The sequence below is a fragment of the Mya arenaria genome, chromosome 11 (assembly GCF_026914265.1).
Source record: "Mya arenaria isolate MELC-2E11 chromosome 11, ASM2691426v1".
NCBI lineage: Eukaryota > Metazoa > Mollusca > Bivalvia > Myida > Myidae > Mya > Mya arenaria.
This window is the reverse complement of record NC_069132.1, coordinates 58,862,034-58,934,122: the sequence shown is the minus strand read 5'-3', so window position 1 is coordinate 58,934,122 and position 72,089 is coordinate 58,862,034. Positions and strand designations below refer to the sequence as shown.

Below are 72,089 nucleotides of genomic sequence, written 5' to 3'. Positions count from 1 at the left end.
CAGACGAAAACCAATTGTTTTTCCGACCAATGAAACCGATTATTTCCAGCACGATCTCAGTATCTTGCACCACAAAGCGACGGTGACATTCCATGAGAAATAAGACAGCTAGTGGGTAAATGTTAATATAACAGTTGACTGACACGCGCAATTGTGCTAATGTAGTGTGATTTAGGTATTATACATTACATTGCACAGATCTACGTTTACATGATGAACGTTTAAGTGCTTTACATTGTATTTTCACAAAATAAAAAGCACGTTTAAAAACGCATGTCAAGGGGGATTTCTACAACGTGAAATAATTGAAAGAATTATAATGTAAGTGGCCTTCGTTTATTTAAAATGGCTTCGTATATACAATATATAATTAAATATGACATGAAGAAAGAACAAAACTTAAAGTGTCAATAACTTGCATTTCATTGGCTTGGTTCTTTCTAAGAAATTTTTCAGTATGTAAAAGCATTCATCATTGAACATAAATAAATCAAAATAATGTCAATGTATTTCTATAGAAAATGTTTACAACTGTGCTAAAAGTAAATCATTTACTTTCATAGCCTTTCAGATAATGCTTCCTCAGTCCATGTTTTTTCTTTCTTTTTTAAAAGCTGATTGTAAATCCTAATTAACCTTATAAAATTGTTATAATCATACTTCGATAAGATTTTTTGGTTGATTTTAACACTTAATAATCTTAAGAAGTTAAATAAATTTATCTGGTTGACAGTTAAAGGACATGGCAAGTTGCACCATAACTACAATGTTTGCAAAGGTTAATGATGACAACACACTTACAGTCATTGGCCATACTTAGCTATACCTGGATCTATTCAATCCCACTTTAGTTCACAAAGTAGCTGAAAAAAATTTGTTGTCTTCAAACCCATTATTTGTAATAACTTTATATATTCAAAAACATCTTAGAAGCCGTAAAGTATTGTGTTTTGTTGAGCCAACCTGTTTGTGTCTAATGAGAGCAGTGATAGATAAGTTTTTGGCTTACATCCTTAGGTAGGTCTAAAATATTATCATTCTATTACACTATTGACATCCTATCTGGCTTGATTTTCTTTTGCTCAAAACAACATTTTTGCGTTTATATCACATACAAAAATTTAGTATCCCGCCTCCACAAGTATGAATATTTGAACAATTTAGGCCAAACTGAAACAAGTAATCGTGTTGTTTAGTACTCGAGTGAACATTGTTAACTTGCGCTAATTAACATTAAAAAAAGTCTTAATATTTGGTATTTTTTTAGTTCCGTTTTATGAATGTATGTCAAACGTTTGTTTGATTAAATGGTTCGTAACTACTTGGAACGAAACAGAATGTGGAACTTGGACGTCTCGTACCATGACACATTATTACCCAGAGATATTCAGTACGTTTCGTATCAATCGTACAAGAATACTTTGGACATTTCTTACAACGATCACAGATTATTCATCATATACAATGATGCATTGCATTAGCTCAGAGAAAACGTACCATACCATGGAATTATTTCAATCTGTTTTTACCGACAACATCTTGCCAAAAGTCCCTTGCAGCACTTTGATTAAGTTTGCAATAATTGACGAATGTGAGCTTACAAATTCAAACTCTTTAAAACGTATATTGGTTGACCCTCCTAAGGCGGTGGTCACAACCTTGTATGTTCTGTTTGTCTTGTTTTCTGTGTATATGAGCCGGTCGCTTGCTATTACAAAACATACTTTCTATGGAAACGATTTATTCCACTTCGCGTTAGTAAATATGCATGTGAGTATATACGCACATATTGTAAATAAGAGTTTAAGTTATTCATAAAAAATAAAATTGCCAAAACACGAAAACATTTGACGTTTTAAAACACAAGTGATACAAAATTAAAGTTGAAAGCTTAATTTACACGATAAAAACAAACATTATTAATGATTAATGATAACAAGTAAACAGAGCCTCATAATTATCGTTTTAAAATGATTTTGTTTAATTAATTCGAAATAAACACTCATTTAAAGTCTTCTATATCTGGTGTAAAAAGGTACGTTTGTATTGTTTTGATTGGTCTTTTTAATTTTGCTTTATAGTTGTTGTTGTTTTTTGCTTAATGCTCTGACGTCCAACATTTGCCTCCCTTTGTTTTATCCTCTGTATTTTTACCGTGGTTGCTTGCCTTGATTTGGCACGTGTGATTTAATGCGTCTGACAACCCCGTATGATCTTAAATACAACTTATGGTCTTTATGAGAAATTTTGGTTTAAGTTGGGGGGTGGGGCAATTAATTGACTTGATACTTAACCCAAGGGTTTAGGGCCTGTTAAAAATGAAGTCGTTATGATTTATTAATACAGTTTTGTTAAAGACTTTATCGTATCCGACAAACTGTTTATGCAACGGACATAACACTGCACTCCTGAGAACTCCTACCCTATGAAGTATGTGTGCATTAATAGGGCTTATTATACCACCATGAATTATTGTCCGGTACCATGGTCTGGCGCAGTATAATTTTAAAATTGTAATCCATTTGATCTGGTTTAGGGCATTTAAATACTGTTTAAGATCCAATGAATAGGCTCCACAAAGTTGCATGTCAGGAATAATTCAATTCTGGAATAATCCTGATATCGGGAGTTTGACCTTTTACTTCCAGACATTTGTATGTTTGTGTGTTGCTGATACTACGGGCTTTAGCATCAAAATGAAGCATGTTAATATGGATGAATCTATTTACATGTTCATATGTCAATAAAGGTAAACACATACTAGAATATGCATATATGTCAATAATTGTACACACGTGGAATACAATAATAATATGTAAGTAAAAGTTCACAGCATGGATTACAATGTGCATATGTCAATAAATGTACACAACATGGAGTACAATGTGCAAACTTCAATACATGTACACAATATGGAGTACAATGTACATGTGTTAATACACGAACACGACATGGAGTACAATGTACATATGACAATACGTGTACACAATACGGAGTACAATGTACAAACTTCAATACATGTACACAACATGGAGTACAATGTACAGATGTCAATACATGTACACAACATGAAGTACAATGTGCAAACGTCAATACATGTACACAACATGGAGCACAATGTACAGATGTCAATACATGTATACAATATGGAGTACAATGTACAGATGTCAATACATGTACACAACATGAAGTACAATGTGCAAACGTCAGTACATGTACACAACATGGAGCACAATGTACAGATGTCAATACATGTACACAATATGGAGTACAATGTACAGATGTCAATACATGTACATAACATGGAGCACAATGTACAGATGTCAATACATGTACACAATATGGAGTACAATGTACAGATGTCAATACATGTACACAACATGGAGTACAACGTGCAAACGTCAATACATGTATAAAGCATGGATTACAATGTGCAAACGTCAATACATGTACACAATATGGAGTATAATGTGTATATGACAATAAATGTATCAAGCATAGAGTCGAATGTGCATGTCTCAATAAATGTACACTGCATGGAATACAATGTGCGTATATAAATATATGTGCACACCATGGAATACAATGTACATATGTAGATAAATATACACAACATGAGTAAAATGTATTTATGTAAATAAATATACACAATCTGGACTACAATGTAAGCATGTCAATAAATTTACACGGCATAGAGTACATTGTCCTTATGGCAATACATGTACACAACATGGAGTACAATGTGCAAATGTCAATAAATGTACACAACATGGAGTACAATGTGCAAATGTCAATAAATGTACATTGCAACACTCACTCATTGATTTTTTGGTAGTAATGCCTTTTCTGAAACACCTCAACCCAGCTGAGACAATCATTATTTTCACTAAAACTACTTCATGTAAAGTTCATTTCTCACTTTTCTTAAACAACTAGTATTCATGATTATGTTCTGAGTTTATGGTGAACAAAGATTTTTAAATATTTAAAAACAGTGATTTAAGAGCTAATGTAAGAATAAAATGGTTTGTGAGGAATTCAAATAATATAATTTGTGTTATTTTATGAGTGAATGGTGAAGAACGGTATTTCAATTATGGAATGAATTTTAATTTGATCAAATTTTTCCAAAATATTTTGGACCACCTTTAAAAACATTATACTTGTAATGGAGTATATTTCCCTGCTAGGATCTGACGTTCAAAACACATGAGAAATGCCATTCATTCAACAACACGATGATAAGAGGCCACTTACTTACCTGTTCGTTTAATAAATGCCCGTTGGAGCAGTGTCAACAGCAATATTGATATGCATGTTAATGTTTAATTATCAAGTGTATATCATACCAAAAATGGACGTCAACAGAAAAACAACAACCATAATGTTTCGACTGTGGAGAATAAGAAGGGAGTTAACGACTTCACAAACGATGAATGTAAAGAGAGTTTATCTTAAGACAAAGGCACTAATCTGTCCGAGAGCAAAGAAGAGCAATTGAGAATTTTAAACTGCGAGGGTTGCATTTGTGTACGCATAGAATATAATCCTTCTGAACACTTTTGTCGTAAAAGTACTCATTCCATGTGGTGAAAAATGTCCATATTCTCAACAAAAAAAATCTGAACCTTCAACTTGCTTGATAAATTGAAACTCCGAAATTATACATAATTGGCTAGATATTAAACATCTACTACAGTTTCCACAAGAATCAAGCAATACGTCCAGAAGGAGAGAGAAGTTACACACAATATATTGTAGGGCAATGTTTCTTTGAATGTATGTAGTTTTTTCTATAGTCCGAATTGAGTGATTTTCCTACTATCTAAATAGAAGAAAACTTATACAGAAAGTTATTCACCCTCTGTATTGATCCCTTTGATTGTAAGACAAGCAATGAGACTTGATCAGAACTGTACATTGTTATGCTGTTATGAGTATATTTTAGCCAGAAGTAGCTCTGCTTGGTTGATGGTCCTGGATTTTATTTATATATTAGAATTGCACATCAAATTGTAAAACATATGGTTTTCGATATCTTGTTCTTATTATACATAGTTTCGTTATATTATTGTACATTGATGAAATTGAGATAGCAATTCAATTCAATAGAATTACCAACACGTAGTTAAGTCATGTTTAGGCAGATGAAACACAGCAGGGAATGTTCTATGTTATCTATCAGTTCACTGATTATTCAATGTGTGTTGGCAGTGATTCCTATTTGAACTTGAATAAGCTTTATCTTGCACTTTTTTCTATAAGTATTCAATTGCGAGAGGAATGGTCGTTGCTAAAATGTTCGCGCCTCTACAATATTTCAAAAGTACAACCAAGGAACTGAACAACTTTTCCTTTATAGTTGTTATTACTGTTTTAACACTAATATATCGTTATTATCCTGTTGCCCTACAAGAAGGAAGCTTGTCCTGCTGTCAAAACACACTGAAAGAGGACTGTCCACACCATCCTTCTTGTCAGCTAGTGTGGACAGCTTATGTTTGTCCGACCTGTCCACCTGCAGGATGGTGTGGGACTTCCTACCATACACAGTCATGCGTCCTCTAGGGGACACACACACACTTTTTGGGTATTGCAGGTCTGCATCCTTTCGCTTGGCCAACACTTGGCCCTGTAAGTTAACAATCACTAATTGGTTATTATCAACGTCAGTAACGTAGAGTCTGTCCTCGTCTGGGCTTACTGCAATCCCACTCACATACTCTCCATCCACTGTGTAGACCTGTCTCACCCTCTGCCCAGCCAGTGTGTACTGATATACCGTATCCTTAGATGATACATACAGCTGACCCGCCATGTACGACACATACTTGCACACGTGGTCCATCTGAAATATAACACATGTTCACTTGCACAGAATACTAATACTGAGTTATGCCATTAGCATAACTAATGGTTATTAAAATATATCTTGTATTATTTTTGCAGAATGAAAACACATGGATTGGAAATACAGGACAGGCAGTTGTTCAAAATGAAGGCCAGTCCAAGATATTTTTCTCTACAGATATTTGGGAAAAGTAATGGAGCGAACGAGCGAAACTAAATTACAAATGCATGTGCATGTTTTAAAAGATATAAAGCAGGCAAATAAACCTGTTATAATGTATGTAAAATAAGATTTTTCACCATTTTTTCCGATGAACTTTTTGAATACTTTTTTAGCTTCAGCCCGTTTGATCTAAGGAGACATTTTTGTTAAACTAGTTTCCAGTAACTCAATGGTTTTGAGTATGACAGAGAAGGATAAACCAATTTTCTACAAAGATATAACAGAAGATTTTAATTTATATTACATTATTACCCTTTTCTTTAATTAAGGTTTTTTAACAACATATTTTTTTCCGGACTAAATTAATCATTATATTCAAGCAGTTCACGTTTATTTCAATAAAATGTTTATTTATATCAGATGCCAGCCTAACTAATCAGTGCATGTTTTACTGATAGAATCAAACTTTAAGCAGCTGTTATGCTTTACCTCTTCCTTATCTAATTTTGTTTTTTAGTCTTTATTATCACCGGCCAGGCAGTAGCATGTGTTTACAAAGTTGTTTCAGTTCCACCCAAATAATGTTCCTAAAGAAATCAGATATCAAAGTAGCCCTATCCATCGGTCAGTTAGTGTAACCCTGTCTTACATTCCAAGATGATCGCGATCATAAACCTGTCTGGAATTGTTATTTAGTTATAAAAATGACTTTTAACATAATTTCACTCCCATCAAGGAGTCAAAGTTCAGTTGGGTTAAGGTAATCGTCCATATCGATTAATTCGGGTCAAATTCTAGTCGTTACTTTTATGACTTCAGTCGGATTAATGCCTTTTGAGAAAAAGCTTCTACAGTGCTAAGAAAAGCCAAAAATTGTATTTTTTACAAACATTACACAGTCTACACTAGTAGTAATGTGTAAGAAAATGTTTGTGGAAAAACAACATTTCAGTTTGAAAATAAAAATCACAAGTCATTTCTATTTTTATGTTGGTTAATATTTAATGCATCTGTTACATTCTTCTAAGAAGCATTACTTTAAACTAAAAAGAAGTTACTGCATGGGGACATTCTAATTGATTTGAATAACAGCTTCAAACACAGGGAAATTAACTTAACAAAATTCCTATGCACAGTAAATAGGGTTAGTCGGTTTTCCATCTCAAAAACGGTGCTTTGAATACGTGGAACGCAACATGGATTTAGTGTGGCCGATCCCTAATCAATTATTATTTAAATACATTTGTTTACAGAATCTGACGTTGATACTTCACTGTAATGAAGGAGTATATATATATATATTTCATTATTCAATATAAGAAAAATACTGTTTCTAAATGAATTCAATAAACGATTTTTTTTTCTAAAACCATAAAAAACGTAGAATATTCAAAATCTGTGGAGGTCACTTTCAAAGTATAATATTGTGTAAAGTTAGAAATGACAAGTTTGCCAAGCTATGGTCTGTTTTGTCAAGCATGCTTGCGCTGAGCCTCACATTGTTGTTGCAATGACATGCGTACATTTTTCAATCCGTCCAATATTGTATTTAAAAATAATTGTACAACATGTCACGTGTAAGACCCTTATCAGTAGGTAGACGTCATTGGTCATTGGTCAAACATTCTCGTAGATGGGTTGTCTTGGCTAAAACTTGGATTTTCTAAAATAACTTGCCTAACTTGGCACCAATGTTCACGATGAGAAAACGGCATGTCGTGCGAATCGGTAGGTACGTCCTTCCGCTTTAAGCTTTTAATGTGTTCGGTATGTTAAGTGGAACCTTTTTTGAACTGGGGAATTATATTGAAACTACCCGCCTTGAAATGATCACAAATCACGTATTGTGATTTACATCTTAATATCTGAATCAATAGAAAACATCCTAGGTCAGTGTGGCTTGCTTTAGAAAGTAGTCATCACTTCTGTGGTAATTTTGCTTTACATAACACGTTTCAGGTTCTGGAATATCCGTAATAAGTTGATAAAACATACAAACAATAATAATAATATAACTATAATAAGTGAACTTTATTGAATTGTAAAATGATAAAGAATAACTATTACTTGCAACTTTCTGTCAATCTTGAGTTGACTGTTCATGACTTTGTAGACCTGAACCGCCTTTTTTCCATTGCAGACAGCGACCTGGTTGTCAGCCACAGCACAGATGCCCAACGGCCTCTCGGCAACACTGACATGGTCCACCACAGTGTAGTCAGCTGACAGCAGCTTTACCTTTCTGTTCGAATCGTCGGTTATAATGATCTCACCTCCTGACAGCACTGTTATACCATATATAGAGCAAGAATACTTGTCCGTTTCCAAATTTACATTTCTTTTTATCACTTGGTATGGTCTTTTCGTGTCCTTGTCAATAACCATATGTGTAGTTACAGTTGTCTTTCTACTTTGTTCTAAAACTGATCGAGGTGGAAGTGCAGGTGATGTGTGTTGTAAGAGTAAAGTCTGCTTGCTTGCCTAAAAAAATATTAGACATTTCAGGATTATAAAGACTGTGAGAGTGGTTGAGTATTCACCCCTCATCCAAAAGGTGTTTGGTACCTAACTTGGGTACTTTTTCATGACGTCTCTAAATAAACTTAAGTCCTGGATTAAGATACAGACTTGAAAGTGTTTGTTTTCTTCAGCCGTTTACACAATCCATCAAAAATAAATTAATTTGTTTCATTTTTTCGGTGATTTATTGAATAAAGCGGTTGTTTTTAAACATATAAATTTACGGCTCGAAACGTATCAAAATATAAATTCCCTGTTTCTCGCATGTGGACCCATGTCAGGACAACAACTTGCCGGAAGGAGTACATACATTTTCATTTAAATTAAATAACCATTTTAGCTCGATTTTTTGAAGAATAAGGAGTGTAATACTATTAACCTTAGCTGCGGCATCAGCTTTACGACTTGGTTAAGGTTTGGCATGTAAGCACATTTAAGCCAGTTTGTCTGCAAACATGTAATTTATTGCACTGGAACTTAAAACTAGAGTATCCTACCATCCAACCTATTTAATTAATGAACAGACATACCACTATTTCTAATATAATGCAAAGCATTGCCGTTTTATTATTCAACCTTGAGTTACTGTTAAAGGTTTTTCATGTAAGCACTCATCGTAAATAGTTCAGCTACTATGTTATTTCTTGCATTGAGATCCAACATAACAGTATTTTAACCATCCAACCTACTGAAAGTATCTAGTCATATAACTTTACCTTGCAAATAAGGCATTACTGCCTTCATTATTTGAATTAGTAATTTTGGTTAAGGGTTCGCATATAAGCATATCTAAGTCAAATACTTCATGACTTGCCACGAAAAATTAGGCAGAAAATTTACAAAAATCCAACATAATTAGTTAATCAAGTGCGATCACACTCTTTCATCTAAAATGCAAATTATGGACCTTTATTAGGCGTGCATGAGTTAATATATCATCACTTACTTAGATGGGCCCCAACCACCAGACCTACTTAATAAATTGAGATATATATATATATCTCTATCTTACATGACAGGCAAATTGTGGCCCTTGATTGCTCGGCTTAGTTGCATTTGAATGACATCATCGTACATCTTAAGAGCTAGAACTGTTACTTCGGATTGATTCCTTCGTTTACAGGTGATCGTGGGGTCGGTAAGTACTTAAAATTAATTTATAAGTTGATATTCCTTTGAGTTACTTTTCATTGTTTTGAAGTCAATGCGTGTTCTGGTTAAGAATTAGGGAATTCAAATGTGGGTTTGATAAGTCAATATCTCAGCACCTACCGGATGTATTGCCTTGAAATTTTATACAAGTGCTTCATACCAACTGACCTACTTAAGAATTAAGTAAAGATGACTCACAATTAATGCAAATTATTTTCCTTGATTATTTGACAATAACGACATCATGGAAGGGATTTATCCATGTAATCGTTTTTAATTTATCAAGTAAGAATATTCTGTTTAGCTTTTAATGCAAAGTATATCTCTTTATATTCGACTATTAAACTCAAAATTGTTTTAAGGTTTTGCATGAAAGCGTGCATTAGTCTATATATTAGCTAAATTGTATGTATTGCATTTAGATCTAATATAGAATGTCAAACCACCCAACCCATTTAATTCAAAAAATGAATTTAATATATCTTGCATATAATGCAAATTGTTGGCATTTATCATTGAACATGAAATTCAATATCTTGGCAACAACTTGACAACTCATTTAAAGAATGTCATTCATCCATTCGAAAACTCTATTTTGTGTTTAATGCAAGTAATGGCCCATGATAATTCGACTTATGAATGATGGCCCTTTATTATTCGACTTAAAACTTCTGGTTATCGCACCGAGATAGTTCAGTGCGCTTTATCAGCCATTGTAAAACATGCGCAATAAAATATCACTTTAAAACTATCATTATACTCCAACAAACATTGAAGGGGTATATTGGAGTCTTCCTGTGGTCGGTCGGCCGGTTTGCCGGTCCTTTACAATTTGTTTGTCCGGAGCATAACTTGAAATCGTCTTCATGGGACTTCATTAAAACTCATACACTGGTAAAGCACAATAGTCTAGTCCCTAAGATGAAAAGCACTGAATAAGAACCATAACTCTATTTTAGAAAATGACCCTTTGTTATTTTTTTCTTGTCTAGAGCTTTTCTTGAAAACTACTGGATGGAATTTAATTAAACTGCAATAATGGTAAAGCACAGTGAGAGACGGTACAGAATGCAAGAAACATATTAACATTATTTCAGGCTTTTCAGCATATAACATAGTATTAGTTATTGCAATTTCTTACTTTTTTCCCGTCCGGGGCATAACTTGAAAACTTCTAAATATAATTTATTAAACGTCATTCAATGGTAAAGCAAAGTGAACGGAACTGCAGTGTACACTAACCGCAACTCTCCTTTAGCTTATAATAGAGTTATTGCCCTTTGTTACTTTATCTTGTCCGAAACATAACTTCAAACTACTTGATGAAATTTAATAAACTCCATACATTGGTAAAGCTGAGATGAAAGGCATTGTACAAGAACCATAACTCTATTTCAGTTAATTATAGAGTAATTGCTCTTTGTTACTTTTTCTTGTCCGAACCATAACTTGAAAACAACTACATGTAATTAACTTAAAATGCATACGATGGTTGAGCACAATAAGTGGAAGTTCAGTGTACAAAAACCATAACTCTTTTTGCTTAATTACATAGTGATTTCCCTTTGTTTCTTTTTCTTTTTTCTTTTTCCAAAGCATAATTTGAAATATTATAAATGTTTTTTTTTTTACTTTTACGGTAAAGCGCAATAACAGAAGGCAGTGTACAAAAAAGGACCATGACTCTTTTTCAGTATATGATAGATTTATAGCCCTTTGTTACTTTTTCTTGTCAGCAGCGTATGTTTTTTTATCGTAAGCATAACTTGAAATCTACTAAATGAAATTGAATTAAACTTCAACGATTAACTACAATGAGGGTTGGGAAAGTGTAGTATACAAGAAGAACTATATATTGTCAGCAGCCTTACCTCAAAATTACCAAATGGATTTTAATTTAACAGCAAGCTTCAGATAAGCATGATAAGTTGAAATGTACAAAGATACAATTTGCCATTCCTGTGTCAAGACGGCATTCGGGTTTATTTGTGACTTCTGTGACAGCTCTAGATAATTGTATAAATGTATTGCTCATTTCGAGAACAAAAATGAAAAATTCAGACTTATTTTTAATATATTTCTATTTTTGAGGTTATTTGCGTGAACAAAATGTGCACAGGATAGAAAGCTGACGTGACATCAATACGATAAATTATGAAAACAACAGGATTTGGCAAGTTCATTGCTTAGCTTGATGAACATGTCAATGGCACTCAGCAGACAATGAAAATAGTCATGCAAAGTTTTTACACCAACTATCAAATGACAATGTATGTCCGTGAACAATAGAAATATATAGGGAATTAATTTTACATAAGACATAAAGTTGAGAATATAAAGCCCTCATTAGTTTGTCTTACCTGTTAAACTCCTTCTGACATTTGACACAACCGGGTTGCTCTTGGTCGCTACAAAATACCTTCATTTGCTCACTAGGATGTATTTTGCACGTGCGTTTCACTTCGCCCCACAAATCCTTCTTTTCTGTCTCTAGAATGAGATGATTCAAGTAAAACCTGTCATGTAGTTTCTTACACTGGCCACAGAATTGACGTGTACAGTTCTGACAGAAGTAGATTGGCTCCGAGTTAAGTCCGTGCTCCTGACATTCTGTGCAAGGAAAGTCGTATTCAAAGTCCGCAGCATATAATACTGATGCTCTTTGTTCTGTGGCCATTTTTTGTTTTGCAATTGATATTGTTTTTTAAAGCTTTTGGCTATTACAAAACAGAACATTCAATATAAAACAAAATATCAGCACTTTTGATGACAGATATGTCCTCAAATACCATTCAATAGTCCTTCTTCTTTAAATCTCGATTTTGTTATATAACTGTCTGTACTTTATTTATAGTCAATATCCCTCACGTCAAATCCTTTTTTGTTGAAGGTTTATCTCTATTTTTATTTTTAACTTCGGGCTTTGAAATGTATTTCATTGATTGGGAAGGCAATGTTTAAGATCACGTTAAAACAATGGTTTGGTATATGTCTTTGACAATGGACGGGATTCAATACCCAAACGACGTATTACCATCCCCTTTACAAATAAATATAAAGATAAAAAAAAGCCAATGCCTATATTCACAAACAACTACGTGGATCTGTTCAACAAATAGTTTAAAACATGACGATTACAATTCGAGTTTATTTTATTGAATTGAACAATTAGACGACCTGTATCTGTGGCTCTTGTTGAACTCGAAGGTGCCAAATAGGTATGAGTGTTTCTCGCAAACTTCATCCCCATCTATTCAATGGTTGTGGGTTGACAGGTGATGTTAGATTTATGCCATCAACACTGTTATTTAATTGATGCATGGGGTCTAACAAAAACGACCTGTCAAATGATATATAAACAGTAATTTCTCGTAGTGAATGTTGTTGCAGAGGCATTTTGTAACATGTTTTATTGTAACAGTTTCAAAAGGCTTTATATGTGTGATATAAATGGGTCAAAAGTCATTTGTCAGGGAACGAAACGAAAACGACTTCGACTGCAGTCGGCTTACAGCGCTGTATGAAAGAAGTACCCAATAACATATGAATTTGAATTTCCTATTTATCTATCAAACAAGTTGATACATTTACAAGGTGACAGATTCGTCAACATACTGGCCTGTGACAAAATATTTTTGCACTGAAATGCATTTGCAGGATAGTTCTCCATAATTGGTCTAAAGTTTATACCGAATGGAGTTTACATAAATGATTTCCAGAGTGGAAACTATTAGTCTACCGAATAGCCTGATTTAGCTGGTTTGGCTTATGTATAAGTCATGCCACTTGCAGCGTACATCATGTCTTCGTTCGCACCAACTGTTTGACTTTTAGACGGGGCTATCACCAGATAAGGCAGAGATTGTCGACATCTGATCATTTGCTGAAACACACGCAGGGGCCGCTAGTGTTTGACATAGTGTAAACTGTTATAAACATGGTTGAGGCGCCATAAGGAATGCTATTAGCTGGGACTTTATCTTATGCCTGGTTTCAGTCTCATAATATACAATTTTGCAGGGAGGAGATGAGTGTGGAAGTAATCGTTTCGGGTCATCTTTATTCTTAAAGCGTTTCCTTTTTCTAATCCATTATATTTAAATACAATTCAATGTGAAAACAATTTAGATAAATATTTTCTTATACTTGAAAAGAAAAGAAACAAGCCATTTATATGATCAAAAATTTATACTTTGCGTGTTTAAAATGTGTTGGAATTCTTTACTTTAATGGAAAATGATTGTATGTATATTTTCTATAATGTATTGAGTAAATTTACTGATACATTTTAAATGAGAGGACTTATTTATTAAATTTAACTTAATATAAAATATTGTTCATAACTGTTGCTTAATAGTTTACGAATGACAAATTTAGCTTAAATAGAGCATTGCATAAATTAAATCTTGATTGGTTACTAAATTGTAAAAAAATACTTGAGAATATGGATTTTGTGTATTTTAAAAGAGTTAACCTCCTTGATGTTATACAAGAAACACCCGAATAACTCTGTTTTTGCTTAAGTAAACAGTGTTTAAAGTACATCACTGATAGCGCGGGTAAATATTTTAGCTTGATGAGTCACTGATCAGCTAATATAATGTGTATACATGTACAGCGACTGACAGATAAACAGCGGTTAGGCCACAACAAATTGATCATTTGTTCGTCGGATTTGCCGCACCTAAAAACGAAAAAAAAAATAAAAAAACTTTTTTTTTGCGCCCGCACTTACTTCATTTGGCCGCGCATATTATTTATTTTTTTACTTCTGAATTTCCTCTATTTTCTGAAGTTTTTTTACTATATATTTGAACCTGCAACGTCGACTTCGCCTTTTTTGAAGGTATTTCCATGCTTTACATTCTCCGCGAGCAAACTTTCCTCGTATCAGGACAAAATCAGGTCCGGGTAACCGCAAAACAGCCGATATTTGTTGACAGTCTTTTTTGTCGGGAATATTTTGCAGGACGCACCGTTGTTATCTATTTCCGGTATTAATTTGCAGGATACATACTTTCATTTTTCGTTAAAATACACATTTTTAATTGAAAATCAGTGTCATAGTCAATGGATTATAGTCTTCAGTAAACAACAACAGTTTCACAGCGTCGAAGGCAATAATTATTTTTGTGTGTTTTAAGTAATTCATTGTTTTGTACTCAAAATTTAGTGTTAAATAATAACTAAATCAGATTTTGAGTGCAAAACTTATACTAAAATACACGGACACTCGACTTACAACAAATGAACATGTTTTCGTGAGTTATTTTTTAAATTCTAAAATGCATTTCTCAGTTTTATACTCGTAATTGATAAAAATAAAAGGACTTGTTAATGTTTCAGAAACAGTCTGTATTTATGCACCATTCAATTGAAACCATGCCCCCCCCCCCCAGTACCGGGGTTATACCGGAGTTGGCTGGACCGAAAGTCAAAGTCCCCGCTATTACCCGGACCTTGGGGGTCGTGGTTACAATTGACTAGTGCATTACACATACATGTACAGTATAAAAATAACATCAGTAAAATCAGAAAATAAAACCTTTTATAAGTAAAATGACTGTTTTAATTTTGTCAATTCTTTGTTCTTATCCACTTGTTTTCTTTGATCGATTTGTAGTAAAGTGGCCTGTTATTAAAGTGGCCTGTTTCTTACGGGCATTATAGCTATGGAGGGTGTCATGACCTATAAACCATTGGTTCGTGGTAAAGGCGAGGTCTTGGAAGGGAAACATCTTTATTCCACCACCTGCTCTAATATAATGACCGGTGCCACATTTGCAGATTTGTTTAATACTGCTTCAATTGTGTTGTCCCGCAATTTAATCGGCAGTGTCTTAAGTAATAGTAAAGCACTGGATCTTATTGCCATTTGTTATATATTGAGACAGATTTTCATTTATATTTAAACTAAGAACCTATGTTTGCAATTAAAAAGCATTTCTTGACATATTGCATGATTAATTTAGTAAACTTTTTTATTTTATTTTTCGCCTTGCGCTCGCCTCTGAATTGCCTTAAATTTAAAAAAAAGTTTTTTGTTTTTTTTTCGCTCGCTCGCTCCTACTTTTTTTGGGCAAAATCCGTAGAACAAATGATCAATTTGTTGTGGCCTTATATGGACAGTAATAAACTCACAGGTGTGAAAGAGATTTAAATGCACACCTATAAATAAATTGTCATCAATATAATATTTACAAATTGAAATTTAAGTCTTGCAAAAAACAGGAATTTATGTCAAACTAACACCAAACATGAAAGACATAGAATAATAACTTTAAATTAAATGAAATGATATTCCAAAATTGCTTTACGTCTTTACATAATCTAACTAAATGGGAAGGTAAAAGCTGAAACCTTATCGTCCGAAATGAATAATACATGTAAACTATTAATTAGTCCTCGAGGGAGAAACATGCATGTAGACATAAAATGTTCACAATGAAAACTATAAATATATCAAATGGCGCATTTTTTTACCTTTAATACAGTGTAAACGTATGCAATGATGTGATGAATGAAACACTTAATGAAACGATGAAACACTAAATAAAAATAATTTACTGATATGCACTTCCTCGGCAATTAAGAATATGAATAAAGAGAAATATTGAGGGTGATGGAAAAGAAAAACTGGGGGAAAAAAGAAATCAAGAACACTGAAAGTGTCAATAACATTTCAAGGCAAAACAAATGATACAGTTTCAGTGAAAACAAATGATAATTTGTGTCATTTTATGTCAATAAAAACACACACTGTCACATAAAAACGACGAAATATGCAAAAACCTTAGAATCAATAAAACGAACTAAATAAATGCATAAACACGTTGCCAAACGGATAAACTGATACACCCAATATCAAATATAAATGACTTGCAGAGTTTCAGCGAGTTGGGACGCCAAACTTAGTAGCAGTTAAAAAAATCGAAGGTAAGTACTTGATATGAATATGAATAAAATTTACAAATCAAAGTATGAAGTGGAATTATATCAAAAATCAACATAAATTGACAAACGAATGTCTAATGGCATTGAATTAGTAAATGTAGAGAAACAGAATAGGGCGTGCTCAACTAATGAAAACAGATCAGAATGGAATGTACTTAAATGATTCATAATAGTACACAAAACAAACAAAACCAATTTTACACAATAGTTATGTTAAACAAATGTCAAAAATCATTCCTTCCGCGATGATCCACAGGTAAAAGGTCTCAGCTGATTGTCACGGTATTTTTGTACTCATTCAATGCTTTTAATATATCGATTATACAATGCGAATCCAATGAAAAGTTGTATTTAGTATGATATTGGGTGAAGGATATGGAATAGGGAGGTATACGTAATGCTAACCGGAGTATAGAGGAGGGCCTAAATATTCAGATTCCACAGGAAGCCGCCGCTAGAAACATCAGGAAAGGGACTCGTCTTAAACCGTCCGTCGGTTCCTCAGAACATCACCGATTTAGGACGGAAGTTTGAAGATAACTATTGAAATTACATATAAGATACAGCTACATCCAATGTCGAAAAAAGCCAAAACAAATAAAGCAACAAAGCAAGGGGGGAGTAGAAAATGAAATCAAAGGATAATCAAAAATATATTATGATCACTTTCGTACAAACTTGCATTCACACATACAACACATCTGACTGTAAAAGAATATCCATGATGCAAAGAAGTCTTCGACTTTGACAGTTGGGCATTGGGCTGTTCAGAATTGATGAATCCGTTAGAAACTGTTAATGTAATTATATTGAATATCAATACTAGGGGAGAAATTAAACACCTGTATGCAAAGTTAACACAGCTATAATATTTTCTTCAAACAAAACTATTAAAAGTCTAAAACAATTAATAGATTTTTATCAACTATAATTGGTGAAAAGATGTTTTAAAAGGGTATTGAAAAGTCTTACTATCTACATTTGATGAATTGTCTGTTTCAGAAAGTCAATCCGGCTCGGTTTGTGCGCGTGCTTTGGCAATCATGTAAGGTTAACATGGACAAAGCGATTTTATTACGTAGAGAGCTCGCACACTATGTAAAATGTTTTTAGAAACATTGCTTTAATATATAGAATCTAAATTCTCATTAAAAAGAAAATAGTATTAGATTGAATGTTGAATAAAGTACTTTGAAAATTTGAACTATTTGACCAATTTCTTTAGCGTGACTATTCGCTTTTTTCTACTCACCCTGGTGTTGGCATCTGATAACCCCATGCGATCCTAAATACAAGTTATGGCCCCTGGTTAATTTTTGGTTAAAGGTTTTCATCACGTTGGACTTTTGACTATATCTCAAAACTTGGTAATTTATTTGTCATTTTGCTTTATACAAGGGTTCAAGGCCAGGAGACAGTTATGGAAGACAACTCTTTATCATTCTTTTTACAAAATGTGGCCTCTACTCAACTTAGTTTGTTTGGATTAAGTTTTTTCGGCACGTTTGTACTTTTAATCATATCTGAGAAAATAGTTTATTTAATTAACATAAAATTCCACCTTATTAATTAAGTCCATGATACAATGGTGTTAGTTCAATAATTGGCAATATGAGCCTCAGAACAGTTTATGGCCAGGGTTGATATGCACATAGTTCACCAAACAAGCATGTTATTTGGTGATATGTCTTGTGTATAAGTCTAATGTATGATTTCAATAACCTGGACAGTGGGTGCAGTAACTATCAGCAATAACTAAGAGCATTACTCGTACATGATTGCAGTATAATATATTTCGACACTGAAGTATATTGTGTATCTAAAAGTGAGATTCTTTATTAAATAAGTTGGAAAAAGATGACGAAAAAGAGGTTCGGACAACCAACTACGAGTGAAACAGAATTCTTGTAGATAACAGTGTAGGATGTTTGTATATACACTTGCATTGGATTATGAGGGAACGACGAGTAAGCAATGGTTGTTTTGGGGCATTTTTGGGTATTAACAGGGATTTTGTTTAGAGGGCGCTGGGATGCAAACTACAATCAGTATAATATATACTATAAAGTAAAGTCTAGTAGAGGTTTGTTTGGAGGGGTACTTGGATGCAACATACAAGCATAACAATATTCTCTTGAAGAACAGTGTGCCGGATGAGAGTATATAAGTGTAGATTGTTCCACGGTGAAGCTCTAAGGAAAAATGGAGGGCTAAACAACAGGTTACTTGAATTTGTTGTTTAAAATGAAATGAAATAGAGGGTACATCCCCTTGCAAATATGTACAGGTCAAAGACCACTAAAATATTCCTGCGTATTCTATAGTCAATTGAGCAATTTGCACGCTGAAAGCACTAATTTCTAGTGCTTCACGACTCCAACCCTATATTGGATGGAAGTTTCACTAGTGTACTTATCAGAAAAATACAATTGTTTGAACGCAACCACTGTGTATTTGACATCCGGCCAAGGAGTACAAAGAGTGCGATGAAAATGTAAACAAAACCAAGTAGATCATGTAGTTTCAACATGTTTAGCCTTTTTTAAATAACAAACCATTCAATTCCAAAGCTATAAAGAAAAAAAGTAGCCATTGGTCTGACATGGTATAACCATGCATTGATTCACTGGTTGTGTTAAGAAGATTCAAACCGACATGTAAAGCTAGGTGGTGACCGCCGAATCAGTGTAATCAGTGTTATATGCTCGCCAGAGTTTGTGCTGATCAGGCAAACAAGTAGGTAACATGTTACTCCCCTTTTAAATTTATTACACGATAAAGATTACTTGCACTTGTAGAAGTTCAAACCAGTACAAGGATGATAAAGACGAGAGAAACAGGAAGGTTACCTTTCTTTGATGCCTTACCGTGAACGTTACAAATCTGTTTTATGGCCGTTAAATGTACATATGATCGGATGAATGGAATTAATAGATGATGTATGGTTGTATACCAATAATCACATACATTTACCGGAAGGTTTTTATTCATTTTAAAGCCGCCTAAGTCATTCACAGGGGCTCTTAAATTCAGGATTAATAATAAATCTGGATTTTATGCTTTTAACTACAAACTTTTGTACAATTGCCTAATATTTATAAACACTAGCCTTAAAACCATTAGGAAATACGTTGAAACGAGATTTCCTTCGTATTCTTATCTAAGAGTCTAAACCCTTTTACTTTGGGCATCAATACCTCATTCTCAAACAGACCCCTGACCATTTTTTCAGTATTGACGCTTATCAGCTGTTAAATCCCCTTATAATTATAAAAAATACAATTCATTGTGGACTGATAATGTTTAAAGGCGATTTTCACAGTTCTACATGTGATTACATGAGATGACAATTTCTGGATAAGTCCTGATGTCAGGATTGTGACCTTTTGATACCAAATTATCGACACGTATTTGTTTTGTTTTCGGCTGCACGTTAGCATCAAATATAGAAAGATCTTGATATGGACAAAATGGCTTAAGTTCAACTGAAACAAGACACTCATACGTCCTACGCCTTCGCCTTTTGGCTTTAAATTTAATTTACAAGATAGAGATTTTTCTCCTGTTATCATCCCTATGTATGTACACATGCCACTAAAAGTATACAACGTCGGGTATAGTGAGTATATGTTAGTAAATGTATACAAAGTGGAGTATGTGCAATGTACATATGTCAATAAATGTACAGAATAAAGAGTACACTGTACATTTGTCAATAAATGTGCAGAATAAAGAGTACACTGTCCATATGTCATTAAAATGTACTCAAAACACAGTACACTGTCCATATGTCAATAATGTACAGAATAAAGAGTACACTGTCCATATGTCAATAAATGTACTCAAAACACAGTACACTGTCCATATGTCAATAAATGTACACAAAACAGAGTACATTGTACATATGTCAATAAATGTACACAAAACAGAGTACACTGTACAAATGTCAATAAATGTACTCAACATGGAGCACAATCTATTTATGTCAATAAATGTAAACCAAATGAAATACAACGTACATATGTCAATAGCTGTATACAACATGTAATGCATTGTGCATATGTCAATGAATTTGTTTGTCAGTTATGTGTATTTCCAATAATATCTTTAAAAATATTTAACCTTTTTAATATCAAATAAATAGTTTGGCAACCTTTACTGGTTCAAAAGTGATGTGTTTAGTTTTGATCAAGAGGAATGAACAACTCATAATTTCAAAAGTAGTTCTAAAAGTTGATATTTTGATTATGAAGTTTGTCATAAAAATATGAATTGATTAAATGTACTTTGAGTATCAATTGGATGCCAATTGGATTTATTTGATGACACATATATTTACAAATAATATTTATTACCTCAAAACACTCGAAGAGAATGTAGCTCGCATAGAATATAGTTTATTTTCAAATATATGCGTTTTCATGTTCCTAAATATGTTCTTGAATATAATAAATGAGCATGAATTATAAAGATGTTTATCACAAATGATAAAAAACAAAATTTGACACATTCACACACCATTTTTTCATATGTATTAAAATGGGCTTGAATTAAATCATTTAAATAATTGTGACAAGAGTAGGTAAATCACACAAAATAATTTCTACTTCTATTAAAATATATATACATTTAACACATAAATATAAAACAAGATAAGAAACACTATATATTTTTATATAAAATGTTTCGAAAATTGATGTCTACATACATTTTAAACAAAAATATCAAGTTTAAAAAGAATAAGAACGCTTTCAAACGAATTCAATCATATTTCAAAATCTCGTGCGAATTCTCTTAACTCAATAGCTTGGTTTGTTTAGATGTAGTGAAAAATATCCTTAATGCAAGATATTGAATTAGTAAAGAATGGCAAAAAATCGTGTAAGGTATCCCTTTATTACATTTTTTAAAAAAGATATTCTTGCAAAAAAGGAAACTTATCAAAATGCACAAAATCACAGTGGTTTAGTTTACTGCTATTAGCTATTTATCATTTCATGAAATAAATCTCAAGTGCACAAAACATATGTACACTCCATGAACTCTGAAACCGTATCTCAAATAAAAAAAAAACACTCAGGCTTCAAGTTTTTATATCTTCACTGTTTATGTATGTTAAAACTATCGCTTCCTATGAATCGCTTTTGAGTTGACAAGTCAAATGATAAAGCTTCAAAGCTGCACTCTCACTGATTTACCGTTTTAACAACTTTTTTTTTATTTTTTGTCTTGGTATGAGCCATTTTTTTGTGTAAATATCTGCAAACTAGTTACATATGACTGCTGGCAAAAGGTCAGATCGCATATTTTCATATTTCGTTTCGATAATTAATATTTTATGTCGTTTCTAACGGTTTAAGGAAAATGCATAAAACATCATTTCTTGAACTTAAATATGAAAATCTGCGTTCTGAATTTTTGTCAGCAGTCTTATATCACTTTTTTCCATGTATTTTCGAATAAATTGGCTGGTACAAGGACAAAAAAATAAAACGTTCAATCTGTGAAAGTGCAGCTTAAAACCTTTTTGAAGATCAGTTATCAAAAAGTTCCCATGTGAAAATAAATGAAGGAGTTGAAACAATTGAATTTTTACAAAAATGTATTGTTCGTTTTTTTCAGAAAATTCAGTAAGAGTATTCAATATAATTTAGAAAAGTAGTTCTTAAACGCCCATTTTACCTTAGTCTACATACATTTTCAGTGTAAGTTTCCGTTATAAGCGAAAACTGCACAATGTAAACACATTTTGCACTTGTTATATATCTGTAGAAAATCCTAAAAATGATTATTTTTACTAACAACCAAAATAATTATTTACAATTTATATGTACATATGTTTGATTCTGTAACTGTAAATCGGCTTAGATAACATATTATTAAGCAGATAGAGAACTGCAAGGAATACCATGTTTTTAAACTGTTCACTGAATGTTCAATACCTGAGATCATTGTATTCTTGACTCCATAGTTCAGCTTTTGCTTTCAATGTATAATGTTAACATTACGTTGTGATTACGATCGATTGTTTCAAAAACATGAATTTTGTTATTTCAAAACTAACACTAATAGATGATCAGTATACTCTTGCCCTACAATCAGAGATGATGTCCTGCTGTCAAAGAACACTGATAGAGGACTGGACACACCATCCTTCTTGTTGGCTAGTGTGGCCAGCTTGTGGTTTCCCGAACTGTCCACCTGTAATATGGTGCCGGACTTCCATCCACACACAATCACACGTCCGCTAGGGGACACACATACACCTTCTGGGAATCTCAGTTCTTCATCCTTCAATATGGCCAGCACTCGACCATGCATGTCCACTGTCACCAATTGGTGATTATCAACGTCAGTAACGTAGAGTCTCCCCCCGTCTGGGCTTACAGCAATCCCCCACATACACTCTCCATTTAATGTGTAGATCTTTCTCACCCTCTGCCCAGCCAGTGTGTACTTGTATACAGTATCTTTAGATGATATATACAAGTGGCCTGCCATGTATGACACATACCTGCAAATGTGTTCCATCTGAAATAAAACACATATTTAACACCACAGGATACTAATACTGAGTTACACTATAAACAGAGTCAACGGCAATGATTAGTTGCTTGATTAGTTCACCATGAAGGAAACACATGGTAAAAAAACTACTAGACAGGCAGAAGCTCAAATTTAAAGCCATGCCGAATTAGTTTTTGTTCCTGAGATTTAAAAAAGCTTTGCAGCGAGCGAGCAAAATATACATGAGAAATATGTTGTGTTTATCTTAAATGAAGACCATGGTCAGATAGCCTTATCATAGGAACCACTTACATATAATGAATGTAAGAAAGGAATATTTAAAAAAACAAACATTTGAACACAATCTCGACCGTAAACTCAATTGGAAAATGGAGAAATTTTTCAATGCATACTATGTACTCAAACGTTTTGATCATGCATAACTTTAACTAGGTTAAACTAACTTAAAACACGTATAAAGGAAGGTATTCATTGTATGCATAATACATTAAAACGATTCTGTTAAAATATGGTTTAAAACAAATTAGGCACCTGAATCATCATGAGCAAATTGTGAACAATAGTTATGCGAAAAACTACAGAAACAAGCTCAGTAGCAAAATGTTTAAACATAACCCCGGTTTAATGGCACTGGGTAACGCCAAAACCAATGTCTGTAATTCAAAGGTCATACTAAAGGGTCGTTGGTTAAACACATTGACCACGTACTGAGGAATATTTAAATAACTGGGCCCAAATGTTCACTTTGATATTACGGCGTGTGGCGTGCAAGACCTATATCAGTATGTCTAAGGTCAATGGTCAAACTTGTTTGTACCTTGGCTTGTCGGGGCTAAACTTTGGCCATAAAGTGGGGCCAAGCGTACGTCCATCCGCGTTATGCTTGTCAGGGCTATAAATTGAGTTCAAGATAACACAATTGCATTCAAGACTATCTTTCACAGAACTTTCAATAATCGTGACATGACATTGATGGCATTTTGCCGACAGACATGTAGTGCAAAATTTTGTTCTTAATCAAATGAAACTTTATTAAAAAAAACACTCATAAAAACCATCCTCGATATTGAAAGCCAGAAAGTAGTTCCCTTATGCATGTGCTTATATGTTGTGGTGAGAATGTCATCCACAATTATAAACATGTTTTTTTTTGAAGGAAAATACTGGCCATAGATTTTGTTATGTCGTTGGTTAGGCAGGCGTAAAAGCGTCGATGGATTGCGATGAAACTTAGTATGTAGGTAGAGTCCGCAAAGACGTAGCATGTGATTGCTTTTGGGACTTGTGGGGTCAAGGTCACTGTGACCTTTGATTAAACATGCAAACAATAATTATAATATACCAATTTTTAGTGAACTTTCTAATGTTTAATGAGCAAATATAACTAACTATAATTACTTGCAATGTTCTGTCCATCTTGAGTTTACTGTTTATGACATTGTAGAACTGTATTTCTTTGCTCCTATTGCAGACAGCGACATAGTTGTCAGACACGGCACAGATTCCCCATGGCTCCTGAGGCACACTGACATGGTCCACCACAGTGTAGTCAGCTGACAATAGCTTAAGCTTACTGTTCGCAGCGTCGGTTAATACTATCTCTCCTCCTGGCAACACTGTTATACCATATACAGAGCATGAATGCTTGTCCTTGTGTATTTTTACTTTTCTTTCTATCAATTTGTATGGCCTTTTGTGGTCTGTGTCAGTTACCACTTGGGATTTGGCATGCTTCTGTTTAAATGGGATTTTAGCGCTGTGAGTAGGTACTGCTGTATGTCCACTTTTTCCTGCGACAGGTCGAGTTTGAGGTTTGGGTAGTGAGTGTTGTAAGGAAATGACCTGCTTGCATTGCCTGAAAAGTATTATACATTTCTTGATACTCAAGGCTCTAAAATTATTAGAGTGGTGGAGTGACATAAGTGCCAACCTCAACACAAAAGGGTGTGTGTTTGATCCCAACCAGGGGTACTCTCTCTCTCTCTCTCTCTCTCTCTCTCTCTCTCAAGTTTATTTCTTGCATTTTGGTGGTTTATTAAAAAACGGTTTATTTTATAGATAAAAACTTACCATTGGAAAATATCGAAATATAATTTCAATGTGTCTCTCATTTAAGGGGACAAGCCGTTTCTCTCTAGAAAGCGAACTTAAGTGCAAAGCGCTGGGAAGAAAAATCAACGACATTGTTTCTGGTATGAGTTCATTTGGCCAGAATTTGACGCCATTTTCTTATTACTTATCATTTTTCATGAAATACAAGCATAAATGAGATGGATTGTTTCTGTGTATGAGTGCAATATATTTTAAAGACACTACATAGCTTTTTGTGCTTACTTTGTGGTTTTTATTGCTATCCTACACTTTAACAAACTATTCACTTCTATATAAGCTGAGACTTTGAATCCCAATGCTCAAACAAGCGAACAACGCCCCGATAGCTCAGTGGTAAAGCGTCCACTTTGGAAGCGGAAGGTCGAGGATTCAAACCTCGGCCGTGTCAAACCGAAAGACATTAAAATGTTGTACTAGTAGCTCTAGCGCCTAGCGCTATCAAAGGGTAGTACATGTACTGTGAAAAAAGTTACCTTCTTCAGCTAGAATTTTCGAAAATAAGGAGAGCTATACTTGTCACCTTAGCATCAATGTCGGCTTTACACCTTGATTGAGGTTGTCTAAAAACTCCGTGACAAATTGAGTTGTGAAGTTTTATTTGACGTAATAACAATTTAATAACACTTCCTACATATCAAGTTTGGTCACAGTATGTCAAATTTTTGTCAACCATTGTGACTTTGACGCTGCCCTAACACCAGCCCGCCCAAACAATGACGCACGTCATTCAAATAACTTGTTTTCGCTTTATGAAAATATGTTTATGAATATTAAAAAGTGCAAAAAAAAAAACATTCAAGGGCAATAATTTGTATTTAGGGCTAAAATGGAGTTATTTTCTTTGTTGTAAGATGGTCGTCAATAATTCTGCAAAGTATTAAGTGCATTGAATGAATGGTATAGAATTTTTTTTTATTAAAATCCAAACTTGCCCCAAAACTTTAACCTGCCCTTAAACTTTAACCTAAGTCAATCAGGGGCCATAACTTGTATTAAGGATAATATGGAGTTATGTAACCTCATTTGGGATGGTCCTGAACAATTGTGTGAAGTATTAAGTCAATTGAACAAAGGGTATTGAAGTTATTAATAAATATCCCAACCTGCCCTAAAACTTTAATTTGCCCTAAAACTTTAACCTAAGTCAATCAGGGGCCATAACTTGTATTAAGGATAATATGGAGTTATGTAACCTCATTGTGTGATGGTCCTGAACAACTGTGTGAAGTATTAAGTCAATTGAACAAAGGGTATAGAAGTTATTAATTAATATCCCAACCTGCCCTAAAACTTTAACCTAAGTTCCATAGTCAATCAGGGGCCATAATCTGTGTAAAGAATAATATGAAGTTATCTAACCTCATCATGTGATGGCCCTGAACAACTGTGTGAAGTATTAAGTCAATTGAATGAAGGGTATTGGACTTATAAGTGAAAATCCCAACTTGCCCTAAAACTTTAACCGGACGCCGACGCTGGGGCGAGTAGTATAGCCCACCTATTCTTCGAATAGTCGAGCTAAAAACTACATGTATCAAAATGTATAAAATCGTATTTCTTGCAACATTTAAAGACAAAGGTACCACTAACGCAGTATTGATACCAATAAGCATAATAATAGGCGATGGTAAATATTACTTACTTAAGTTGAATACATATATGTCTTTAAATTGAAGTTTTGACCAGTCTTTCAAAGATTTCCATGAAAAACACGTCCTTTACAATTACTATGACTTTATATGTGAAAATTAACTTACTCACGTAAAACATTTGTTTTGTTTGAAGGTGCAGGTCAGGTTTGTTTTTTCAGTAAAATTCTAAAACTGCTATGTAAGAAGACCACACCACGGGTTGGGATGAACCTATCTTACACGAGCGGCCATGGTAGATGCTTATTTTCCAACCTCAGTTAAACAAAATAAAGTAAACATGTATTTTTGGACCTCTTTTGTGCGTAGTGAAAAAAATATGAATATAGATATATGATGTGGTTGTCATGGATTTGCGCGCAGTGATTCAGATAATGTAAATAGTCAAATCGTTCTTTAAATAGTTCTGAGGAGAGTGCAGCATAATTCTTAAATGAAGCGTGAAAAAAATTTGAATGGTGCCTTTTTAAGCGGAAACTAATTAACCACGAATTATCACATATCCATACGCATTTTTTTCACTACGCACAAAAGAGTTCCAGCAAAAAATAAATTTTTACTGAATTTTGTTTAACTGGGGTGGGAGAAAAAGCATCTACCATAGCCGCTCGTGTAAGATAGGTTCATCCCAACCCCGCGCAGGGTGTTTTGTGGAAACTCGGTAAAACTTTTTTCCGCAAAACACCCTACGCTCGCGTCGGAATGAACTTATTATCTCGGTCATGGAAGATACTTATAATCTGAGGTGGGAAAAAACTATATATTTCACAAAATGAAAATTTTTGGCCTTTATTAGTGGACATAAATATAATTGTCAAGTGTTCATGACGTAATCACACATAAGTCAATATTTTAGCAACTGCATGATGTTTTGTATTGAAACGTAATAGAAGGGCTTAAAACCACCCAACTTACTTGACTATATTTGGGCTAAATTATTGTCTTGCATGCAATGCAAATAATGGCCCTTTATTTTTCGACTTAAGAATTATAATCATAGCACTGAAATTATCGAGCGCGTTATCTTTATGACAACTCCTTTATAACATACGCTCAAAGAGTATGATGTCACTTTAAATCGATGATTGCATCTATTTAAAACATGGGCATTTTAGAAGTATATGTTAAGATATTGTTTCAATGTTTTTTCGAGGTTATTCCATGAACAAAATGTGTGTAAGATAGAAACTGATACGTCTCTGCCTATGAATTACAGAAACAACGGCATTTCGCAAGTTTATCTAAAATGTAGTTTGATGAAAATGTCAGTGACGCAGACTAATGAATGACCCATAATTAAATCAATATTGACGCTTGTGGACAATATAAAAAATATAGGGAATCCATTCTAGATAAGTAATGAAGTAAAGAAATAAGCCCTCGTATAATTAATCTTACCTGTGAAGCTCCTTCTGACATTTGCCACAACAGGGTTGCCCATGGTCGCTACAAAAAACCACCATTTCCTCACCAGGATGTAGTTTGCACGTGTTTTTTACTCTTCCCCACGAATTCCTCTTTTCTGTCCCAATAATGGGATGTTTTTGGTAAAATCTGCCATGTGTCTTTATACACTGGCCACAGAATTGGCTGGAACAGTTATGACAAAAGTAGATGGCCTCTGAGTTCAGTCCATGCTCCTGACACTCTGTGCAAGGAAAGTCATATTCAAAGTCCCCAGCGTTTAACAATGATGAGTTTATTCCTGTTGCCATTGCTGTGTCTTGCAGTGTATACTGTTTGCTAGCGTTGGGCTATTACAAAAGAGTACAGTCAAAACAGAAAAAAAAAATCAGCACTTTCGGATCAATAACATAAATTGTGTGTGTCCTCAGATACCATTCCTAGTATTTATTAATATTGTTTACTCCGTAGTTTTATATAACCGTCGGTGCCTTATTGTAAGTTAACTTACTTTCTTAAGCTTATATCCTTGTCAATGTCAGATGTATGCCACAGTTTTAATTTTAACTGCTGGTTTAAACATGTAGTACATAGATATGGAATACATGATAAAGATTATGTCAAAGCAGTGTTTGTGTAGAAATACGTGACAATGAAGTATTTTGCTTGATTGTCTTACTCCTTTAGATTATAAATGTATTGGTTTACAAAGGTAATCAGTGTGACTATGCACGAGGATCTAAGTGTAAATGTTCAACAAATAGTTTAAATTATATCGATTACATTTTAAGTATACTCATTAGTACTTATTACTTAGATCATGATCTACATACTTTACATACTCTTGCGTCCATAACAATTTACTGTTTTCTTTAATTCAACTTCATAAAAAGTAAAACTTTTACTTCAATGAACATCAACATCCTTTGGTGATTCATAAATAAGGGCCCCAGAGTCATCATACAACGTTTGTACCAATTTTTTGAAACTTACAGAAAGAGGCCTTTTATGAAGACCAGGACCAACGGCTATTTGGAAATATTTGCCTAAGAGCTGTTCATAAGTTGAAAATAGAATAAGGTTATCAATGGAAATAAGCAAGGAAATGTTTAATCATCATGTGATTGAGATTTTCAACGTTATTCTTTGTTACCAAAACACACACACCGCATAGCATCAATACTCGCGCCACAATGAAATATGAAGTGCTTTAAGCTCACCTAGCCAACTGTAAATGTTTTTTCTTCAAATGTCTTACTTTTCTGTTTCCATGCTTTTCGCTAAAAGATAAAATAATTGTATTTGAAGGGTTTTCATGAAAGTCAGGTCAAATGTTCACCTCATCGAAATATCATGCAGAACCCAATTTCAAGGCGCACCGGCTCGAGGTCAAGTTCATGGCCTAAGGTCAAAACTTCGCTCCATATCTCCAACAGTCGTTTATGAAACTTGGGTAAAGTATAAATCACATAACATGGCATGCATTTCTTCTAGAAAAGTTTTTTTTCAGCCACCGAATTACTCGAGCGCGCTTACTACTTCCTCTTAAACCTCGGACGTTTACCGATATCAGAAAGAAAGACGAGTTATAGGTGCACAGGTACAACTCATGTACAAAATGAATGTCCATGTAAGGACTGTGTTTGCTACAGTTGTTTGAAAACAGCAAAAACAGCTTCCGCAAAAACAGTTTAAAAATAGACCAAGAAAGCAGGACTTTGTGGAGGACGATGACGATGATGAAGTGTACACCATGTATAACATAGATGATCAGACAAAATCCATATAAGGTTAAAATGGACCTTAACTCCACAACTGTGTTATTTGAGCTTGACACTGGTGCTTCAGCAACGATAGTTAATCGGGAGATCTGGGAATGGTTGAAAGAATTTTCATCTCTTCAGAAAACTAAGGCAAAATTTAAGTTGAAAACATACTCTGGAGAGTATTTAAAATTCTTGAGAAATGCAACGTCAACGTGGAATATGAGGATAAGAACGTTGTATTGCCGATCATTGTGGTGAATAATAATGGTTCAATGCTCCTCAATGAAGAAACTGGCTAAAAAAAGGCATTTTGACGCCGTTACAGGCGTTACTTTTGAAGGGGGCATCATGGCATTGGGGGCAATCAAAGAAGCCGTTGGCATCTTCTGATTTGTTACTTAAGGTTAACCTGTGACGCACCGCCGTATGGAATTGCAGCGGTTTGGTCACACAATATGGAGGACGGTTCCGATAGGCCGATTGCGTATGCTTCTAAAACTCTATCAGGTGCAGAGAAAAACTATTCAATTCTTGGAAAGGAGGCATACGCATTGGTATTTGGAGTGAAAATGTTTGACCAATATATGTATGGAAACAAATTTGTGTTGCTTCATCGCACCATAAACCGCTACTGGGTTTACTAAAGGAAAACAAACAAACACGACAACGGCAGCCGCAAGAATACAACGATGGGCATTGGCGTTGGCAGGTTACAAGTATGATTTGCAGTACAAGGCAGGACCAGCATTGGCAATGTTGATGGTCTAAGTCGATTGCCGAGACATAAAGAGGTTTCAGAACCGCCAATTCCAACCGAAATTGTGTTAGCCATTGAACAATTGCATGACACGCCGGTTACATCACAGCAGGTCAGGCTATGGACACAATGAGGTCCGATTATGTCAAAAGTTGCTGTGGTTCTGCAAAAAAGATGGCCAAATAAAGATTTTAGACCTTTTTATATTGCTGTAAGAAATTATTTTAGCATGCATGATGGATGCATTCTTCGGGAAAATCGTGTAATTATACCCTCACGTGGACGTGAAACGAAGGACATCCAGGCGCAAACAGGATGTAATCCTTAGCCAGAATGTCTATATGGTGGCCTTTAATGGACACTGAAATTGAAAATCATGTGAAACGCTGTCAATTTTATCAGACCAAAAGAAAAATACCCGCAAAAGCGAAATTGCATTCTTGGGGATGGCCGCAATGACCTTGGGTGAGATTGATGTCGATTATGCAGGTCCATTCATGGGGAAAATGTTTTGATCATAATCGATGCTCATTCGAAGTGGATCGAAGCATTCGATACGAACAAAACGACCTCAGCAGTGACAATTGAATTATTACGAAGGACATTTGCTACATATGGACTATGCCAGCAACTGATCGCAGACAATGGCAGTGCATTCACGAGTTCAGAATTTGACGAGTTCATGAAAAAGAATGGCATAAAGCACATTCGAGTTGCGAGTTACCACGCAGCGAGCAATGGTCTGTGAGAGCGAGCTGTAGGGATACTCAAAAGTGGTTTAAAGAAGCAAGGTCATGGGAGTATTCGGCAATTCATTTTGAGTTAACAATTCTACCGATTTAAACTGTTACATCCATAGCACTATTAGAAGTCCATGATGATATTGCATGCTATGCTTGGTGATGGTGTTGTAATATAACGCTTCTGGTCCAGGTTCATTGATAGGAAAAACAGTTTTTGATCCTAGCCCTAATCCATTCATTCACTTAAAGATATTTAAATTTTGAAAATACATTTTGTTACGACCCATTGATAAAAAAGAGAATGCACTGGACCAGGAGCTACACACCTGGGTATAGAAAGTATACTATATGTATTTTTATCCCGCACATACATATTGAAATGGAAACAAATCGGGTGCGGGCCGATTAAAAAAAAAACAACTTTATATTATTATTATTTTAATTATTTGTTTAAAGAAATAAACCATAGTAACCCTCTCTGTATATATACATGAACACTTAAAAACATGTAGGGAAAACAAGTAATGTCAACGCACTCTCTGGTCTTCAAGAAGTTTCAATAATTAAAAAGTGAGGTAATAGTCGGGCATCGACAACAAAGTGTTCAGTTCATATATATATATACTAGAAATATAAATACATATAGTGGGCGAAAAGTCCTGTTCACTTTCTTGTCAATGAACTGATCGCGAGTCTTGCCCATCCTCACTCTTACACATAAATGTTTTTTTAAGATACAACGCAATATCTAAATTACAACTGTAGTTAAGACTAGAGAAATGAAACCATATCCACTATTCAGAGCAGTGGGGCCACTCTAGATGTCATTCATCGCAGGTTTCGCGGCATTTTGGGTACGAAATTACTCCTTTGGCGAATATCCCATCAACCGATGGGGGTAAAACTCCCCCTTTGGATTCAAAATTCTGTTTAAGTCACACTTGGGGATGTGACGGGGTCAAGCCATAATGCAGCCATTATAGGGCGCGGGCAGACCTTTATAAACTCAACAACAACAACAACAGTATTCGGCAAACGTTAAAAACGAGTGAACTCTTATATAGAGGAAAATTAAGGTCAAGGTTAGACTAAGTGATGCCAAATTTCACTGAAAACAGGCAAATATGAAAAACTATCACGTATACATGCAAAAGACAGACAGGTTTTAAACTGGGGAAAATGTTTTTGTGTGTGAAAGTGTTTAAAAGTCATGGACACAGGGGACAGTCATAAATCAAACAGGCCCAGTTTCATATGAAATTGAAGTTAATGATGGTCGTTTCTTAAAAAAGAATGTGGATCATTTGCGTGACCGGCACTGTGTTGTTACCACAGAAGAGCCTGAATTTGAGGATGTTTTACCCCCAATTCCAAATCCAGCTACGCTGCAACAGGATACATGCGAGAGTCTGCCAGGAGTGCAGGATCCTTCAACCATCGCCGATACTTCAATAGCAGCGGAACAACCAGAGCAACCACCCATTCGGAACTCCTCTGCCATTTTTTTTCAAAAACAACCTCGGATGTATTTGGACGGTTTACATACTCAAAAAGTGGTACGTTTAAGTCCGCTGCAAGTAGATCGCGTAGTAATTTTATTTAGCAGTTAAACTTTGTGACTTAACCTTTGGGGTTCTTAATTATGTTTGCAATAATACAATTATGTGACAATCAATTTAAACTTAGATCAATAAATACAACTCTAAAATACTACATTTAATTAATGATATAATTCAAAATTTTACGAACTACTTCAACTGATGTCCCTGCATACACCCGAGGTTGTTTTCGTTAAAATGGCCGAGGAGCTCCGAATGAGCAACCACCAAATCAACAGATAAAACAGCAGTATCAACGACCACAACGCGGGCGCAAACCACCAATTCGTTACAAGGATTACGTGTGTTAAAATTGTCTTACAATATGGTTGTGTGTTAAAAGGGCATAATAATCCCTAACCATCCATATAAGTGTCAAGTGTAATAACTGATATTTTCTTTCATAAATTGATAGGAAATTAGTATATATCAATATTTATATACTAGTATATGCTATTATAATTCGTAACCATGTATTCATGCGTATATGTTTATTATGTTATGTGAATGATTGCTTGAAAGAATCAAGCGTGGCAAATCATTAGGAGTGTTAAAACTAAGATACCAAAAGCAGAAACCCTTCAGCAAATGTTGATATATGTTAAAATATCGTCTTTAACGACCACAGTTTTCATAAGCGTTACCAACGCTAATAATAGCGTTAACAATGCTATTAATCACTGAATTTCAGCTTTGTTGTTGTTGTGGTTGATTGACAATATCACGTCATGTTATCAATAAGAGGTCATAATATCGACCATTTTATAATGTCCCAGTGATCTTGTAGTACAGGTGTGGGTTTTCTCATTTTTTTCTTGACTACCAGCGTGGGTTCGCACCCCACTAAAACAGAAATACGCGTATATACTAAAACTGTATTTTTTGATATCATAGAGTTAAATAATGATTAAATAAGTGTTTTAGATGCATTACCAAGAAAACTAATTTTTGGTGATAAGTTTAAAATATGAAACATTATCTGTGATCTACAGGCTATATCAAATCAGTGCCTAAATTATGCACTTCATTTTATGCGCACAATAATCAGTCTCATAATTTGTTGATGGATAGAATATTAAGTTAAACATTATTATAGGAGATTTTGCTGTAATAAGTACATTCTGACCAGGTTTCATATAGGTAAAGTAGAAAATATGGCCTCAACAGTGTTTTAACAATGTTTTCTATGATTAAACTTCGTGACCTAGTTACCCAGTTTCAAACTTGACATAGACTTCATAAACACAAACATTCTGACATAGTTTCATGGTGATCAAAGAGAGAATGTAACCTCTACAGTGTTTACAAAGTTTTTCTATGATTTGACCTAGTGGCCTGTTTTTTTACCTCCGTTTAGCCAGTTTCAAACTCTACCTAAAGATCATCAAGAATAACATTCTGATCATGTTTCATGAACATAAATCATGGTCATAAATGTGGCCTCTAGAATGTTAACATGCTTTCCTATTATTTGACCTGTTGACCTTGTTTTTGACCGCACATGGTCCAGATTCGAACTTGGCCTAGAGCTAATCAATATAAACATTCTGACTAAGTTTCAAGAGCATACAGTCATAATTGTCACCTCTAGAGTGCTAACAAGCTTTTCCTATTATTTGACCTAATGACCTAGTTTTTTACCACACATGACCCGGATTTTAACTTGACTTAGAGATTATCAATATCAACATTCTGACCAACTTTCATGAAGATACTTTATAAATGTGACCTCTAGAGTGTTAACAAACTTTTCCTTAAATTTGACCTGGTGGCCTAGTTTTTGACCGCACATGACCCAGATTCGAACTTGACCTAGAGCTAATCAATATATACATTCTGACTAAGTTTCTTGAATATATAGTCATAAATGTGACCTCTAGAGTGCTAACAAGCTTTTCCTATGATTTGACCTGGTGACCTAGTTTTTGGCCGCACATGACCCAGATTTAAACTTGACTTAAAGATTATTAATATAAACATTCTGACCAACTTTCATGAAGATACAGTCATAAATGTGACCTCTGGAGTGTTAACAAGCTTTTCCTTCAAGTTGACCTGGTGACCTAGTTTTTGACCGCACATGACCCAGATTCACACTTGACATAGTGAGTATTAATATTAACATTCTGACCAAGTTTCCTGAAGATACAGTCATAAATGTGACATATATAGTGTTAACAAGCTTTTCCTTTAATTTGACCTGGTGACCTTGTTTTTAACCCCAGATGACTCAATATCGAACTTGTCCAAGATTTTATTGAGGGTAACATTCTGACCAAGTTTCATTTAAATTGTGCCCAAATTGTGACCTCTAGAGTGTTAACAGTCAAATTGTTGACGACGGATGACAACGGATGACGAACGACTACGACGGAAGATGGACACAGGGCGACCACAATAGCTCACCTTGAGCACTTCGTGCTCAGGTGAGCTAAAAACCCATAGGATTTGAGTTTGATATTGAATGCCACCATTGATCAGTTTTTCAAGGAAGGTCAATTTTTCTTGTAAGGAAGGGTAATTCATCAACGCTCGTTTAACTTTATATCAATTAGCCCTGGGTTTTTTCAACGGGGTCAATATGTTATGTTGTAGATATTCACAATATATATCTGTCATAGTCACCACAAAAAATAAAATGACATACATGATCGCCTAATGTCTTTATAACAAGTGGTTCAAAGTGTCATGAATATATCTTTTATCCTTTTTGAGTTATGCCAAGTATTCACCATCATGTAAGATCCTACATTTACAACATATACTTCACACTTGATGAAGTTCATTTAAAAAGGATTTTGATTTTTTGGCTACTGGGCTTATTCCTGTAGTTTTGATTGTTGTTACGAACACATTTTAACATGCTGAAAATAATATATTCATCTCACAGATTGACCATTTTGACAACTTTTCATTTTTAAGTTGTGAAATGAATCAAATTTTTTCATAAATGTCTGGAAACTTGTGATACAAGATTGCTGACAAAGATCAGATCGCAGTTTTTCATATTTACATTTGAAAGTTAATATTTTATAGCTTAAAGCATTACTTACACTTTAATAAAAATGCATAAAACATCATTAATATGAAAAACTGCAAGCTGATTTTTGTCAGCAGTCTTATATCACTGGTTTCTATGCATTTTCGCAAAAAAATGGTACGTTACAACACAAAAAAAAGGAAAGTTGTCAAAAATGTTCAATCTTTTAGAGTGCAGCTTTAAAATGCTGAAAATAATATGTGACGTTGTCAGCGCAAATGAGTCCGGTTGAGATATCATATTTATATAATTTAAAAAAAAAAAACATTATAAAACAGTTTAACAATAAACAAAGTGTTTATGAAGGTTTTGTTTACATTTTATTTCATTAAAGATCAAACATCTAAATATTCTTTCCATGTAGAACGTATGTGTGTCCCTGCCTCTCATTTTCTCCAAGCCGTGTTATAACAGACTGAAAAAGGAAAGATAGGTATCAATTATTTTACAATTATATCACAAAATCACTGGTTAATAGGTCCGTGACATGATTTAGATCAGACAATTTCATACTAATTTAAGGATATAACAATTCTTGTGTGAAGAGTCATGTCTATTCTAAATGTGGCTTATAATGCGGATCTAAATGTGGCTTATAATGCGGATCTAACTGAGGGCTACTACAGTAAAACATATAACCACTGGGGAAAAAGCAATTATTTAAATAGTATATAGGTGGGTGTTTGCGCTAATTTGGACCCAACAAGGGTAAATTTGCTTCTGTAGGGGGGGGGGGGGGGCATAATTTAAAAGTGCCTTCCCCCCGGGGGGTTACCGGGTATATGTTTAAATGGAATAGCCCTGATCTGCTTTTAAGGTTTTTTAAGATGAGGAAATATCATGTAAGAATTGCACTTTTTGAATATGAAAACCATATTAAAAGGTTTAACCACAGACAGTTACAGCAGTATTTTTATGGAGTCATTAATAGTTATGGAGTTATCATTTGGTCTACCAGTAAGGGCATGGAAGGGTAGAAATTTTGGACTCGGGTACCCTGAAGTCAATTACCCACGGTGTATATACATTTCACGTGGCAGAATGAACAGTAGTATGATACAGTAGTAAATACACATTCTTTTTTTACCTTTTAAAGTACCACAAAGTAACCATGTTATCTAAAATAAACAAAAAACAAATACAGTTTAAAGGCTCGTTAATCTTGTCAAATAGCAGAGTCACTAAGGTACCAGTTGACACTTACACTGGCATTAACCATGTCCGTTGAATTGATTATTGTTCAGAACAATTGATAATAATTAACCATTGAATCACCTTGGCTGTCTTGCCTTGCTTCATGTATCCCACACACATACTCTCAGTCGTATGGGACCATAGTAGTTCTGTAATCAGACAAAATACTTACTATTAAAACCACAGGATCACATACCTAACCTTTAAATAATACAATGAAAACTACAGGGGCAAGCCAACAAGTGAAAAATTGAAATACGAGATCTAAAACCTCGTATGAACCTTGTTTAGAGATCCAAGGTTACTAAAGTTCTGGTTATTTATAAATTGGGAGGGCATGCTGCTCATTTAAGCAATCACTTCATTTCCTTCCTCTCTGCTACTTAAAAGCTCCCACGCTGAGCATTTATGCCAAAATGCATGAAAACCAGTAATATATGACTGCTGACAAAACATCAGTTCGCAGATTTTTAAATTTAAGTTCAAAATTTGATGTGTAATGCATTTTTCTTTAACCGTTAGTATGCTTTAGCCATAAAACATGAATTTTCAAACGGAAATATGAAAATCTGCGATCTGATCTTTTGTCAGCAGTCTTTTATCACTGGTTTGCAGATATTTACGCAAAAATTGGCTCATTCCAAGACAAAAAATAAAAAAAGTTGTCAAAATGGTGAATCTGTGAGAGTGCAGCTTTAAACTATACTTATTTTACCATAATTGGGAAAAAAATATTAATTTATGTTAAGTAACTATTGTTGGCATGATGATGCACGATACTTGGGCGGGGAGAAAACCCACTTGTCCAGTTTATATAACTAACAAACAAACTCTTATACGCACAGTTTGGGAATAAATCTTTAGTACGCACATGTTTATGTACTTTCTACTGTTTCTTATGTCCGAGCAAAAATCAATCTTACAACTGTACAATAGTCTTAACTTAAAAGCTCTCAACCCTGATTTCAGGATGAATCCTGAACTTAAGAACTCTTGTAAAAAGTGAATATACAAACTGTTATAGCATTATGTCTGATGTACTTTCAGCCATTTCTTTACATAATGGTAAACAGTAAGCAAATACCTTTCAAATGATAATTGTTAGGGATGCAAACGAATATTCGAATATTCGATCAAAAGTTTGGTATTCGAATGTCAAAATCGGTATTCGAATATTTGGAAAAAGAGTAATAATACTAATTCTCAATAAAAAGAATAAAAAACCTTTTGCCACAACAGTGTTGTTGTTTATAAAGTTTGTTTGTTTTGTTTTTACAACGACTGGCGTCTAATGCCAGAGGTGTGAATGTGATGACAATAGACTAAACACGTGTCATATGTCATTTAGGGACATTTCGTCGGGTACTGTAAAAAGTCCCCCTACTGTTACAATATCTGACTAGGAATCAGCTTATACACTAATGTTTTGTCTAGGCTGGAAATTAAGCTGTGCAACATAGCTCAAATTGCCGTGATGATATATGAATGCCACGTGCTACAATAATGTTGTTACATATATGTGCTTTCAACTGTTTTCCATGTTTCGATACAATGTTCATGCTTTGAAATGTAAACATATAGTATAGCGTTTTAGGATAATTTTTCTCTATTGTTGTTCAATAGATGAGTCAAATCCAGATATGTTTTTCGTTTTATTATTTTACTACTTCCCGAGTTGGTTTGAGTTTTCCAAAGTTATATTTCGTCAATTTAGAGGTCAATCTCAGAACAAGCCGCTTGTCCTACGGAAAGACCCTCCATTGGCGCAAAACGCTATTTGACTAGGAATGCATCTTATTTCACATTGTTTACAAATATAAAAGCAGCAGAATTGAAATTATTTGATTTTGTTGTTTGTCTGTTTTTAATGACTGTTATTTTTATTCTTGAAAATATCGAATTTCAAAGGCTCATTTAGGGGAAATCAGGGTCCACCGTGCGACAAAGTAGGGTAAAATTGCTTGGGCTATTACTTAAGCGAATAATAATAGTAGTTTACTACATCTTCCAAAATATGTATTTCTGTGATCGAATATTCGTTCGAAAGAATTACCGAATATTCGAATATCAATTTTGCCATTCCTTTGCATCCCTAATAATTGTGTAGGATCACCAGACCCAAATTATTAACTGGTACATTATGGTTTACCTGGGACCAAACATACTCCCAGGGTTAATGGAGCTATCAGAGAACTAGCTTATTTGTGGGTCAGGTTCCCCAATTCAAAAATATCAAAAACATTTAGAACCTTATAACACAGCAAGAGATGCAATTTCTTCAACAACTTACCGGTGGACAGATCCCTGGGGCAGACTTTCAAGGCTAAGCACCCACCAAACTTCTCAGAATAGCCTTTTAAAACATCTGATTCTGTTTAAACACAAAGCAACGAAACTTACTACACAAGGTAAACCAAAGATATTAGTAACTTTAAAACGAATGTGAACAGTTCAGTTTGGTCAGGTTGAAAAATCATTGTCTGAAGAAATGTATGTGGTTTGTTATGAAATTAGCAACAATGACAAAAAGTAATATACAGTCAAAACCTGTTGGCTCCATATCTGAGGGACTTCGCAAATAGAGAGGCTCGAGCCCAGGTGGAATGCTTACAGAGTACAACACAATTGGTCCTTGGCATCCAGTTAGAGCCAAAAAGGAAAATCGAGAATGGTTACATAGAATTAACTAAAATCGGCCCTCTACATCAAGTTTGAGCCAAAGAGGAAAATCAAGCCAAGGAATATTAAGTTAACAGGTTTCGACTGTAAATAAATATATCTTTTTAAAAGACAATGTTACAAGTTTGCCTGTCGTTTATTCCATATTGAGTCCTTACATATAAAAAAAAAATCATCAAGAAATAACTTATTTTACCGAGGAACTTTTTGGACATCACATGGGCCATTGCCATTTCCGCCATATCCTCCACCTGTAGGGAGGTGGCACATTCTCGCGCCAGGAGGGTTCTCATGATATGCTCCCCGGTACCTGAAATGGGTGAACTCTGCCATAACATTCATGAAGATCTGATCAAAACTGCTATTTTATGACACAGAAAAAAACTTCAATGCAAAGTTGTAACATCAAACACCTGCCCGCCACAATGCCTCCCAGCGGCCTGGTTTTCGCCAATCTATAACCCAAAATTTTATGATGAAAAGTCCAGCTAAAAAAACAAATTTGATCAAGTAAGTAGACACTTTCTTCTTCTGCTAAAACACCTTTATTTTATGCTAATTAAAAAATGAAAGATAGATTAAGAAATTTAACCTCAGTAAGACGAAGATTGTGGATGAAAACATTTGTTATGAAAACAGTGGTACTTTAATTAACAAGAGGGCCATGATGGCCCTAAATCGCTCACCTGAGTAAAAGAGTTTAACCTTTGTTATCAATATAGCTTGTTTCTCAAAGAATATTGAACAAGAGCTGTCACAGTATGAGACGAATGCCCCCGAATGTGTCATTGACCTATGAACAAGTACATGAAAAGTTGATCTTGCCTTTACGTGTCAAATTGTTATGGCAAGTTATTATAAATTGCCTCTGAAATACCACCCATACTTGACAGCCTACACTCTTATGTCCTCATATTCAGCATTCCATTGTGAATAAACACTTAGTGTATCTTTCACCTTAGAGGTAGGGACATGGGTCTTGCACACGACATGTCGTCTTGGTATGTCGAAAATATGTGGCAGTCATTTTAAAATCTGTCCATTCAAGAGAAAGTTACAGCCCGGTTACGACAGCCTAACCTCCATGTACTTATATGCAGCATACCATTGTGAATAAACACTAAGTGTGATATTCAACTTTGAGGTAACCGCCCTCAAAAAAGGGGCTCGCTGGAGCACTGTACTAAGGTTTTAGATTATGTTAGGAACAGTTTGTTGTTCTTCTTGATACTAGAGCATTGTGTTAACAATAAATTGTGAAATTCAAGACATGAAAAAAAGAGTATCAGTGATTTGTAAAGAACAAATTCCTGGATTATTCATTCAAAGAATGGAAATGATGGAAAAACAAATTTGCAGCATATGTTGTTTTCTTTTTTTTGACTTGGCTGAAAGGTACCGTATTATATCATGTATAGGACGCTAGCATAGATAGGACACAGGCAAAAAAATAGTTGAAAAAACGGGGTAAAAAACCCTTAATATATAAGATAGGACGCAGCGAAAAAATGTAAAAATTGGAGCCGAAAAATTGAGGTTGGTAAAGTATTTACTAGTGATGTTCCGATGATCGATTATAATCGAAAATCGATTGGTTGGGTCTGAAATCGGCGACAATCGATAGTATTTAGTTATAATCGATTATCGAAAAAAATAATTTTAGTAAGTGTTAAGATGTTATCTTTAACAAAATGGCTGATGAAAGCCACAATGAGCAAGGAAATGAACTATTTTTTATACAACAACACTTAATAACTTAAATCATAGACATAAGGTATATGCATATAATGATTAAGAGTTTAATACTCTACATGAATAAAACTACAACTCAGGTACTATCTAGTATTTTAAAAACTGATTGTACTATCGATAATCAGTTACTTGAGTGGAACCGATCATCGATAGTAAAATTGCAACCGATTCCCAACACTAGTATTTACAACATATATTGAAGTAAAAATCAAACAAAAAATTGTATATAAGGCATAATTCGATAACTGTCTTGTGTATTTCGATAATTATCGTCGTATTTCAGTAATTTAGCGTACACAACAATGATTTAAGTCTTGACATTTTGAGAACATTCATGCATATTATAAGAAATATGAAAATAAAAGAGACCAAACAAAATTATTTTAATACATTTGAGAGAAGTCTATGCAAGGGTGCTTCAGACCAAATTTGGTAAATATCCATCAAGAGGTTCACAAGAATAATCGTTTTTTACTCTATTTTAGCTAAAAGGGGCCAAACAAAACTAGAACTGTAAGCCATAGGCTAACGAATACCCCCCACCCATCCATGTCTAGGTTGTTTGCCCTGGAGTTAGGCCGGACAAAGCTAATTTTGCCTACAAGGGGAGATAACTCCAGTCAGGGTCATGTGACCTGTACCAAATTCACAGAGGCGAAAGTTTACAACATGGCCATTAATTTCTGAAAGTTTGATAAAGATTTGTTGAATAATAACAAAGATGAATCCCGGACAGGGCTTATTTTGCCTACTTTAACACATCAAGGGGAGATAACTCCAGTCAGGGTCATGTGACCTGTACCAAATTCACAGAGGCGAAAGTTTACAACATGGCCATTAATTTCTGAAAGTTTGATAAAGATTTGTTGAATAATAACAAAGATGAATCCCGGACAGGGCTTATTTTGCCTACTTTAACACATCAAGGGGAGATAACTCTGGTCAGGGTCATGTGACCCGTACCAATTTCACAGAGGCGCAAGTTTACATCATGGCCATTAATATCTGAAAGTTTGAAAAAGATTTATTCAATAACGACAAAGATGAATCCCGGACAAAAAAAAAACGGACGGACAAACGGACAGACAGACAGACAGACGGACAACCCGATTCCAGTATACCCCCCCCCCCAAACTTTGTTTTGGGGGGTATAATTATGTGAACAAATTTAAGAGAGGTCCATGCAAGGACACTTCAAACCAAATTTGCTGAAGATCTATCAAGGGGTTCATGCGAAGAAAATGTTAAGTTTTTTTTACTAATTTTAGCTCTGGTGGCCCTTAAAAGGAGCCAAACAAAATTATTTGAAAAGACCTGACAGAGGCCCATGCTAGAATGCTTCAGACTTGAAGATCCATCAAGCAGTTAATAAGATCAAGTTGTTTAAAGGTTTTTCTATTTTTTGCTCTGGTGACCCCTAAAAGGGGCCAAACAAAACCATTTGAACAAAGTTGAGAGAGGACCATGTAAGGATGCTACATTATCAAGTATGGAGTCATTCTGACCTTTACTTTCAGAGGAAAAGATGTTTAAGTGACAAGACAATGTAAAAACAAATGACCCCTGAGCAAGGCCAATTTGACCCCGGGACAATAATTTGAATACCTTTGGTGTAGGTCCACTAGGTAACACTATATACCAAATATGAAAGCTCTAGGTCTTATATTTTGGAGATGAGGATTTTTAAAGTTTTATTATATAAGACTATATAAAAACAAATACTTTCAGGGCAGGGCCAATTTTGACCCTGTGGCAATAATTTGAACAACTTTGATAGAGGTCCACAAGATGATGTTGTATACCAAATATCTAAGCTCCTGGCCTTACGGTTCTGGAGAAGAATATTTTTAAAGATTTACTATATAACACTACGTAAAAACAAGGACCCCCCTAGGCGGGGTCAATTTTGACCTTGTGGCAATAATTTGAACAAATCTGGTAGAGGTCCACTAGATGATGCTATATACCAAATATCTAAGCCCTGGGCCTTACAGTTTCGGAGAAGAAGATTTTTAAAGATTAACTATATAACACTATGTAATAAAACTAGTGACCCCTGGGGCGGGGCCATTTTTGACCCCAGGAGAATAATTTGAACAAATTTTGTAGAGGACCACTACATAAGGACACATACCAATTTTCAAGGTTCTAGGCCTTGTGGTTTTTGAGAAGAAGATTTTTAAAGTTTTCCCTATATAAGTCTATGTAAAACAAGTGACCCCAGGGGCGGGGCCATTTTTTACCCCAGGGGGATAGTATTAACAATTTTGGTAGAGGACCACTAGATGATGCTATATACCAAATATTAAGGCTCTAGGCCTTGTGGTTTTGGAGAAGAAGATTTTTTAAGTTTTTCCTTTCCGTTGCCATGGCAACCAGAGTTCTGCATGGAATTCAATTCTTTGAACAATTTTCAAAGGGGACCACCCAAGGAACATTCCTGTGAAGTTTGGATGAAATTGGCTAAGCGGTTTATGAGGAGATGTCGTTTAAAGTAAAAGTTGACGGACGGACGGACGGACGGACGACGGAGGGACGGACGGACGCCGGACAAATTGTGATCCCAAAAGCTCACCTTGTCACTATGTGACAGGTGAGCTAAAAAACCACAGCGCAAAAACACAAAAGTACTGTTCCCTACCTGATGTTGCCACAGCAACCCCTGATTGACCTTCTGAACATGGATTGGAGGCCCAACAGCCAGCTCCATACAGCGCCGCCTGTAACGCAGCCAAGGACAATCAGTTATAGCTCATAAGACTCTCATTTCAATATGTTTCAATTTGTTCATTAGAAGTATGTCACGCTTATAATACTTCTTTGTTAATATGATTTTTTTAGAATCAAGAGTTAGGGTTAGCTCATTGTAAGTATGAGTAAACGCAAAGCATGAAATATTATTAACATGAAATGGTCAACATGGGCTGTCAATTAAGTGCAGTGGTAAGTCAACTCGCTTCTCACCAAGACGACCTGGGTTTGATTCCCGACCTGGGCCCATGTGAGTATGATTGGTGTTCACCAAGCTGGACAAGTGGGTTTTCTCAGGGCTCTCTGGTTTCACCCACAACAAAATACCAGTCACTCTCGCAAAATTAATGTAACAGTCTTCACATTCCTTGTCAAGTAAATGAAGTTCAAAAGAGAGATTTCTTTGTTTTCGTCTATACATTACGTCAAATCGTTAGGACAGTTACAAAGAATACTTAGCTTAGCCTAAACTGTGCAATACATGTAGCATGCAGATAAATTACAATGATATTCATTTATATGCATACTTTTTATTAAACAATGTCCTTATCAAAACCATAACTACACCAACAATATTCAAGATTGAAATGATTCAACTTGGACTTCATACAGTCAAACTCCGTAGGCTAGAAATTGCTTATAAAGGACCAATTTCTTCATACTGAAGGTAAGTATTCCCGCTTTGTTCAAACTCCGCAATGCTCTAGGTATTTTCGCAGGTCTCTGAGAGTTCAAGCCAACGGGGTTTGACTGTACTTTCAAAAACTGTGGTAGTGGGTGCAGTAAAAATTATTATACTAAATGAGGTAATTAGATCGCAAAATAAGATATGAAAACGAACACGCCACGGAGAGCGATTGCCAATGCTTATCAATTATGCATCCAACAATAATTTTTAAGTTATGGGTTTTACTATGAATGTGCTTATTGTTTCTGAGAACATGTGTACCAAGTTTCATTGGAATATCTTAAATAGTTTTGAGTTATGGCCAAGTCTTGCACTAAGACAACGCTGATGAAGCATATGACACCAAGGATTTCACAGAACCTTGACTTTTCTCCTTAAAAAAACAAAACAGAAAAGCTAATAATTTAATAATGTTTTCTTTCTTTAAAATGCATGTAAGGCAACACAAAGGTACTCACTGGACCCAGTCTGCCAGGTTGTTTGAGAGATATCCCTCCACTGGAGACACCTGCAGCCATGTTGCCCCTCCTGTCCACACACACAGCCCCTACAGTATCCTGGACCCCTAATTCATCATTAGCTAACCTTTTGACCCCTGACTGATCAGTACTTGTATCCAAAACCCCTAAATTCAATCCTTGATCAGTTGGCTTTTTTACCACTAGCTTTTCATGGTCTTCATCCCGAACCTCTAATTTCTTATTTTCTAATGCCTGAGCCTCTAACTTTGTACCATATATGTTTCTGTCAGTGTCATCTAAACAGTCATTAACTGCATTACCCATACAACAAGTAGCTTGATTTCTGTTCCTGAGTGACTGAAAATCATTTTCTCTGAACTGTGACTCATCAACAGATCTGCTGGTATCGAAAATGTTTTCTCTGTCATTCGTTGTCTCTGTTGTAAAATCACTAACTTCATTAGAGTCTATAGTTAATGGTGTTATCTTTTCAACTTGATTGATTTCAATGGGACTTCTATGTAAATCAGACTGTCCATCGTGTGCTTGTACTGCTTCAACCTTTCCTTCTGTAAGTGACTCCTTGTATCCATTCTCATTATCCTGCAATTTATAAATAATCCATAAAAGATATTAACAGGAAACAGTGTTATGTTTGAGCTTTAATAAATTCATACACAAAATATATATATATGCGAGAGATAAAATGATAATCGAGTATTATTGAAAAGTGATAGTTTGCTGTTGGAGTTGGCAATATTTGATATAATTTTCAAAAATTCATTTCCGCTAGTAGTAAAATCATATATGAGATAAGAACTTTTATTGAAATTTCCATGATTAAATTTTGATTTTTGCCATTATAATGTATTTTAACCCATTATGGCTCTCTCGATGTATTTGACTACCAATTTTATAAGTTTCATTTCCAAAGCAAAGGTGATATTTCTGATGGACCAAAATTAAATGTCTTCCTATTAATTACATGAAAAAAAATCCACTTCACCTGTAAATATTTCCTTCGTTTATTCTTTCTTCTCTCTTCTGCATTCTGTAGGCGTCTCTTGTGGGTTTCAAATGTTTTCTTTGAATCATCTGTGCATAAAAAATTCAGTGTAAGAGATATATATATTAAAGCATGTTTTGATGCTGTTTTTATTATTTTTATGTACTTTTGTTCAATTTTCACCAAAAAAAGATTGCATTGTACACTACAATCATTTTCTTACAAAATATATACTGAAAACTCAATACAGTGCTTTTACGTTTTCAGCAGGGGCGATTAATTATGTAATATATATATATATATATATATATATATATATATATGAAAGGGCACAATGCTGTGGGTTTGTTTTTTTAATCCCTGGGAAGCCTTTCAGAAATATGGCATTTACAGTATGTGATATTAGACACCATTGGGTTAATGTAAAAATCCCCTGGTTTTTCTAATAAAATCCCCTGCTTTTCCTAACAAAATCCCCTGGTTTTTCTAATAAAATCCCCTTCTTTTCCTAACAAAATCCTCTGGTTTTTCTAACAAAATCCCCTGCTTTTCCTAACAAAATCCCCTTGTTTTTCTAACAAAATCCCCTGGTTTTCCTCACAAAATCTCCTGGTCTTCTTCACAAAATCCCCTCATTTTCCTAGCAAAACCCCTGGTTTTCTTACTAAAATGCCCAGAAATATGGCATGTATGGATAACCCCGAACAAACAAATGCACCTGGACTTGGGATTTATATATTCTTTGTTAATCTAATTTAAGAGTTATCTCAATGGACTTTTCCATTATTATGCCCTAGAAACAACAATGCTCATACCGGTTGTTAATTTTTCCTCCGTAACTATGGGTATACAATGATCTTTTGCCCACTGAGTGGCTCCAGGTCCAACCAAGGTGCTGAAAGTGAACACAGGTTATTGAAACAAGAGCACCACAAGAAAAGTTAATAAATGTTAAGGTAAGAAAATTTTTATGTTGAAATAATGAACAAGGAACAGGGGCCTGCCCATGTCCTGTTTTAAAATCGGTTCTATACATGCATTTAAATACTATTTACCATTTCTGGGTGAAAACCAGTATTAATCATAAACGTAGCTCAGAGTGGGGATCAAACCAGGTAGCCTCTGATCTTAAATCCAATATGCTCACCACTCGGCCATCAGCAAAAATTAGATGATTATGTTTTTATTACCAAAGGACGTAGCTTAACAATTATTTAAGCACAAGTGATAGACTTTGGTACACATGTTATAAATTAATGTGCAAATTGTCATTGGCAAAACATTTACTAAGGTTTATGTAAATACCTTAAAGATGCACTCTTACTCCCAAATAGTACAGTATATATTATTCGTTCTAGAACATGTGCATACATTTTCAAGTAAATTCAATAACCCACATATTGTACCTTTGGCCTTTTTATAAAAAATTAGATCTGGTTTTTTGAAGAAACTCTTCTTTTAACGACCCTTTCTTAGATCCCTTGGGAATGCCCAAATTTCGTTTGCCCTCTTAATGGTTACCAGCCTTTATTTCACTTCAAGCTACATGTACACACATCAGCATGATTCGTCTTAAATATAAGTGCGCTTTCTAAGTATACGCACAATTTTTTATATAGTTGCTTTGGTAATTTTTAAATATTCCTTAACTATTTGTATAATTGTGTGGTATATTATATAATTATGTGATACTGATAGTAGTTTATTTGTGATGAATGTCATATATTAATTTAATTCATCTGAGTATATGATATAATATTTTATAATACTGTTCACTTAATCATTTAATGCCAACTTTAATACCTTAGACATGGACCCCGTTGGAAATAAGCTTTTGTACTTGTGCAAATCTTTACAGGTTATCCTGTGCAATGTCATTAATTATGTTAAACTTTATTTGGTAAAACTTTATTTGGTAATAAATTAGATAGCTTTATCATTAACACCAGAAGTAATACTTGTTTTAGTAGATCTAGTATTATGTATTTCATGTGAAACTTTCTGTGATATAACTTATTAGGACTCTAAATATCATGCAAATACAATATGTGATATATCTTATATTGATGTAAAATGTACTGTTATTGACCTTTCTGTGATATAACTTATTAGGACTCTAAATATCATGCAAATACAATATGTGATATATCTTATATTGATGTAAAATGTACTGTTATTGACTTAACGCACGAATAAAACTACTATAGGCTCATTTTCCTTGGCTGGAACTGAATGTAACTTTAGTACCAATTTCTTTATACTGAAGGTAAGCATTCCTGCTTGGTCTAATTTCCCCAAGGCTTGGGGTATTTTTGTCTGTCCCTGGGAGTTCAAACCAATGGGCTTCGCCTGAAGCATAAACTACTATATGTCTAAGATTGATCATTACCATGGAGGGATTCTTCCAAGCACCATATTTCCTGTTGACTGCTCCTCCACCAATTTCCTAGCAACAAGAACTGGATTCTGTACCCCTAGATTTGAAACAAATTTACTACATACATATATTATTGTATCAAAAATGACAAACGACAAATACACACATTTGACTTCAAGTTGATCATTTTTAATGGAAACAGCTGTTTTGACACCTACAGTATATTTTGCCTTGAACCTTTTTTATAAAATGGCATGCAGCTGTTTCAACAAAATTGATGACATACACAGCTAGTATTTGGATCAATAAGGAGTCTCAACTATTGGCATTACAATGATATACAGCATGCCCATTGTTATGATAGCATCATGCACTTTAAGGAACATACTTGATTTTGATCTGTGTATTTGTTTATATTTATGAAAAAAATGGAAATATGTTGACAAAATGGAAAACTTTGTGCAAAAACAATCACAACCAACAGATAAAATAAACAGTACCAGAGATGGCCCCTACAGCCCCATACACAAGGGATTTGCCATCCATAACACTGGCGTCACACTCAACAGTTCCCTCCAGAGTGAGGCTGGAGCCTCGACCTGCATTCGTCAGTGGGGAATCCTTAAAAGAAAACATATGGCTAGATTTCCTTCATGGGTCTTCAAATTGACAAACACTGACATTATTTTACTAAAAGTGTCACAAAAGACATATACCATAGTATGTCTGAAACACAACATCTTAAAAACGTGTCATTTTGTGCTTAACTGAAATACGTGAAAAGCATAAATGAAGAAAAAACTAGGTTTTTTATGGATTGTTACTCAGACCCGCTGACACCTATATTTGCTCCTTTTGGAAAAGCAAATTCAACTTGCAAAATATGATATCCATTTGTGCCCAGCAACCATAAAAATTAATTGGATCTTGACATTTATTTGAAACACATTTTTATTATAAATGTATTTTCAATAATATTCATGCATTTACAAACTGGAAATTCATTTCATTTTACAGGATAACAGAATAATTGTTGATTTCCAATTTTGAAAAAATCCAACAACAAACTTTCATTTACAACTTACATGTAAATGAGTAAAAAAAATGAACTGGTTAAAATTTCAATAAATGAAAATTATCTTGCCTCATCCAGACTAAATAAATACCTCTAGCATCTGTATTGCCAGGGTAACAGCATCTAACGCAGACATCCCTGACTTCAGCTTCATCATAACCTGAAATATACCAACACTTAATTACACTTAAGAATATAGGCAAATATGGGGCATATTATTAACCAAATGACCAAATATCACAATGTTAAATCTCGAATTTCAAGTGAATACTGTACATTAAAGCGAGATTCACAAATATGATACAATTTGACAAAATGTTGATAAGCCAAGAGTTATATTTCAAGCCAAACTATTTGTACCAAGAAATATCATTAGAACCAAGTAAATTGAACGATTATAAGTATGCTATGTTTGTTGACATGAAGGCCACATAATATCTTCAAACTTGCATCATCTCATTCTGATTTATTTCAGGAGAAGAGGGAATTCCTCTGTTTCAGATAGATATTTTGCAATATTTCCCCATAGATTTTTGTAACATTCAAATATTGAAATGACAAGGAATATCAAGAAATCACTGAAATAGATCTACTTTGAAATCAAATATATTCATTGGCACAAAATTTCATATTTTTCTGAAGAAGGTACTAATATTTGTGGATTTTTTCTGTTTGAATTTTTTTTTAATAATAATATAAAAATTGGAAAAATATTTCATCACATTTTAAATTTGGGGTTGGCTCTACCCTCAAAATCCATGAAATTTAATGGTTCACTACCAATTATGATTTCACCATACGTGAACTTTAACCTAAAACAAAATACCATTTCACATTTTTATACCGTAATAGAGTTAGGGCATGTTTATGTTTTAATTTACTATTTCCTTATATTATCACATTATTGCTTATATCAGACTTTATGTATGGGATAAAACGGCTTTGTTTACCTTTGTGCACGTCTGTGAACACAATTTTCTGTAACTGTTTTCCTTTTCCCTGGAATGATAGCCAGCACCTGAAATAAAAAAAACACTAAGTTTCAAATCAGATAAAAACTACCTTACCTAAGTAACCCTATATTGATCATGGGGCATCACTCCTATAAAGTAAATCAGAAATGTACTGTTTAACATATACCCATGTGTGAGATTTATTCAACCTAGACTATTTCTTATTGACAGCCCTTGAAATTAGACTTTTAGATGAACTAATCCGATTCTAGTGACGTTGGCATGATCCGCATCTATATTTCTCAATTTTAGGCCTGCTATATAAAATGCCAATTTGAGCAAGCCTGGAAAGCAGTTTATCAGGACTTGGGGTCCTGAGCGTACCGCTGTGTTGAAACTGTGAGTTTAACCCATTTCATTCGGGATACACCTTTTGGTGTAGTTACCCTTTACATGCGGGATACACCAAAAGGTGTAGTTTTTGATGTACTGAACTTTCAAATAAATTAAGTTACATTTCTTTTATTTCATCAAGGGGAATTACTCTAAATTTTGTAATAAATAGTCGAGTCAGTGTAATGTGAATGTTTTTCAGCAATACACTGTCTTACAATAACATGAAAACATGTGTGAGATATGATCAACCAATTAGATTTAACATTGGTTGTTTGAGATATCAAAATCCAACATCAAGCCTTCAAGGGGCATAACTCTTGAAATAATGTCAACTGGTCAAAATGTGACTATTCAGTAGCATGTATTACAATAACATCCTGATATATATATCATAGTGGCACAGTGTGAGATTAACTCAACGTTCAATTCATATTCATGGTATTTGTATAAAATAAATAAAGTTGTTATTTTTTAACAGTTGTTAAGTTTCATCAAGGGGCGTAAGTCCTTAAAGGGTTAAGTAACTCCATGTCTCGGATCTACAGGCTAACACATGTATCGAATTCAATACCTCTATTAGATTTTTAACTCAATTCAAATGAAAGTAATTAAATTATGACGCAGTTGGATTTGGTTCTTTTGAGCACCCAAAATGTGTACGAAAGTACGAATCCAAATGTGGGCGAATAGGATTTCATGATAACCCTCACTTTATTTACTAATGATAATTATCTTAATGACCGGGAAGTATCAATACTGATCTTATTGGTACGCAAACCTGCATGAACAGCAATGAAAGCCCTGTTTTCCATCAAGAGGCCTGAATTTCGATCAGAATTGTTTTCTTAGGACCGAGCACAATAAGGGAATACCCTGACTGGTTTACGTCTTCATTGAATATTTAAGCCAAAAAGTCTTAACGCAGTCAGCCTAATGACGTCATTTTAGGCGTACTGGGAAGGATACGTGGCATAGAACCGGTAGAGATTTTATTAAAACCTTCAAGTAATTTCATCAAATTTGGTATCATTTAGTAAAAAGGTAATATATTGCTATGGCCGATTTGTTGATGACTAATATATACACGTATTTGACGCGATTAATTGCCTCTCTGCCATCAATAAGTCCAGTTATGTTTGGGAATTCCGTTTTGTTTACACAAGATTATAGTAAAAACATGACCTGTCAAATTTGACATGCTGGCATCGGACACGTTTAAATCGTTCACGAAAAGAAAGGTTATATGCAATTTTGATGTATAAATAATTATTTGAGTGGCAAACTTTGCCAACATATTGTGTATAAATACCTTAAATTAATAAGAATTGACGAAATAAACTTGTAATTGAAAAGAAAAAACAACATGAAACTGATCATACAGGGAAGCAAGTACTGTGTCAATTGAGAACAATATCATTTGTTATTTATATTTTTATTCCTTTCATATAGCTTGGAATACATTTTAGAAGAAATATTGATATTTTATAAAGGAACGATAGGTCTGTAATACACCAGTCACTTGTAACCACAGCCACCAGGTCTGGCGGTAAACCAGGGATAGTGGGGAAAATGAGGCATGTTTTTACCTTCAGTGGCAAGTGAATGCGTTGGTTTTGTTTTTCGAGAATAGCGGGGAATACATTTGACTGGTGCATAATGAGTATATAGTTTTAGTGTGTGTATTCTTATTTTATTTTCAGCCATAGCACAATGGCAACATACCAAGAGTTTATACAGCAAAATGAAGACAGAGATGGTGTTCGATTCAGCTGGAATGTTTGGCCATCAAGCCGACTTGAGGCAACAAGGATGGTGGTACCACTAGGATGTCTCTACACACCAATCAAAGAGAGGCCAGACTTACCACCTATTCAGTATGACCCCGTTTTGTGTACGAGACCCACCTGCCGTGCCGTTCTCAATCCATACTGCCAGGTGGACTATAGGGCAAAGATTTGGTCTTGTAACTTCTGCTTCCAGAGGAACCCTGTAAGTAGAAGTTCTAATTGTGGTTTACCATTTACAAAAACATACATGGCCTATGTCAATAAAATAATGCCTACTCAGTACTGGTGAAATCTTTGATTAATTCACCAAATGGTAAGATTTATTTATATTAAGGTTGCAATGATACGCATGTAACACAAGCTTTCTACAGCTTTTTTGGCAATGGACTTATGTACGGTTGTTTTTCATAAATCTGCTATGCACATGTGATTGGGAAACATTTACCATTCCTGAATGATAACTAGTACTATCATCGACAAACCTTAAAATTTTGATTGAACTCGGAATCCATCTGATATCAACACCAATAAAAAGGTTGTTCTTTTCTAAATTTGTGCAAGTTCATGTGATGTATTGTTACATGCACATGTATCAATCATGTTACATTTGTGTTTTCTGTTTTAGTTTCCACCACAATATGCCGCAATTACTGAGCAACACCAGCCAGCGGAGATTATCCCACAGTTCTCAACCATTGAATACACCATCACAGTATGTACCAAATATATTATGTGCTCCAGTTTTAATCCGTTTAAAAAACATTATTTGATTTTTTATTTTAATTAAACAGAATTTTCATTCATTAACATATCTTTTGTATAGTTATATTACTTAAGCGATGAATTAGTTCTGAAGATAGTGTATGTCAACAGTAATAGCATGTAATACGTTTAATAACTGTCACTGTTTTTACAGCGAGCAACCTGTTCCCCACCAGTCTACTTGATTGTTCTTGACACATGTATGGAGGAAGATGATTTGCAAGCTATCAAAGTAAGAAGATCTCTTTATTTGTATTGAAAATTGAATACTTTGTGTCATTTAATTCATTTAATTTAACTTACCTGGTATATGATGTGTGATCTATTGTGTGCCTATGATATTTCTTCAAGCCAAACTTGTAAATATCATGTTAACAAACACCAATCACTTTCGTCTAGATTAAGGATAACAACATCACAGAATTATTGCTAGCTTAAGTGTTTTCAACCTATTATAGAGTGTGTACAAATTATTCCCATGTTTTTGATATCATTGGCATTATGAAAATAATCTACATGGGGGGGCATCAGAAAAGAACTTTGTAACATTTCAACTGAACTTTTTCATTATCTCACTAGAGCTTAACCCTTTAGTTGACAATTCTTAAAAAATTCTATAATTCTACTGTAACTGTAACATTTACATGTTATATTATCTGGAGCGGCCGCTCCCACTGAATAAAGGTGCAAAAAGAAAGATTTTGCATGATAATCTTTGGTAGTGCTAAGAAATCTTGCGAGAGGTTGAAAACACATGACCGTAGTTATCCAAATTCCTTAGAAACCGCGTTGTGTAACCAGGAACTATTTGTTAGGCAAATAATAAGGATTATTTTTATTAGAAAATAACCACCATTATATATCCTTTGCCAGGAGTCACTACAGATGTCTCTGAGCCTGCTGCCTCCTAACGCCCTGATTGGTCTGATCACGTACGGCAAGATGGTTCAGTTACATGAGCTGGGCTGTGAGGGATGCTCCAAGAGTTATGTCTTTAGGGGCACAAAGGACCTCAATGCAAAACAGATCCAGGTATAGTCAGGAATAATACTAGTCAAGATTACATGTATTATGTTTGTCAAACTCAAAATGCAATAAATGCATATATAATTATAGTAAACTACACACTTTTTCGATATTATCTTCTCCAGAATTAGACGTGTTAAGGGTTAATGAAGACTTGAGGTTGTTTTGTATATACATATTTATAACCTAATGCACATGATTAATTTCCAGTTTAGTAATCATGATTACTTAGTAAAATCAGTATTAAAAAGTAAGATATTTGGCTCCATGCTTAAGGTCTTTCAAGAAATCGTAGCCAGATATTAAAAAGTTAAAAGACATATATATACTACAAACTTAATTTTATGCAATATTTGCCTTTCTCTCAGGACATGCTTGGTATTGGTAAAGGCGGAGCAGCACCAGCAGCAAGGGGAGGCCAGCAGCAGCAACAACAACAGCAGCTACCCTCCAACAGGTTCCTCCAGCCTGTACACAAATGTGACTTCAGCCTAACAGACCTGCTAGGGGAGCTACAGCGTGACCCGTGGCCTGTCACACAGGGCAAGAGACCCCTACGGTCAACTGGCGTGGCTCTGTCCATCGCTGTTGGACTTCTGGAGGTAAGTTGTATTCATGGTTTTATAACTCTTTGTTTGACAAGTTCATGCATAGTAGATTTGTCCTACATACTTTTTGATCTGATAATTTGGTTGTGGTTCAATTTACAGATTTGTAAAGCTCAAAAAGATAGATGATTGTGAATGAGTTGTTGGGCTGATTGGTCAGAACTTTGTGGAACTCAAAAATGTTATGAACTGCCAGGGCTTTTTCTATAGTACCCACGGGTCCGACTATCGGACCCATTCCCAAAGCACATTCCCAAAGCAAAATATAAGATATTTTTCCCAAAAATCATAAAAAAATCCCAATCAAAATTAATTTTTTTTTTTTTTTTTTTTTTTTTTAGAAAGTCTTTTTACATGTACTGGATCAATTTCAACATCATATCAATTATGTGATGTAAAGTTTTTTTGATAAATGAATTCGGAAATCATTGATTTTCATCACATTCAGATATCTGTATGAAATATTATCTGTCATGATCGATTTATTGCAATAGATATTTACACCCAAGGATTGATATTTCAGCCATTTTGGGTCTTTTAAAGGGAAATAAACTAATATAAACCCTTTCCTAATTCGCTGGAGACTAGACAGATTTTTCTTTTAACTGTAAAATTTCCCAATTTCGGCATTTTCACGACGCAAAATTTCCCAAAATGTCTAGGGTGTTTTTCCCAAATTGGGCAGAAAAAGCCCTGACTGCATCTCTAACTTTTAAAGGAAGCATATTTTTGCTTCTAACTCATATAATTAAAGAAACAACTACAGCTGAAATAATTGTCTCGAATCTTTGTAGAAATACCTTTTCCTTGAAACAGTCTGAGAAGTGAATACTTTGAAAGATAACAATGATGATGTTAACAACCTTGTTAACTTAAAGTCCTAAACAATCAGCCCAATTTTAAAAATATGCTTAGAGACAGGATTAAACAGCTTCATGTTTATAAGGCAGATCTTGACAACAAGATTAAGATCAAGAGAAGTGTATTATATGTCACTAGGAAGCATGTATAATGGTGTTCATGGGCATTGTTAGAGTCCATCTATGTCTTTTTTTACAGTGCACATTTCCCAACACTGGAGCCCGAATCATGCTGTTTATGGGCGGTGCATGCACCCAGGGGCCGGGGATGGTTGTAGGGGAGGAGCTGAAGTTTCCCATCAGGTCCCACCATGACATTGAGAAGGACAACTGTAAATACATGAAGAAAGCTATGAAGGTAGGGGCCAAACAGATGTTATATTATATGCTTGTTTTCATTATTTCTCCATAAATTAAGTCCAATATCAGAGGTTACCAAGAAAACAGAAGATAAGAAGCATGTAAATAAATTATAATATTCACTTATGTCCATAAATTGACTCCCATGTCAGAGGTAACCTAGAAGACAGAGCTAAACCATGTAAAAAGAAGTTTGTAATTAAAAAAACAATATTTACTTATGACAATATGGTGAAAAAAACAGTTGCTACACCCACTACCCTCGTAAGCGCGCTGTTGTTCAATTTCAGTAACTTTGGTAGTGGGTGTGGAGACTATTAATTTACTTAATGACCATCAAAACCATCAAACCTTTATTTAGAGTTCCATGTTTCAAAAGCCATAACAATTATGCTGGTGTTTGAATGAGAGTACAAGCTAAGACTGTCTTCATCTTTTTAAAGTTAAGCTCAAAGGAAAGAATAGATGCAAATGTATTGGTTAGAATGAGCAACTCAGTTCAGCTACATCACTATTATTGTTATGTTTTCCAGCATTATGAGGGCCTAGCTAACAGAGCGGCAAATAATGGTCATGTGATAGACATCTACTCCTGCGCCCTGGACCAGACTGGCCTTCATGAGATGAAGTTCTGTTCAAGATACACTGGGTAACCTTCTTCGTTTTGTAAACACACTATTGATGTTGTCTTCTAAGGCATCCATTATTGATTATACTGTGAAATCATTAATGTTCGTGGGGCATTAATGTTCGTGGTTTTCGTGGGTTGTGTGATCCACGAATTCAAGATATCACGAAATATAAACCCTTTATTCACTTTTCAATTGCCTTGTTATGTACATACTCTAGTATATTCTTTACAGAGGTCGCAGTTTACAGTGTTAAAACCTGTCTCACTGTATAACTTACGATCATTATTCTGTTAATATATTATAACTGCCTTTTACAGATAATGAACCAAATCAATTAAATGTGTTTTATGCAGCAAATGACAGTTATAAGCATGTGGTTAAACGTGTGCTGTTAATGAAAATCTCCAAGTTTACAAGATGTGCGTGATGAGTGTCCATACTCGATTTTTTTATTTAATAAAATAATTAATAGCGAGTGTCATAAACCGAGTGACGTAGAAGACGGAAATCACGGGCCAGCGCGTGGATATTATGCAGACGATCTAGGACGATCGCATCTTCGATTTTTTTTTCAAAATGAAAATCCACGAATTCAAGTACCCACGAAATTGTTTTTTTTCGGCAAACCACGAAATTTCATGCCCACGAACATTAATGATTTCACAGTATATGTATTTCTCAGTCTTACGAGTCTGTAACAACCATTTTGGTTTAGACTTCAGATTTGGCTTGTCAGCTTAGTTTTGTTTAATCAAAATTAAAGGTTACAAAAGTAATGCATTAAATAGTTTTTGTGTTCTTAAATGGAATATTGACAGAATTGATAGCTATCTTTAGATTTTTTACAGACTTCATTCTAATATCAACTGCGATAATTTTAATAATTTGAAGCACTTCTATAGATTTGTTCTTACCCTGTTAGGGCTACTTTAGATGGGAAAGTTATATATCATATGATAAGCAAAAGTAATCTATAAGTCCCCATTATATACCTATTACTCCTTTCCATAAGTGTTGGAAAAATATTTCCCAAATAAGATATATTAGGTCCTGAGACCATTCTGCTATGCATCATCATGAGATATTTTCATTTTGTAAGGTATTTGCCATTTTGGGTCTGAGTTATAACTTTCATGTAAACAAACGTTCTGTAATTAATTGTTAATTCTTCATTACTACAGTGGTCACATGGTGATGGGAGATTCGTTCAACACCTCGCTGTTCAAACAGACCTTCCAGCGAGTCTTCTCCAAGGATGCAAAGGGAGAGTTCAAAATGGCATTTGGAGGAACAGTAGAAGTCAAGGTAAAATGACTTTCTTTGTTGGTTGGTCTTAAATTTCATTTTGTTTTTTCATAAAATGTGTTCAGAAATATTTTGAGAATGAGTTTGATATTTTATATATTATTTAAAGAATGTAATATCTAGATAGTATAAATTAGAAAAGAAAATGATTGTAAACTTATTGTCAGTACACTTTTTTGTCAATTAACTGTTCATCTTTTAGTCATGATAATATTGTTGACTAACTTGCAGTCATCGAAATAAGACTTTTGGATGAACAAGCCCGAATTATTATACTTTTCTTGGCATCAAATTTTTGAACAAGCCCTGCTATATAAAATTCAGACTTTGAGCAAGCCCAAAAACATTTTACCAGTGCAGGGCTTGCAAGCTTGTGTTAATTTCAACTACTGAACTGAACTTGATGTTAGTTTAAAAATAGAAATGGATAAAATGGATGCTATATATACAGTTTGGATTTTGTACATCCATACTTTAACCCTTAGGCTGCTGATGGCGATTTTAAAGGCTTTGCAAACAGCTTGGAACCAGACCAGACGCCGAGTAACTCGGCGCCTGGTCAGGTTCCAAGCTGTTTGCCACTCAGTCAATATATCCCCAAAGTTTTAAGTAAATTGAAAGAAATTTAGAATAAACCAGACGACAGTTTTGAGCAGACGACAATTTACCCAGCATGCAAAGGGTTAAAGATTTTCTGTATCCATGCTTAAACGGTTTTCTGTATTTCAGACTTCCAGAGAATTGAAAGTATCAGGAGCTATCGGCCCCTGTGTGTCATTAGGGATCAAGGGACCGTCAGTATCAGACACAGAGATGGGTCTGGGCGGCACATGTCAGTGGAAACTTTGTGGGCTTTACCCAAACAGCACCCTAGCATTCTTCTTTGAAGTAGTCAATCAGGTAAGTGTCCGGAATTTACTGTGTAAAATGTTTGTCAAATATTTGACAATAATAAACTCTGTGTTTAATTTGTTAATTAAATTAGGTTATAAAATTGGTGTAAAAGTGCTCACTCAGCTACCCAGGAAAGGGGCCACAGTCCTTTGACAGGGAAAGGTTGAGTTTGTTAAATTAGGCTTTTCAGTTATTTTTTTTCTGACCAATTTGGGTCATTCCCGATGATAAACACAAACTTTATTCCCAAATGTGTAAATATTTTAATTTTAATTTTTTTTAAATATCCTTGAAACATTTTTTTTGTATGGAAGTGTTGACATTTTCTTAAAAAGGCTTTATCACATTCTTTTATCGGTTTTGTCTGTTTTAAAAAGTATTCTTGTTCATTTCTAAGCAAAATTGGAATTCCCAATTTTAGTCATAATAACTTTTTTCCCACTCAGAAAGGCCCTGACCCCCTTCCCAAAATGGTGGAAAAAACACTTTGATTGCAATATTGTTGTGAACTTAATGTGAAACATCACAAACTAAATGCTTGAGAAAACAGTTTTTGTCCTCTCAAAGTATTCAATAAAAGTAATATCTCAGGTTCATTAGTTAGATAAATATTTAAAGTTACTATTGATTGTTTTGCAGCACAATGCGCCCATACCCCAGGGTGGTAGAGGCTACATACAGTACATCACACAATACCAGCACTCCAGCGGGCAACGTAGAGTTAGGGTCACAACTGTGGCCAGAAAGTAAGTTAGAAATATGTTTCCTCGGTACAGATATTATAGCATCTAGTTTAGGTGAACCAAAGCTTGTTTACAAAATATAAACATAATATTGCAAACCCAAGTACATGTGAACTGCAACAAGAGAAATAATTCTTATTGTTAATTTTTGAAATTGTCTACTTTTTTAATCTTGTCAAATAGGTTTTACATAAAAAGAATGGTATATATCATTGAAAAATCTTTGACCTACTAAACCTGTCACCTGCCACTTATTTATGACATATCATATTTTCAGCGTACGTCATACGATAAGACCTATATCGGCTTATTGTGTTTCATGTAGTCTTTAAAATACTTGATTTTGAATTCATTTGGAATTGGGGATGGTAAAAGACATTACTATATTTATAAGATTGTAAATGCATAAATTATTTGCACAGGATTCAAACAAATCAATAATTAATACCCCTTTCTAAAACCTCCTACAGTTGGGCGGATGCCAGTACGAATATCCAGCATATATCAGCAGGCTTTGACCAGGAAGCATCCGCTGTATTGATGGCGAGAACTGCTGTGTTCCGTGCAGAGACGGATGACGGGCCAGATGTACTCAGATGGCTCGATAGAATGCTTATACGACTGGTAAGAATTAGTGTGCTTTGGGCTAACTTTTAGATTTGTTAATACATTTAAAAGAAAACTGAATCTGATACTACTTAATTATTGTTATTATAAAAAAATACCAGTATAACTACAGGGCTTCAATTAAGAATTTGAAACTGGAAGCATGAACTTCCTGTGTATCAATTTTGGAAGTTTTTCACGGAAATGTGGAAGTTTCAAGTCTCGCAAATACAATATCTTTTTCCTCTCTTACATCTTTTTCAACTAGTATGTTAAAAATCAAGTAATTTGCAACTTTAACTTGCCAAATTCAAAGACCTGTATGATAATATTTCATTTTTCTTAAAGACTGATTGAAATTGTGACCATAATAGTAATATTGGCACAAGGTTTTGATATTTTAAACTTCCATGCTAGAATTTCTAGTTTGGAAGTTTTCTTCAAAATTATTGAAGTTTTTGTATTTCCAATGATTCAATTTTGAAAGTTTTTAGTCATTTTTAGGGACTTCCAAAATTCCTTTAATGAAAGCCCTGTATAACTAGGATACATAATATGTAATCAATGTGTAATTATTTTTTTTGTTTCAAATTTGTGCAATCTGAGCTTAAGCCAGAAATTAAAACAAGGTTTAGGAAATAAAAAACAAAACTTTTTAATGAAACAGGCCCAAGGAGAGATTCAATGATATAAAGACAGTGTTTGTGTTTAATCATTTTCAAGACAACAGTAGTACAAAGTTCTGATTTCTATTTTCTAGTGTCAAAAGTTTGGAGACTTTCACAAAGACGACCAGAACTCGTTCCGGTTCTCGGACAATTTCTCCCTGTACCCACAGTTTATGTTTCACTTGAGACGATCACAGTTCCTACAGGTCTTCAACAATAGCCCTGATGAAACTTCATATTACAGGTGGGTCTTAGAAATAGTCACTCATTGTTTGGTATAAAAATGAGGTAACATGATTTTGTAAATCCAAATATTATTGAGTAAAAACTGACAAAACTTTTCTATTCGAAATGTATTTAATATTTTTATCACAGGTCTGCTGATGGAGTAACATCTTATCTTTAATAATAAAATGGTATTATATTGGTATGATTTTGAATTCCTGCTAATAAATTAATCAATATTTGTTTGTCTGTTTTTCAGAGAAAATAGTCTAGATTTGGTCATATAAATAGTATTGGTGTTGTTGTTGGCATCATTGTGCAAAAACTTAAATCTTGGCCATATCTCAAAAAATATTCAAATGAAACTTGGTACACAAGTTGCCAGAGACAATACATACACATATAGCAAGGCACATAACTCTAGCTTTAGTTAATGTGGAGCTGGGTCCCTTGTGCAATCTAAGATAAAATGCCCAGACGACGTAGGCAGTTGTTTGGCGCACTCTTGCTAAAGTGAAAATCGTTCCTATAATATTTCAGAACTGAATACTAAAAATGGCTCTTACACTGCCTGCATTGTTGACATTTTATTTCTTTTCAGATACATGCTGAATATAGAAGATTTAACACAGAGCTTGATTATGATACAACCCATTCTGTATGCTTATTCCTTCAGTGGCACGCCAGAGGTACAAACTTTGTGTATTTTCAACAACTGCATAGTTATTACTTCTTAAGACAGTCATAAGCATAATTATACTATCGGCAATTTCCAAAACATGTTTAAAATTTGCAAAAATTCAGTCTTATGTTTTTTAGATGTTTTTAATGTTATATAATAATGTCTTTTATAGCTTGAAAATTCATTGCATCAATGCTTATGTTATAGTTACTGCATCCACAACCAGACTATAATCAAGTGTTTAAGCACGAGTGTAAATTTTTATTCACAGGCATATTGGGTGAAGTAACTTTTGTATCATATTGTCAAGGAGAACGCTCAATAACTTGTGTCCATAGAAGTGAATAAGTTTATCATTCATCCAAACAATATTTAGGGCTTCGAGAAGCTCCGCATCCTTGTTAACTTTCTGATATGGGGGTTATGTATAAACGAAAACAATGAAAACATTCTCCATCATAGACAAATATAAATGCATTAGCAGCATTTCAGATTACCATATTGATTTTCCTGATATATATATTTCTATTTTTTCCAGCCCGTGCTTTTGGATACCAGTAGCATACAGCCAGACAGAATACTTCTTATGGACACTTTCTTCCAAATTCTTATTTATCATGGAGAGGTAAGAAAAAAAAAATGTGTTCCAGATCCCCCCTCTTTGTGAAGCAATGAACACAATTTTATTCCTTCAATGTGGCAGCATTTCATGCAGTATTTTTTTAATAGAAAGTGAAAATTAGTTTCAGTTAATCTTACAAACCATAATATCATAAAGTTATATAAGTCATTTAAGAATTCACTTTGTAATCTTTGACTACGAATTGGTAAAGATATTTTTTATGGACCTTAAACTGTGACATACATTTTATTTTACGTTAACAATTTTCACCATAATCCGAGAAGTGATAAACAAACAGACAAATTTTAGGAAAAGTATATGTTCAATCTTCTTGCTTAATATGAAACATGCAAGTCCCAAAGCAATACTTGATCCCAGGTACTGCTTAATGTGAGCAAGTGAGAACCATTACTTTATATTGCATGTACCATTTATCTTCCCCTGTTGTTCTCAGACTATAGACCAGTGGCGCCAACAGAAGTACCAGGAACTCCCAGAGTATGAAAACTTCAAACAGCTTCTACAGGCTCCAATAGACGACGCTCAGGAGATTCTGCAGACACGGTTCCCCATGCCAAGATACATCGACACAGCTGCTGGCGGATCACAGGTAAGGAGAGCTTATTGTTTTCTTAATAAACTTTTTTGGTCACATGCAAAGCATGGCTGACACATACAGATAAATTTGTTCAGTTTGGTCATCATGCTCACACATTCTTTTTTTGATTATTGATTAATAACTTTTGAAACAAAAAAGTCTTCAAACTTGGTATGCATCTTGGTCATGGTCAGTAGATGACGCCTATTAAATTTGATGTTAGTCCATCAAGGATCAAGTCCATGATGACCTTGACAAGAAAAATATGGGTGCTTCCTACAGGCCTTGCATCAGACTTTGACATTCTTAGTAGCTTTTGTTTTCTTTAAGGATTAGTTGGGAATTTTTTTGTGTACAGAACAAAATAGGAATTGATTTTTTTTTAAATAATATCTTTGTTAATTGAAAGACAATCTCATTTTTGGAGCCTAGCATTTTTAAAATCTCTTAGTGTATAAATAATGAGCCTAATTCTCTCCTACATTTATTTTTTAAGGTTCAATTACCTAAACATACATGTTAATTGGAAATACAGTCGAGCTCTGTTGGATCGAACTCCAAGGGACCGGCAAATTTCCTCAAGCCTCGAAAAATTCGAGTCAGCCGGGAATGTATACCTTCAGTATAAGGCAATCCGTCTTTAACATCCAGTTCGACCCAACGAGGAATTGGGGCCAAGCGAGTTCGAGCTAACAGGGTTCGACTATATTATCTCAACAACTTCGATAATTGTCTGTTCTTACCTCAATAGTGACTGTGTGTGATCGTTTCAGGCTCGTTTCCTGTTGTCGCGCGTCAACCCAACACAGACTCATAACAACATGTACGCCTACGGAGGGGTAAGTGTATCTTTTATTTTCATCTCATAGTTGACTTTTGTTATTCCTTGCAAGAATTAAAAAAATGTTTGCTTGAATAAGATTTTGACTTGACAGTTATGTTTTTGATTTGATTTGCTTTCTTATATTAATATAATTATTTGTGCGATAATTGCATTTTCCCATCGCATAAAAACTCACGTAGTCACACAATCAAAGTTCCCATGGTATACATGCATAGTCATCCTTATTATCCAACATTTGTACCGGTACCTATACTTTAAAAGGTTTCTATTTATATACACACTCTGACAAGCAGAAATTGGGCTTATGACATGATCAGGGAATTTGACATCATTGGGAAATATGATGTCATAGTTCAGGGTTTTAGCAAGGGTCTAAAAAAGACATGGTGCTGCAGACCGTGGGGTCACATGTGGGTGAAAATGTAATTGACATTAGGCTTAAAACATTACATTTTATAACTCTACTATAGACACCATTTCTGCTTGTCATTGGTCAATTATGTATAACTGCCTTAACCAATAAAATTGGCATGAACCCCATTGTAAATTGTTAACATAAGAAGACTTGTGCATTATGCAAAGTTGCTTAACTACTGCATTCATGTTGATGTGTCTCGTTTTGGAGAAAGTCTAACAACTATATTGTTTCATATTTCATCCTTCAGGGCGGAGCAGGGGTCAGTATTCATATTTCTCTGTCTGTTCATCTGTCTGTGTGTACTAGTGGAAAATTTAGTCAGTAGAATATCACGTTCAGCAGACTTCAGAGCACTTTCTCCCTTTTATTAGCCTTAAACGGGCACAAAACAGGTTGATGTAAAACATAATTTTTTTTTATTTAAATGCATTATTATTTTTAACAAAAATTGACTTGAATGACGAAAAGAAAAAAAAGAATATGATTTGTGTACTGATAAAAATATTAGCGATACTTTGGCATTTTTAAATTGGGACTTTGTGCCGCGTAGCTATTAATTCAGAAAACCCTGTTCATAGAGGCATATATTTTTTATCTGTACACAAATCATATACTTTTTTTTGTTTTTGATCATTAAATTCAAATGAGTTGAACATAATCACACAAAAATAAAAAATATAAAAAAATCCAACAACCTATAGCATGCCCCTTTAAAGTTCAGGCACTATGTGATTTCTGCCGAAAACTTGTTAACATTCTCAAGTTTAAACATCACCCTTGATATCGTATATACCTATATATATATATATAGATGTAATAGTTATTGTATAGTTATAGTATTTGCTTATTTAAATCTGTATTTTGGCTTAAGTTTGGCTTGAGTTTGGCTTAAGCTGGATGCAGCCAGGCTGCTGAATTTTTTGATTAAAGTAAAAACTGAAAAGTTTCTTAGTTAGTGTTGTCGCAAATGTCTCTATACTAGTCAGTGCACATGTGCAAAGTCTGTATAAATCAACTAATAAAACCTTTTTTTTAGATTTAAGTAAATGTTGCCCTTGTATGTCGGAGACCCTCTAAATAATTATTTCTTGAGTCGATCTGTCGTTCCCCTTTATGGAGATATTAGAGTAAACACTAATTATAGTTAATGAAATATTTGAAAAGTCTTGAAAGGTTGTGGTGTGTAACAATTTAAGCTTAATAAAGAGTTTATTTCACCAAATATCTTTCGTTTTTTTAATTGTTGTAACCATTTTAGGATGAATGGTATGTTATAAACAAAAGGAATCAAAAATGTCCAGTGTAGCATTAAAATTCACGTTCTCAACAAACAAAATCTGTTTGAATATTAACTAGACTACTTATCAAGGAACTTTACATCAGTTTCAATGGAGATTCAGGGCCCCATTTCAATAAAATATCTGAGTCTTAAACCTAATAATAAGCTGCTTGAGAGTGTTCAGGGCCCGGTGTCTGAATAAGATCTCTTAGTCGTAAAACTTGTGCTCGCTCATGGTTTAATAGGTCCTAGGGGACACAAGTTAAATTACAAGCAAAACTTCTGCATTAAATGTTGATTATTCATAGAAACGCAGTAACACTAAAAATGTGTTTACGCCTTAAAATTTACGGTCTCTAGCCTTAAGATCTTAAGTGAAACAGCCTCTGACCTCTATTAAGCTCGTTAAAGTGGTAATTTATCATGATAAATCCTTGACAGAGCAATACACAGTCATACCATTCTTCCTAAGCTACGCATACTTGCTGTTGTTCTAATGTATAACACCCAATTATCAGGTTCCCATGATTGGGGGTACAGGGCCCCAACAGGTACAGTAACTTATCTAACCAACACCCGGGGCATGTGGCAGGAAAGTGGCGGGCAAATCATGGTGTTCTTTTGGGTCCAATAAATTTTTGTTTCAGGGATTTTATTTCATGCAGGATTTCAGGTTTTGACTCCGAAACTAAAGAACTAAAGATGCTGTTTTTATACTCTGAGCTTTTCCCCCTCTTTCATTGTAAATTTTATCTTGTCTGTTTTTATGATGGTGTGTTTTTTTACATTGAACATAATCCACTCTGCCTGCGTAATTTTTAGCTTGTCTTTTTCTTGAAAATTTTAAGGTTTTGTCATAGCCTGGTGTCGTAGACGTAGCTGGACGTCCGTCATGCAAAAGCTTTAATCTAGGACATAACCGTTGTAAAATTGTTCAAGATATTCAGAAAAAAACTTGGTTCACATGTTGCCATAGACAATATCCACACAGCAAGGTCTGTTACTGACACATACCTCTAAATCATTGTTGAGTAAAGCCCCTTCTTTGACATGCTAGAAAACCAACCATAGACGAGCATCGATATTCGCTCTGCAGCACTGTTGTCTTTATTTAAATAAAACATAGAATGATAAATGACAACAGTTTTGATTTATGAATTTATTGAACTTAAGTGCACAAGAATTTTACTTACTTGTAATTCCTAAATGAAGTAAATTAGGCAGTCTTTGAATTGGTACCATTGAATCAAAATTGAAATTATTCCTGTGGTAAACTTTTGTATGATGTGTATGATGTCTGCTTTAAATCAAATTTATTTTAAGATTACTAGCTTCTAAATAAGCATTTGTAGAAGCCCAAGGCTTGAATGTTAAAAACAGTGGTGGTTGAGCTAGTGCTTGGTGCTGGTTACAGTTAAAAGGACAAGCTATAGTCATTGTATGTCATTAGATATCTTACACCTCTAGATTAGTGAACACTTTGTATTTGTCTGTCTTGCATGAATGTCTTGGAACTTGGAGAGAAATGGTTTGGAACCAGGGGAACAGTGGGGCTTTATTTCAGCAAGTTTTGTTATTATTAGATTTATCTTAAATAATATGCCCCTTTTCCACAGAGAAAATAATAATAGATAAATATTGAAGTTTGCTTCATGGGGCTCTTGCTTTTAATCCAGTAGGAAATAAATGACCGCTAGTTGATGGTTTTAAAATCATCCATTTAATAACTGTGCCATGTGAGTTTGTTAGGTGAGCACAAAGCCAGACAAGTGGGTTATCTCCAGGATCTCTGGTTTCCCCCACAACAAAAGACCACTCTCTCTTCCAAATCTTGTCAACAAGAGTGACTTAGTATATAAACTTTCTTTACAATTGTTTTAAAAATAAATAAAGTTTAACAAATCACTGAGTAAGGGTAATATCCACAAAATCCATAGATAGGTGAGGTAGGGATATATTTTTTCCAAATATTCTTTGTTAAGATCATTTTCTTGCAAATAGCACTATTTCTTCCAAATGTAACTCATATATATTGCTGTTATTATGGAGCTTTATTCTTTGTCAAAAATCAATTACAGTTTATGTTAAGAGGATTGTGTTTTTGTGTTTTTTATTATTATTATTTTATTTTTATTAGGTAGGGTCCGGTCACCCAAAACAAACATTATATTTTTGTTAGGCCTAACTTTCTATTAAAATCCTTTTCTGTGTATTTCAGGAGGGAGCAGCTGCAGTGTTGACAGACGATGTGAGTTTGCAGGTGTTTATGGAGCACTTGAAGAAGCTGGCCGTCTCCTCCTCCACTTGATGGCTTCTCCCACATGTGACCTCTGACCTCATAAACCACGCCCACACTGATAGCACCTACAGTCCTGTGACCACAACTCCTACTCTCATGTGACCATTGCCTCCTCATTTGAGGCTCAGCAAGGGGAGAATTATCAGTGAATTTGACAAGTTTTGCTTACTGCAGGACATTAAATTTGCCAAATTGTTGAATTCTTAATTTTTGTAACTGTTTGATTTAGGTAATCAACCTTAGAAAATCGTTTATTGCAAATAAGATAATTGTACCTAAATGACTCCTATATAGTATCAGGTAATTAAAACCCATTCAGATACGACCATAATTACCAGCCTTATTTAATAACAATAAAATATATCGAACCAAAGTCCACATAAGGTCATCATGTGACCACTAAATCCCTCCATTGGTTAAACAGTTATGAATATATATTTGAGGGTGGTTTGGCGTCATGTCAATTGCAAAAGAAAGTTTATCTGCCAAAATAGATGAGATTTACATATTTTGTTTCAAACCAGCATTTTTTCTCTGCTTGGAAGCCTTTGAAAGGCAGGTTTCAAGGTAAATAAATCATTCAGTTATTAATAGTTCCATTTAATCTGTTAAGCAGTAAAAATGAGTTAAATACTAGTCACACTTCTATTTCAATACAATTTATGTTTTTTTTAAAGCATACTTTAAAGCCGGTTTAAAGTCTCTAAATAATGGTAAAAGATTGTACGGTTGTATGTAATTACCAAAATAAATGGTAAAATGTTACTGTGTTTCATAACCATTTGTTTTTCAAAATACTTAAAAAAAAAAAAATAAGATTTTACTGGTCTACATCATATTGTGTAAACTACCAATTAATTGGGCCAGCCACAATTTATATCTACAGCTTCACCTGATTGCAATTCAATAACTACTGATTTACTGAAATTAATGTTAGGAAAAACTGCCCTCTCATTGGACAAAATAGAATGTTGACCACTACATTTTATAAAGACATTTGATTCATATTTTTATTTGGCAGTGTTTGTGATATATCAGAAGGGCACATGAATGGGAAAACTAGAATATGTTTATGAAAATTGTCACTTAACAAATGCTTTCTATCTTAACATTCATTTTTTCTTCGTATTAAGATCTTTTCCTTCATTGTAAGAAGGATTTAAAACATGTTTATCATCGTTCTGCTTTTCCATTGGACCAACATACTTGTAACCAATTGAATGTTGTTTGTACCTGTGATTTCTTTCCCCTCGGTGCCATGGATTTGTAACTGCCCTCTGGCCCAAATTTCTCGAAGAATCTTAAGTCCTGTAACAGGATTAAGCTAATCACACTCACTTGTTTTAAAAAATATTTAGATCTATTTTGGTATTATTTTTGTAATGGTCTCCTTTTGAAGAGTTCAAAGATTTAAAGGGAAATGAGCCGCATCGCGCGATTTTGGGCCTTCGGACATAATTATTACAAATGAAATAATCATTAATAAAAAATGCCAAAAATAGTGATTTTTTTCTATGTAAATCAATTTCTTCCTGACTTCTTTCTTTTTAAGGTTTGTCATTGGTGCATCATTTTCTCGATAATTTATGACCATTGGTTTACTCATGTTTCCATAGCAACCATGGATTTCATCCCGACATATTTTGACTGGATTGATAGTCAGTGTTTAAAACGGCCAAATGTATTAAAAATACAAAAATGATTCATTATTTTTTTCTTAATTTATGATCCTTAAAGATTCTATGATAAGAAAATGATTTAAATTATAAGCTAGTTGTAATATTGATACAATAATATTGCACATCATTTGAATAATGCACTTTCATTACGACGTCATTTGAATGACGTCAAATTTAGTATTCAAAATGCACAGTACATGATCTCACTTGTAAACACGTTACTTTCGCAATTTAAGTGATATCATCATAAAAATTTCAGAATATCTTTCTGAAATTACATGGCATCCAAATACCTTAAAACATTGTAATAGCAAAAATATGTCTGAAGGCCCAAAATCGCGCGACGCGGCTCAAATGATCTATATGATATTCACAATAAACTATCTTCTATTTTGTATAATCAAGGTTTAAGTAATTTTTGCTAAAAGAAATCATACCAACGTCTTTTGTATATAAAAGCTTGTTACATTTAAGATTTTTACGAGAAATTTGGGTTAGGTTTTATTGTAATTTCTTCTGTAATAGTTGAAAAGCTAATAAAAAACTATTTGACTATTATACAATAGATCTTGCACAGTAAATGTTTTACATAAAATCTCTGTTTGATATTGTATTTCACATGCTAAATTTAATAATGCCATGATCTTAAGTGCTGCATCTTCATATATAGTTCTATTATTGTGTATGATTTTAACATTTGAATATTTCAACTGAGCTGACTGATGTACATGTAAGTTAAAGGATTTGATTCAGTTCCTTATCCAGTCATCGAAATTAGATTTTCGGATAAGCAAGCCCTAATTGTTGCACTATGGCATTGCATGAACAAATATAACAAGCCCTGCTATATATTATAAGCAAGCCCGGATCACATTGTATCACTTAAGGGTTTGTGCTGTTTTTGACCATTGCTGCCATTCAACATGCAATTACATGGGCATTGTTCCAATAAAGACCAATTTAAGTTGAAAATTGAAATATCGTCCAAGTCATTATTTTGCCACATCTTAATCTGAATTGAACCTTAGCCAGCTGTGAAAATAAACACAAAGTCAATGAAATAGATTTTTTATTTCTTGCCATTTGTGATGTTTATACTTCGATAATTGAAGTTATAACAAATCGTTTATTGCAACAGCCCCCTAGTGTTTTAATGGTGTACATGTAAACCAGCTGCTTTCCATTGTATCAGTGATAGAAATAATTGTATTTGAAATTAGATTTATGATCATTATGCCTTGATGGAGTATTATTATTTTCCTGCATATATGTTTTTGTTGCTTTAATTATGTATCAGTGTTGAAGAAGGTCAGAATAAAGTGTAAAAACTTGACATTTTGATTGTTATATTACTTCAAACTTATTTATTTTACAGCGATTGTGAAACAATCATTATTAAAGGGACTGGACACCAGATAATACATAAAAGAAATTAATTGTACCAGATAATAAAATAATATTGCGAGAAAAAAAGAACTTTTCAAATTTACATAAAATTGTGTACAACACATTACTTACTTACTGATGTATCACATCATTTAGGACACATTTATTTTCTCAGTTTTTGCCTAAGTTGCAGTAAGTTTAAAACTAGAGTTGAAATAATTATCGTCACTCATGTGAC

General features: G+C 34.2%; 2 protein-coding genes across 5 annotated transcripts; one reads left to right on the top strand and one right to left on the bottom strand.

The window, feature by feature from the left end:
* Positions 1–36,533: 36,533 nt before the first annotated feature.
* LOC128208142 (threonine aspartase 1-like) lies at positions 36,534–52,449 on the bottom strand. Its single transcript, XM_052911528.1, has 13 exons — positions 52,347–52,449; positions 51,170–51,237; positions 50,311–50,379; positions 49,645–49,765; positions 49,157–49,241; positions 47,583–47,662; positions 46,768–46,856; positions 45,759–46,364; positions 44,503–44,581; positions 40,306–40,419; positions 39,721–39,801; positions 37,512–37,579; positions 36,534–36,651 (listed from the first exon to the last, which is right to left on the bottom strand). Exons 1-13 carry the CDS (start codon positions 52,378–52,380, stop codon positions 36,580–36,582), a joined length of 1,566 nt encoding a protein of 521 aa, XP_052767488.1. The 5' UTR covers positions 52,381–52,449; the 3' UTR covers positions 36,534–36,579.
* A 38-nt stretch (positions 52,450–52,487) lies between these two features.
* Positions 52,488–71,798, top strand: LOC128208141 (protein transport protein Sec23A-like). Of its 4 annotated transcripts, none has more exons than XM_052911524.1 (20): positions 52,488–52,609; positions 53,269–53,557; positions 53,981–54,067; positions 54,272–54,349; positions 54,991–55,149; positions 55,512–55,745; positions 56,811–56,969; positions 57,505–57,620; positions 58,785–58,908; positions 59,638–59,808; positions 60,442–60,548; positions 61,016–61,169; positions 61,912–62,063; positions 62,646–62,733; positions 63,265–63,351; positions 63,803–63,958; positions 64,720–64,785; positions 65,456–65,467; positions 67,006–67,038; positions 68,706–71,798. In XM_052911524.1, the coding sequence occupies exons 2-20, from the start codon at positions 53,279–53,281 to the stop codon at positions 68,793–68,795; spliced, it is 2,352 nt and encodes a 783-aa protein (XP_052767484.1). In that variant the 5' UTR covers positions 52,488–52,609; positions 53,269–53,278; the 3' UTR covers positions 68,796–71,798. The 4 variants fall into 4 exon arrangements, with proteins under 4 accessions (XP_052767484.1, XP_052767487.1, XP_052767485.1 ...); XM_052911525.1 differs by having other exon boundaries at positions 52,490–52,548; XM_052911526.1 differs by lacking the exon at positions 52,488–52,609 and adding an exon at positions 52,683–52,806.
* Positions 71,799–72,089: the final 291 nt, after the last annotated feature.

Excerpts from the sequence above, each read along its gene's own strand:
- LOC128208141 (XM_052911524.1), top strand. The coding sequence starts at position 53,279 with ATGGCAACATACCAAGAGTTTATACAGCAAAATGAAGACAGAGATGGT. Across the intron at positions 59,809-60,441 it reads TCTTTGAAGTAGTCAATCAG|CACAATGCGCCCATACCCCA; the intron begins GTAAGTGTCCGG and ends ATTGTTTTGCAG. Across the intron at positions 67,039-68,705 it reads GGGGTACAGGGCCCCAACAG|GAGGGAGCAGCTGCAGTGTT; the intron begins GTACAGTAACTT and ends TGTGTATTTCAG.
- LOC128208142 (XM_052911528.1), bottom strand. The coding sequence starts at position 52,380 with ATGGAAAACAGGGCTTTCATTGCTGTTCATGCAG. Across the intron at positions 39,802-40,305 it reads GATGTCCAAAAAGTTCCTCG|AATCAGATGTTTTAAAAGGC; the intron begins GTAAAATAAGTT and ends GTGTTTAAACAG. Across the intron at positions 37,580-39,720 it reads CCCCAGGGATCTGTCCACCG|AACTACTATGGTCCCATACG; the intron begins GTAAGTTGTTGA and ends GTCTGATTACAG.